Source organism: Dendropsophus ebraccatus, chromosome 1 (genome assembly GCF_027789765.1).
Source record: "Dendropsophus ebraccatus isolate aDenEbr1 chromosome 1, aDenEbr1.pat, whole genome shotgun sequence".
Lineage (NCBI taxonomy): Eukaryota > Metazoa > Chordata > Amphibia > Anura > Hylidae > Dendropsophus > Dendropsophus ebraccatus.
This window is the reverse complement of record NC_091454.1, coordinates 198,658,989-198,724,886: the sequence shown is the minus strand read 5'-3', so window position 1 is coordinate 198,724,886 and position 65,898 is coordinate 198,658,989. Positions and strand designations below refer to the sequence as shown.

Here is a 65,898-nt window from a genome sequence, read left to right as displayed (position 1 = left end):
CGTATTGTTTGTGAGATACTTTGTGGCATTTGCGCAGTAATGGTTTTCTTTTGTTTCTTTATGTATTGATTTTGGGTTGTGGGATATGTTTCTGCATTGCTAGACATATGTTCCATTCAAAAGTATAGGAAAACTAGATAGCAACCTATGTTGGACTGGCCATGGTGGACAAATTGTTTAAATCCAGATCCAATTATATTATGACAAACAATGCTGCCTCAAGGACATGAATTTCTTCTCCTGCTCTGGACAGTTCCTGACATGGACAGAGGTGGCAGCAGAGAGCACTGTGCCAGACTGGAAAGAATATGCCACTTCCTGCAGGACATACAGCAGCTGATAAGTACTGGAAGACTTGAGATTTTTAAATAAAAGTACCATATTTTTCGATGTACTGTTAAGAAAGAAAATATATTGCTAAAAAGTGACTGTATGTTATGTTCCTTAGAGAGGACAGCCCAACAGTGTCTACCCTGACTGCTTCCCTAATGTTTCGGCAAAGCACTGATGACTAGCTGAATGAGCTATGCAGTAAGGCTCCGTTCACACAGAGCAAGAACGACGGAATTCCGCGGCGGAATTGTCTGCCGTGGAATGCCGCTAGCCTCTCATACTACATTCAGATGTGCGGACCAAGGTGTTGCTTTTTTCAGATTCCATAAGTAATATAGTATAATACAATAATTCCGAAATAAAACGTTCACAGGTCGCCCGCCCTCTCTGTGATTTCTTGAAAGTCCTCTTAGACTGTTGTAGTGTAGTTTTTTTTCCCCCCTTTGCAGTAAATTACAACAAAAGGCCTTGTCATGTAATGGACTCTGATGGCGGAGACTGATAAGAACATGGAAAATTAATTTCATGGAGCTAAGGGACATGCCAGAGAAAGAAAAATGAGCTGAAGTTTTAATTGAGTGATTCTGAGCACAATCTGGAACTTGTTGCTTGTCCTTATAACACAATGTCTATGGATTTAAGTTTATTAAATGACCCTCGGGTGTTTCTTGGGGTTAAACAATGGGATGAATTTATTAAGCTGCTTTTGTTAGGAGGGACTTTTAAGTTTAAAGCAGAAGAGAACCTAGATCATAAACTGCACTATATGAATGATCTGCTCCTGGCAGAGCCAGATTAAAGCTGAGGCACGGGGGCAAACAATTTGGTTGGTGCCCACCATTAGTTTCAATACAATTCGATCGAGATGATATTCGATCGAATATTGCGGTATTTGAAAGATTCAAATTCAATCGAGTAGTGTGACTAATACGCGGAAACATTCGAAAGCCCTCCCATCACAGTTGGCGCTTTTCTTAATCCAATCACCATGTAGGGAGGCCGTGAGGGACCCTGGGAGTACGCACACAGCGCGAGAACGGCGTCTACCCTCATTGGATGGCTGAACCACATGACCTCGAATCTTAAATACTTGGCTCCCGCTTCTAGACCGCAGATGCGCTTTCAACCTAGCCAGGGAAAGATCTTGCAGCAGGGAGAGATAGGTTTTAGTAGCGTTTTGGTTAAGCAGGATTACTACAGAACCCAAAAGTCCTTTTCAGGGCTAAGATCCAGCGAAAAAGTCATCTCTGAATCAAAAGCATTTCTCAGTGCTAAGAAATAGATAGCAGCAGCAGGTGTATTCATTCCAGTACCCTGTGTGTACAAGTGACTCATAGTGTCCCTGGTGTAGCCCACTAAGGGCACATTATACATACTGTTCCAGCAGCCCACTAAGGGCACGTGATACATACTGTTCCAGTAGCCCAGTAAAGGCTCGTGATCAGGGGCGGATTAACTTTACCATAGGCCCCGGGCTGTTCACCAAGCCTGGGCCCCCCCACCCCACTGTAACTATGGAAGCACTAGCCTGGCGTTCATAGTACAGGATAGATAATGTCACGATGTCCTGATTTGTGCAAAATTGCCATAAAAAAACAGTGATTTTTTGCAAATTATGGCAGAAGTGTAGCCAGGAGACAGTACACCATTGAAAGTATAAGTCTTTTTGGGTGGTCATGGGCCCTCCAGGAGCTCAGGGCCCCGGGCTGCCGCCCAAAACGCCCCTATTATAATCCACTACTGCACGTGATACATACTGTTCCAGTAGCCCACTAAGGGCACGTCATACATACTGTTCCAGTAGCCCACTAAGGGCACCTGATATATACTGTTTCAGTAGCCCAGTAAAGGCACGTGATACATACTGTTCCAGTAGCCCACTAAGGGCACGTGATACATACTGTTCTAGTAGCCCACTAAGGGCACGTGATACATACTGTTCCAGTAGCCCACTAAGGGCATGTGATACATACTGTTCCAGTAGCCCACTAAGGGCACCTGATATATACTGTTCCAGTAGCCCACTAAGGGCACCTGATATATACTGTTCCAGTAGCCCACTAAAGGCACGTGATACATACTGTTCTAGTAGCCCACTAAGGGCATGTGATACATACTGTTCCAGTAGCCCACTAGGGGCACGTGATACATACTGTTCCAGTAGCCCACTGAGGGTAAGTGATACCACACAGTGAAAAAAAATCATCTTTGAATCCAAAGCACTTGTCAGTGCTACAACATAGATCTTAGCAGCAGCAGCATATTGGAATCATGTATGTAACTCTGTACAAGAAATACGAACAAAATGTGTGAACATTGCCATAAGCGTTCGTAAAGCGTTCGCAAATATTTTTCCTTCGCAACTGCGGAGAGTGGCATTATACTGCAATTTTGGGGTGTTGGGTGCACCCAGGCAAGCTCCCCCTAATGTCCTAGTGTCATTTCAGGGGGGTGGGCATCGTCTAGGAAGGTTTCATGGGGGACTTGGTAACCTCCAAGTGATCGAATTTGGATTTCCAAGTGCCGAGAATTTTTTTCCCATAGACTATAATGGGATTGAATATTCGAATCTCGGTGACTAATCGATTCGAATGCTCAAAAGTTAAATATTTCACTACTCGCTCATCTCTAATCTCTTTGCCTTGTCTTACAGAGCTTCTTCCATTTGGACAGAACTTATTCGGACAGAATCTGGCGGCCTATTCTAATTAATCAGACTAATTTATGGAATTTCGCTGATCTCTAGTCCTGCCCCAAGAATCTGCAGTCAGTAGGTACTGGCTATAATATGGCACTATAAGGGGACCCCTGGATACTATACACCGTATAACCTTGTGTCCTGTCAGTAGGTACTGGCTATAATACGGCAGTATAAGGGGACCACTAGATACTATACACCGTATAACCTTGTGTCCTGTCAGTAGGTACTAGCTATAATACGACAGTATAAGGGGACCACTGGATACTATACACCGTATAACCTTGTGTCCTGTCAGTAGGTACTAGCTATAATACGGCAGTATAAGGGGACCACTGGATACTATACACCGTATAACCTTGTGTCCTGTCAGTAGGTACTAGCTATAATACGGCAGTATAAGGGGACCACTGGATACTATACACCGTATAACCTTGTGTCCTGTCAGTAGGTACTAGCTATAATACGGCAGTATAAGGGACCACTGGATACTATACACCGTATAACCTTGTGTCCTGTCACTAGGTACTAGCTATAATACGGCAGTATAAGGGGACCACTGGATACTATACACCGTATAACCTTGTGTCCTGTCAGTAGGTACTAGCTATAATTCGGCATTATAAGGGGACCACTGGATACTATACACCGTATAACCTTGTGTCCTGTCACTAGGTACTGGCTATAATACGGCAGTATAAGGGGACCACTGGATACTATACACCGTATAACCTTGTGTCCTGTCAGTAGGTACTAGCTATAATACGGCAGTATAAGGGGACCATTGGATACTATACACCGTATAACCTTGTGTCCTGTCAGTAGGTACTAGCTATAATTCGGCATTATAAGGGGACCATTGGATACTATACACCGTATAATCTCAGCATTGTGATTCTGGATATTAGATCATTGACTATCTGACCTTAGGATTTTATGGACATGAAGTAGAATCCTATTGCTTTCTGTTACTTTATTTTTTTTTTATAGCCGTTGCTTGACTCTGTTCCAGAGTTCCTGAAGTAAATGTTTTCAGGAATATTTTATGAAAAGATTTAAGGACTTAAAGGCACTGGCAGCGAGAGCGCGGTCTGTCTGCTGAGCTTGGTGCAGATTTATGGCCTGTAATAATCCTGCATTAGGAGGGAAGTAGCTCTGCCACAATGGATATACTTGTGTATGGAAGATTTCTTGGCACGCCGAGTGTATTCCCTGATTACTAGTCGTGCTGAATGAAGTGCCAGTGGCCTACATGTGCGCCATTAGAAAGGAGAAATGTAACATACTCACCCATTAAATCAACAGCCTCTACCCTGATGTACACACCTGACCCCTAAAATATTATGATCCAAGCAATAATTATATGTACTTTGTAATGCAAGCACAGGTGCATATATCCGCTTTCCTCCGCACAGGCCGTATACTTAGAAACACTTAGGAAATCGGTTATAAAGGCAACATACACACAGCACAGGCTAGTCTACATTCACCTCCTATCGGGATATGGATTGTGTCTAGACAGGCTTGTGTTGTGTGTTTTATATTTTTAGCTTTATGACTCTTTGCTTGCATCACATCAAAAATACAAAGCAAGCACAGATTGTTTCCTATGCCAAACCGGGGATTAGACCCTCCATCTGGTGCAGGATTTAGGACAGTGTATAAAGGTCAAATGAAAATCCTAACCAACCTCCCCCCTCATATTCCTCAATGGCATAGCGGCAATACAAGCAGGTCACACTCTGGGTGGGGGTGCAAGAAGAAGCATAGACCCGCCGTCAAATACACATACTCTTTCCCTAAGGCCCAATGCACACGTTCGTGGCCGGTCAGAAAATACTGATCAGGAAGTCATTCAGGAAACCATCAGTACTTCCTGGCCTTTAAGGCTATGTTCACACTACGTATCTTTCCGGCCGTAGTGCGTACCGCGAATATACGCACGTAGTTTTGAGGTTGATGCGTTCGCTTGAAAGTATACGATATACGGCCGGACAATGCACACTACCTATGAACTTACAACCAGATCGTATACGGCGCCGTGAAAAATGAACAAGACCATTGTTTGAGGACGGAAATGTTCGAACTCACGGCCGTGGACTTCCATGCGTTCCCGTACGGAGTACTTATTTCAGCCAAATTGAACTAGATTTTTTGATCCAAAAGGTTCTGTGAGTTTTATTGGGCTGGGCGAAGATTTCCAAGTAAATGACCTGCTTCAGATCGCTTCGAAACAAGCTAGAGAAGCATAACTGTACTACGGGCGTATGTTCGCAGTGCATACGCATCCGGCCGCATGCCGATTTTTCGCACGCCCGTAGTTTCAGCCGCACATGTACGGCGGCGTAAGAACTGCGGACGGATTCGTACGCAGTGTGAACATAGCCTCAAACTGTATGTGCTCCTGATTAGGAGCTAATACAGTTAAAGGGCCAGGTGCACTTCAAAAAAGAGGTTACACTCTAATCACTGAACTGTTGTTCATGATGATAATGATGATGTTCAGTTTGCAAACTAAAAACAGAGGAAAGGGGGAAATTACATTCAGGAGGTAGCACTGTGTACGTACAGTAGTATAAACACTGCTTCTTTACAAGCTAGTTTCGGGGGAGTCAGTACAGCTCCATTCCCCCAATCAGTGGTTCAAAAAGACATGTTTCTGGCAACAATCTGCATTTCCTCTTAATGGGCTAAATCCCTGTCGCCCAGGTGGGATGGGAGTGTTTTTAATATAAAAAAGAACAAGGGGGCACAAGCTGATATTAGCTGGGGGAAGGGTCAGAAACAACACATGTATTACTTTATTGAAAAAGTAGTAGATGCTTGGAACAAACTTCATGCAGATGTGGTAGGTAAATCTACAATAACTGAATGTAAACATCTATCAAACCTAAGATAATAAGAAAGGAAATATTAAAAGGGCTGCATGTTCTGCCGACAATCTTCTATGTTTCTAATAGAAAGAAAATTGACCAGCACATTCGTGTAACAACTATTGCAACTATACAGGTGAAAGCTGCCATGGCAGAAATACAGATGCAAGATAAAAAAGGACAGCAAATGGTAAGATATGTGCATAATATAGATATTTTATACTGCAATACTGCTATAGAAATATAAGGCTCTTAGCAGAGCATTTGATCAAATAGTGTGTACCATCCCACCACTATAAGTGTAACTATAATATGTGTACCATCCCACCACTATAAGTGTAACTATAATATGTGTACCATCCCACCACTATCCCACCACTGTACCATTCACCTTAATGGGACCGACCCTACACTATATACCTGCCTCCCCAGGGTTGACATTAAGCCTACAAGTTCTTCTGGGCCTGTACAATCCAGCTTTTCTCTACTTAAAGGAGAAGTCCGGCAAAATTTTTTATTAAAGTTTTATTAAGTTATACAAATCACCGATATACACTTATTACGGAAAAATGCTTATAAAGTGCTTTTTTCCTGCATTTACTACTGCATCAAGGCTTTGCTTCCTGGATAACATGGTGATGTCACTTCCTGGATAAAATGGTGATGTCACTTCTTGGATAAAATGGTGATGTCACGACCCGACTCCCAGAGCTGTGCGGGCTGTGGCTGCTGGAGAGGATGATGGCAGGGGGACACTGAGGGACACAGGGCACTGGAGGGACACTGAGCATCCCTCTGCCATCACCCGCTTCAGCAGCCACAGCCTGCACAGCTCTGGGAGTCGGGTCGTGACATCTCCATGTTATCCAGGAAGTGACATCACCATGTTATCCAGGAAGTGACATCACCATGTTATCCAGGAAGTGACATCACCATGTTATCCAGGAAGTGACATCACTGTGTTATCCAGGAAGTGACATCACTGTGTTATCCAGGAAGTAATATCACCATGTTATCCAGGAAGTGACATCACCATGTTATCCAGGAAGTGAAGCCTTGATGCAGTAGTAAGTGCAGGGAAAAAAGCACTTTATAAGCATTTCCCGTAATAAGTGTATATTGGTGATTTGTGTAACTTTTAGGCGGCAATACAATACTTTAATACAAATTTTCGCCGGACTTCTCCTTTAAACCACTCATGAGTGATGGGTGTAATGCAAGATCTAAGTTGGAGCAGGGCCGCTCTAACCAGAGGGCACATGGTGCACGTGCACCGGGCCCACTGGTTAAAGGGGCCCCCCCGAGCAGGCCGGCCGTTGCTATGTGCCACCACTGCGGTCGCACAGGGCTCCGGCCACCAGCCTGTCAGGGGGGAGCGCCATGGATGGGTAATCTACTTACCCCTCCATGGCGCCCCCTGCAGGGCCCCCCCGTCCGCCACTGCCCCCGCCCGCTGCTGCTGCGGCGCTTCAGCAGCAGCGATACTGACAGAGAGAGAGCCATTGGCTCCCTCCCTGTCAGTCCCTCTTGTGGCCGCACTTCCTGCGGTCACAAGAGGCCGCACTCTCCCTCTAGCGCCCGACGTCACTGGAGCGTCGGCGCGAGGGTAAGGGGAGTGCAGCCTCTTGTGACCGCAGGAAGTGCGGCCACAAGAGGGAAGAGAAGAGGAACGTGTGGACATAGGTGAGTAACAGTGTTTGTTTTTTTCAACTTTATATGGGAGGGGGAGCTATATACTATGGGGGAGGGGGAGCTATATACTATGGGGGGGGCACAGGGGGCTATATACTATGGGGGGGCACAGGGGGCTATATACTATGGGGGAGGACAGGGGGCTATATACTATGGGGGGGCACAGGGGGCTATATACTATGGGGGAGGACAGGGGGCTATATACTATAGGGGAGGACAGGGGAGCTATATACTATGGGGGAGCACAAGGGGCTATATACTATGGGGGAGCACAGGGGGCTATATACTACTGGGGAGCACAGGGGGCTATATACTACTGGGGAGCACTGGGGAGCTATATACTATGGGGGAGCACAGGGGGCTATATACTATGGGGGAGCACAGGGGGCTATATACTACTGGGGAGCACAGGGGGCTATATACTACTGGGGAGCACAGGGAGCTATATACAATGGGGGAGCTTAGGGGGCTATATACTATGGGGGAGCACAGGGAAGCTATATACTATGGGGGAGCACAGGGGGCTATATACTATGGGGGGGCACAGGGGAGCTATATACTATGGGGGAGCACAGGGGAGCTATATACTATGGGGAGCACAGGGGAGCTATATACTATGGGGGAGCAAAGGGGAGCTATATACTATGGGGGAGCACAGGGAAGCTATATACTATGGGGGAGCACAGGGGAGCTATATACTATGGGGAGCTATATACTATGGGGGAGCACAGGGGAGCTATATACTATGGGGGAGCACAGGGGGCTATATACTATTGGGGAGCACAGGGGGCTATATACTATGGGGGAGCACAGAGGAGCTATATACTATGGGGGAGCACAGGGAGCTATATACTATGGGGGAGCACAGGGGAGTTATATACTATGGGGGAGCACAGGGGGCTATATACTATGGGGAGCACAGGGGAGTTATATACTATGGGGGAGCACAGGGGGCTATATACTATGGGGAGCACAGGGGAGATATATACTATGGGGGAGCACAGGGGAGATATATACTATGGGGGAGCACAGGGAGCTATATACTATGGGGGAGCACAGGGGAGTTATATACTATGGGGGAGCACAGGGGGCTATATACTATGGGGGAGAACAGGGGAGCTATATACTATGGGGGAGCACAGGGGACTATATACTACTGGGGAGCACAGGGGTCTATATACTATGGGGAGCACAGGGGTCTATATACTATGGGGAGCACAGGGGAGCTATATACTATGGGGGAGCACAGGGGAGCTATATACTACTGGGGAGCACAGGGGGCTATATACTACTGGGGAGCACAGGGGGCTATATACTACTGGGGAGCACAGGGGAGTTATATACTATGGGGGAGCACAGGGGGCTATATACTATGGGGGAGAACAGGGGAGCTATATACTATGGGGGAGCACAGGGGACTATATACTACTGGGGAGCACAGGGGTCTATATACTATGGGGAGCACAGGGGTCTATATACTATGGGGAGCACAGGGGAGCTATATACTATGGGGGAGCACAGGGGAGCTATATACTACTGGGGAGCACAGGGGGCTATATACTACTGGGGAGCACAGGGGGCTATATACTACTGGGGAGCACAGGGGGCTATATACTATGGGGGAGCACAGGGGGCTATATACTATGGGGGAGCACTGGGGAGCTATATACTATTGGGGAGCACAGGGGGCTATATACTATTGGGGAGCACAGGGGAGCTATATACTATTGGGGAGCACAGGGAGCTATATACTATTGAGGAGCACAGGGGTCTATATACTATGGGGGAGAGCACAGGGGGGCTATATATTATGGAGAGCACAGGGGGGCTATATACTATTGGGGAGATCACAGGGGGCTATATACTATTGGGGGGGGGAGCACAGGGGGGCTATATACTATTGGGGGAGAGCACAGGGGGGCTATATACTACTGGGGAGCACAGGGGGCTATATACTACTGGGGAGCACAGGGGGCTATATACTATGGGGGAGCACAGGGGGCTATATACTATGGGGGAGCACAGGGGGCTATATACTATGGGGGAGCACTGGGGAGCTATATACTATTGGGGAGCACAGGGGGCTATATACTATTGGGGAGCACAGGGGAGCTATATACTATTGGGGAGCACAGGGAGCTATATACTATTGAGGAGCACAGGGGTCTATATACTATGGGGGAGAGCACAGGGGGGCTATATATTATGGAGAGCACAGGGGGGCTATATACTATTGGGGAGAGCACAGGGGGCTATATACTATGGGGGAGCACAGGGGGCTATATACTATTGGGGGAGAGCACAGGGGGGCTATATACTATTGTGGGAGAGCATAGGGGTCTATATACTATTAGAGAGCACAGGGGGGCTATATACTATTGTGGGAGAGCACAGGGGGGCTATATACTGTTGTGGGAGAGCACAGGGGTCTATGTACTATGGGGGAGAGCTCAGGGGGGCTATATATTATGGAGAGCACAGGGGGGCTATATACTATTGGGGAGAGCACAGGGGGCTGTATACTGTTGTGGGAGAGCATAGGGGTCTATATACTGTTGGAGAGCACAGGGGGGCTATATACTATTGGGGGGGAGCACAGGGGGGCTATATACTATTGGGGGAGAGCACAGGGGGCTATATACTGTTGTGGGAGAGCATAGGGGTCTATATACTGTTGGAGAGCATAGGGGGGCTATATACTATTGGGGGAGAGCACAGGGGGGCTATATACTATTGTGAGAGAGCACAGGGGGGCTATATACTATTGTGGGAGAGCACAGGGGGGGCTATATACTACTGGGGAGAGTGCACAGGGGGGCTATATACTAATGGGGGAGCGCTCAGGAGGGCTGTATATAACTGGAGGAGCACATGAGGGGCTATATACTACAGGGACACCTTAAAACTATGGAGGCACAGAGGGGTGTAACTATGTAGGGGTACAGAGGGGTGTAACTACTGTATAGGGGTACAAGGGACCTAACTACTGTATGTGTTGGAGCCTAAAATATTTGTCTGGCAGATTCTGGAGAGAAGATTCATAGCCAGGAGATTTCAAGGTGGCCCAGGCTGGATGGAGAGAAAAAGAAAAGGTGACAGACTCTGATCGGAGAAGACGTCCCTGGTGAGTCACTGGATGTAACTGCACTCTGTTATAGGGTTGTAGTGTTAGGGGTCATGATGTGGCGGTATTATGTAATGGTATCATTGGTGATAGCTTTCTGTTTTGTTTAGTGCAGATTTTATGTAATATGTAATCACTGTATGGTGGAAATAGTGTTATAAGGTAACTACTGTATGTATTGGGGCTCCTGATACAGTGTGGGGGCAAATTCAGTACATTATACCATGTGCCGAAAGGGAAGGGGGGGCCCACTCTTGAGGGCTGTGCACTGGGCCCACCAATGTATTAAAACGGCTCTGAGTTGGAGGAAGATCTTTTCTCCTGTTTCTGGTTCACAGTGAGGCCACCTTGACTTACTTATCTTTTTATATATTATAAAGCGTTGACCATATCGGCTGTGACTCCCCGGCCTGTTTAACCAGTTCTGTCAACTTATCAGAGATCCTTGATCTTAGGGTGCTGAATATTCCTCCTGACTCTTTGATGTCATTGGTTATGCATAGATGACATTATCATCTGACTTGACGGGTAATAAGACCTACTGGTGCTAGAACACCGGTCTGCCCACATTGTGTTTGGCACACTAAGGAATACATTGTTGTGTGTTTTTCCAAAACCTGTTCTTCTTGTTTTCTGGATGACAAGGACAAGACACCACTATATTCAATACTTGTTGGGACGGTTTACAGTATGGGGGCCTTACTGTGTGTGTGTGTGCGGGGGGGGGGTATGGGGCGTGGTATACAGTATGGGGGAAGAACTAAAGAGAGGGAAGGGAGGTATACAGTTTGGGGGCCTTACTGCTGGGGGGGATGGTATACAGTATGGGAGAATTAAACAGAGGGAAGGGAGGTATACAGTATGGGGGCCTTACTGCGGGGGAGGGGGGCGGTATACAAAATGGGGGAAGAACTAAAGAGAGGGAAGGGAGGTATACAGTATGGGGTCCGTTACTGCGGAGGGACTGTATACAGTATGGGGGAAGAACTAAAGAGAGGGAAGGGAGGTATACAGTTTGGAAGCCTTACTGTGGGCGGGGGCGGTATACAGCATAAGGGAAGAATATAGAGAGAGCGAAGGGAGGTATGCAGTATGGGGGCGGCGGTATACAGTATGGGCGAAGAACTAAAGAGAGGGAAGGGAAGTATACAGTGGGGGGCATTCCGCAGAAGGGGAGGTATACAGTATGGGGGAAGAACTAGAGAGGGGGAAGGGTGGTATACATTAGGGCGGACTATCTGCAGAGGGGATCTATACAGATGGTTGACCACTAATCCCCAAAGATGGTTTTACTCTACAGGTAAATAAGTTCCAATAAATGCCAAATTTCGAACAAGCAGTGTCAAGCTTGATAAAGACCCTGCTGGGTGGAAACATGTATGTACTTGGGTTTATAATATAGATGTGAAGAGTTTCCCGACTTGGATGCTGTTGGAACCTCTTTACATGTCTGAGGACAGTTACTTCAAAATGGCAGTAATGGAGCTACATAAAAAAACACATAGTAATCAAGCAATACAATATAAATATATATAAATATATATATATATATATATATATATACTGTATAATGCAACATTTTATGAATAAAGAAATTACAGCTCTCCCAATGCAGTGAGGCAAAAATAAATGAATACATAATAAAAATTAATAAATAAAACTAAATAAATAAAAATATGAGTTCTCAAGGTGAATTGCATGTTGGCAACCTGCGAGTGCCACTATAGGAAGCTAACTGCATACTGTTTTATTATTAAATTCAATATATAACCAGTATGCAGTAAGCTCCTGAACTCCCCTAGTGGTTGCAGCAGGTAGCCAGAATATGTTGTGTTACATCTATGTATGCGCAGAGGATTTAGAACTCTGTATCAAATAACAAATTTATCACAGCTATACAAATGTAGTTAGACATCTAACTGCAGAATTTTGAGAATATATAGATACTTAAGATGTTCTAGGGTGGACATTCACTACCATGCATGTGAGAGTATTGAAGCTCTATACGAGTTTCAAGACAGAAAGTTGGACTTTCACTTGAGACTTTGATCTCTGCACTGCTTTTTTGTCTGGGATGGAAGGATTTTGTCACAATTGCAGTCTATGGCTGGGTTCACACTATGTATATTTGAGGCTGTATTTGGTCCTCATGTCAGGTCCTCATAGCAACCAAAACCAGGAGTGGATTGAAAACACAGAAAGGATCTGTTCACACAATGTTGAAATTGAGTGGATGGCCGCCATATAACAGTAAATAACGGCCATTATTTCAATACCACAGCCGTTGTTTTAAAATAACAGCAAATATTTGCCATTAAATGATGGCCATCCACTCAATTACAACATTATGTGAACAGATCCTTTCTGTGTTTTCAATCCACTCCTGGTTTTGGTTGCTATACAGCCTCACAAATACAGCCTCAAATATACATAGTGTGAACCCAGCCATAGTATATCTGCACTTTCCAGCCTGGAATTTGTGGAAGTGAGGATGTCCATTCACTTTTTTGCCTTGGTTAGCAGAAAAATTAGAAGCACATCTGGTTGGGGGTATAAGCTGGCTGTACACTTGAGATAACACTATTACCCCAGTGTGCCTGCTCTGCCAAGCTCTTAAGGTTTTTTTAGACCTAAAGATTTGTAAGCCGTGGGGGCTGCAAATTAGCGCCGGTCAGCGAGATATGTGCTCATTTGCAGTGACTTTACACAGCAAGAGAAATCAAGCTGCCGGGCTGCACGAATGATCCTTGTATCGTTTGTGCAGCCCTAGTAACGGATGTATAGATCTGTGCTGTCAGTTTCCAGATGACAATCAGTGAATACTTACCATCTGCGCTGAGTGTGATCTGGCTCTCCAGTCCCCCGGACACCGGCTCTATCTTCAGGCGTCACCTCCTCCAGTTGTCAATCATTCTGGAGGAGGCAGGGCCTAAAGATACAGCTGGAGGACTGGAGATCGGATCACAAGCAGTGCGGATGGTAAGTATGCACTGCTTGTGATCTGAAAACTGACAGCACAGATATATACATTTCTGTGCTGTCAGTTTCCCTTTATCATTATTGGCCATACATAACCCTCTTTACACAGGAAGATGTGCTGTTGAATTCTAGAAAGCTGCTTGTCACCTAATAGTTATCACTGTTCTTGGGCAGTAGTGGGGCTGTCAGTGTTGTCTGGGAGCTATGGCCGGTAACATGATGTAGCAGCACTATGTGGGAACTATATTAGACCTCACCTGATGAAGAGAGTAGCTTGGCTCCTGAAACGCGTCGTCCATGCGGAGCATTAATAAATTTATTAGTGTTATATCCTGAAGTGTAAACTTGCTTTTCCTTCATAGTAAAGTTTCCCTGCTCAAGTTGGGTACTATGTGGTACTAAAATGGTGCTCAGAAATATTAAAAAATTATTGCATTGTAAATCTTGTTTAGTAGGTATATCTTTATATCACCGCATCATTTAAATGATGTACTGCTCATGAATATGACTGCTCCGTCAATCCATATATCAGCTTAGAGTAATATGACTGTAAAACCGTGCAACATCTCCCGATTCCTGCTCCTGGACATGTAACCCATGTATTGACCCCAGATTGTTGCACCCAGCAGAGATCAGGTTAATGTGCAGTCTGGTTGGTTAGATAAGTAATGAATGAACATGTGTTTCTAATAAGTCCGCTGTTTATGTGAAACTGATCTGTTTATTGCTCCTAGCTTAACTTTTGTTCCCAGTAAAAATAACATTTTCCATGGTGGGGAGTAAGATATAGAGGAATATAGTCAAACATAGTGTATAGATGTTGTATTTTGTATCCTACCCCGGCTCCCTAGATGAGCGAAGCATTGTGTTGGACCATCTGTCACTTTCTGCCTAAACCCATTTTTCTTTTCTACATCTTTGTAGCATACCCAATGATGCTCCAGTTGGATTGTTCGGTATTTTAAAGGAATTATCCAGCGCTACAAAAACATGGCCACTTTTCCCCGCTCTCTTGTCTCCAGTTCAGGTGTGGTTTGCAATTAAGCTCCATTTACTTCAATGAAACCGAATCCCAAACCCCACCCAATCTGGAGACAAAAGAGGGGGAAAAGTGGCCATGTTTTTGTAGCGCTGGATAACCCCTTTAATACCGGTGGCTAAACAAGTTGGATGCAGCCCTAGGGAGTCCAGGAAAACATGAATGCAGCCATAGGCATCCAATTTTTCTTAGCCGCCAGTATTCAAATGCCAAACAATCAGACTTGAGCATGCTTATCTCTAGTAGACTGGCTCCAATCTGTCTGAAAATTTTGGATACTATGTATAAATGGTCCTAATGATTGGATGCAAAGGGCTGGACAGAGACCAGAGAAGGCCCCTGGTAAAGAACAGGTTATAGGCCTCTTTATCTCCAGTAGCTCAGCACAGAACTTTCCATTCCCGAAACAGCAGTATATATATATAAGTAACTTGTCCTCTTGTATGAGCCTTTTTGCTATTTTACCCCATGACATGTCTCCATATACCTGTTAGTATATATATATATATATATATAATTCAGGTATTATTACATATTTTACAGGTTCATTTCAATCTATAAATTCCTAGAATTATTTCCTTCAGTTGGGTCATGTGATCTCATCTCATGGTGACCCCCTGGAAACTGACTTGTGTTTCTGTGCTCTCGTTGGAGTCACCAGCTTAGCTAGCAGAACTTCCTATATGATGAAGCTGTAGATTGTTACCCCACAAGCTCTTCACAAGGGAAAGACAAACTCACATTAGAATATTGATGATGATTATACAGCTCCTGTCACACAGTTCTAATGGTATGCTTACCTTAGCCTATTTGGAGATATCTAATAGGAGATATATAGAGATGATGATTATTACACTGTCCATGTGATGGTGTGCTGATTAGTGATGAGCGAGTACTAAAATGCTTGGGTGCTCGTTACTCTAGATGAATATCTCCCGATACTCGGGTGCTCGTTTCGAATAACGAACCCCATTGAAGTCAATGGGAAACTCAGGCATTTTTGCAGGGGACCCAAGCTCGGCACAGGGAAGGTTGCGTGAAAAACTGTCAACCTCAGAAAATGATGAAAACACCACGGAAATGGACAGGAAACAGCAGGGACAGCATGCATGGATGCCTCTGAGGCTTCCTAATCGCACCATTACGCCAAATTCTGGGCAACAGCATGGCAGTGAGAACACAGGGAACCATTAAAACAGAGGTAGCATATGAACCACCCAAAAATTTAGCCTGACACAGCATGGCAGTGAGAACACAGGAAACCATCAAAACAGAGGTAGCATATGAACCACCCCAAAATTTAGCCTGACACAGCATGGCAGTGAAAACACAGGGAACCATGAAAACAGAGGTAGCATTTGAACCACCCAAAAACTTAGCCTGACACCACGGAAATGGACAGGAAACAGCAGGGGCAGCATGCATGGATGCCTCTGAGGCTGCCTAATTGCACCATTATGCCAAATTCTGGCAACAGCCTGGTGGTCAACCTCAAGACAATAGTGCTGACCCAGACCAAGTTGGGCAAGGCAATTGCGACCAAGGTCAAAGGCCTGAAGGTCACTTTGAAGGTCAAAGGCCTTGGAGAGTGTTCCCCTGCCAGTGCGTGTCAAGCTGACTGCTCCCCTCCTCCCCCCTTAATAACTTGTCTTTTTTAAGTTACTAGACTGACCAGGGCTGGGGCATGACACCCCCTGACTACTTTAGCAGTTGGGGTAATTTTTCCCAGTATCATGTCACTCCTCCCTACCGCTTCTGTTCTGGCGACGGAATTTAAAAGGTTTTTGGAGGTTGTCATATAGAATCTGTGGGTAAGTGCTGCTATATGGTGTATGCCACCTCTTACACAGGACAATCAGCAGTGAGCTTCGATATGGATGCACTAAAAAATAATAAAGCAACCCTGATGACTGGCTGCAGATGAGAAAAGATACTGGTCACACTAGTTTTTGGAGGTTGTATAGTCTGTGTGTAAGTAGTGGTATATGGTGTATGCCACCTGTTACACAGGACAATGAGCAGTGAAGTTCTATGCAGCTGTACTACAAATCACAGCAATACAATGTACAACACCAGCAGCACCAGCCACAAAATAATATAATAGTACTGAGGACTTCTTTGGGGCTTTATGCAACACCTGCTGTCCCCTTTCTGTCAGCAGCCGATCACCACAGTGTGCAGCTAAGATCGTGGTAGCTGCACTGCAAGTCCCAGCCAGCAGTCTGGAGTAATCCAAAAAAATAAAGATTTTAAGCCCTTACAAGGGCTGTTGGGTTCTTTCTATTATTATTATTATTATTATTATTTATTTATAGAGCGCACTTAATTCTAGAGCGCTATACAGGCTACAGGGGTAACAAATAAGAACATTACAAGATCAAAACACATTACATGAAGGCAAATGGCAGACTGATACATGGGGAAGAGGACCCTGCCCGCGAGGGCTTACAATCTGTAAGATTTCTCTAGTATCCCTGCTTACTGGAACGCTAATTCCCTCCCTAACGCTCTCCCTGACCAGCAGCAGCTCTGTCCCTATTCTCTTCCAGCATGCATGTAAGGCGAGCATCGCCGGCCCAGATTTTTATATGCCAGGGTCCAGAGGTGTTGCTAGGCTCTCCTGCACCCGGGGCAAAGATTCAATATGGCACCCCCCCCCCCTTGCATGCGCAGTAAGCACAGGGAGCCCATGTGTGTATATATATATACATATACATATATATATATATATATATATATATATATTTTTTTTTTTTTATGAAGTTTAGATCAGCGATAGTTTAGACTGGCAGCACTAGTGTGGTGTTCACAATATGGGATACATAGTGTCATATTTACTGTGTACCTGGAATGTTCCCATTTAAAATTTGGTCCCTAAGTACCTTAATGGAGGCGCCGTTGTCTCTGCTCCCTGCTGTCTGTACCTGTGGAGGGGACGTTGTCTCCGCTCCCTGCTGTCTGTACCTGAGGAGGCGCCATTGTCTCCGTTCCCTGCTGTCTGTACCTGGGAATTAGGAGGCGGCGTTGTCTCCCCTCCCTGCTGTCTGTACCTGAGGAGGCGCCGTTGTCTCCGCTCCTTGCTGTCTGTACCTGAGGAGGCGCCGTTGTCTCTGCTCCCTGCTGTCTGTATCTGTGGAGGCGCCATTGTCTCCGCTCCCTGCTGTCTGTACCTGTGGAGGCGCAGTTGTCTCTGCTCCCTGCTGTCTGTACCTGTGGAGGCGCCGTTGTCACCGTTCTCTGCTGTCTGTACCTACGGAGGCGCCATGGTCTCCGCTCCCTGCTGTCTGTATCTGTGGAGGCGCCATTGTCTCCGCTCCCTGCTGTCTGTACCTGTGGAGGCGCAGTTGTCTCTGCTCCCTGCTGTCTGTACCTGTGGAGGCGCCGTTGTCACCGTTCTCTGCTGTCTGTACCTACGGAGGCGCCATGGTCTCCGCTCCCTGCTGTCTGTATCTGAGGAGGCGCCGTTGTCTCCGCTCCCTGCTGTCTGTACCTGTGGAGGCGCCGTTACCTCCACTCCGTGCTGTCTGTATCTGAGGAGGCGCCATTGTCTCCGCTCCCTGCTGTCTGTACCTGCGAATTAGGAGGCGAAGATTCCTGATCTATTCCAGTGTGACACCCAGTGTAATGTGATTCTATGGTGCCGTCTCCTAATGCACAGGTTCGCTCAGCAGTAGAGTTGATCACGGACCGGGAAGGCATCAGTAATCTAATGTGGCAAACTCGTAAATGCTCGAGTTCTATAGAACCTAGGATTTTCTGAGGTTCAATCACCTCCACTCAGCAGCGGCGACAACAGCAGCAATACCTCCAGTAAAGTATAACCTCACCAAATTAAAAATAGAAATAATTTAGAAAAATGACTCTTGTATCATGGTCACTGTATATACAGATACAGGTGCTTTATAGATCGGTGTAGGGAACCTTCGCTCTCCAGCTGTTGCAAAACTACAACTCCCATCATACATGGACAGTCAAAGCTAAAACTTTGGCTGTCCAGACATGATGGGAATTTTAGTTCTGCAACAGCTAGAGAGCCAAGGTTCCCTACCCCTGCAGATAGTAGGTAAGGATTATATAAATGTGATATATATTTGAATAGGGCAGTTATTAAGGGGTTAAGTATAGAATAATGTACAACCAGACCAGACCCCTAAATAGACACTGGACACTCTCTTGTGTGCCCCCCCCCCATCCCAGACAAGTGTCACCCTGTACCCCCCGATCCCCCTCCCCAGACTGTGCACCCCTGATTGTCCTACCCTTCCCACACACCTGTATTTTCTTATGTCCTCCTCCTCCATAGTGCAGTTTACATACAGGACCTGCGGTGAGATCATAGTCACATGTCAAGGTCCTTCACCTTCTCTTTACTGTACTGTCTCCTGCCTACTGTTTAGCCCTAATTTTCGCAAAATCGTGGTAAAAACGCCGCGATTTTGCCAAATTATAGCTGAACAGCAGCCAGGAGACAGTACAGTATGGAAAATACCTCTTTTGATCGAGCAAAAATCGCCCCCTGCCTCCTCACACTGACAGAGGGCAGGAGGCTTCCAGGCTGCCTCATCCACTGTGATCCTTCTCTCTCCACTCCCTGTGATGGCGCCCCCCCCTGGTCTCGGCGCCTGGGGCAGTTGCCCCCCTTGCCCCCCCCTAGCTACGGCCCTGCCAGGGTCATCTGATCTGGCCAACCAATCGCTGCTATCGACATGTATGGGTCCCATGTCATTGCACGATGTACCAAAGAGTCTCCTGCATGGTGATTGGCTGAGAAATTGCGCCTAAACGTACAGTAAAAGGATGATGCCATTTTCTCGAGTATCGCAAGTTGCTCGTCTGAGTAAGGAGTACCATCGAGTACCCTAATACTCGAACGAGTACTAAGCTCGCTCGCTCATCACTAGTACTGATGCATCATGGGATTTATAGCACTTTTAAAAGGATAGGATGCAATTAAAAATCTAAAAGTCACAATAGTGGCTGATCAGAGGACACATGACAAAAGTACTGAAGTAATGAAATGTATGGAAGCAGCAGAGCTTGGAAGAAACAAATGACACTGCAGAAGTAGTGATGGTGAGTGTGCATTTCATTGACAAAAAATTTCTTCTTTAAGGTTGCATTATGGCCCCATTGAGCTCCTATACAGGTTAAGGCTATGTTCACACTACGTATATGTCCTGCCGCGTAAATTTTACGCGGCCGGACATATACGTGTGAAACTCCGCTAACTTACAGTCCGCTAACTTACGCCCGTAGTCTACTTACGCTTCCCGAGCGCCGTACGTAGCGATCTGACAGCGGTCTTTTACTTGGATATCTTCGGCTAGCCCCGGACACCCCACAGAATCTTTTGGATCGGCAAATCAAAGTGCAAAAATGAAGAAATCCCCACTCCGTACGGGACCGCATGTTACGCTACGGGCGTAAGTTACAGCATTTCCGTCCTGAAACAATGGTCTGGTTCATTTTTTACGGCGCCGTATACGATCCAGGCGTAAGTTCTTACGTAGTGTGAACTGTGCAGCTGTACATCGTATACTTTCCATTGTACGCAAACTACGTAAATCTCCGGCCGCTTATTCACGGAACACGCTACGACCGGAAACTTACGTAGTGTGAACATAGCCTAAGGATCACTCCTTAGCAGTAGGCTACACAATGTAAATTTGCTCACTATTCATTTGTAGTCTTATGGTCTGTAACATGTTGTCAAGAGGAAATTGAACACCGACCAATTGATGTGAATTTTAGAACATCATGGTTGGCTTATAGTTTTTTTTTTTTTTTAAGAAATGGCCTATAGATTTTTAAGCAAAAATATTCAGTGTAGTCTTAGAGAGCAATAATATTGTCCCCACTTGTTTGACTACAAACACAATATTAAATTTAGGAAGTAACAAAGTTGTGGACGGACACACAAACTAGTGTCACAACAGATGTTTATTAGGTAAAAAACACACAAACATAAAATAAGACATATGGGTCAAATTAACCAAAAGGACAGGTTGAAGAATAAGGGCCCTATTCCACCAGACGATTATCGTTCAGATTATCGTTAAATCGTTCGAATCTAAACGATAATCGTTCGGTTGAAATGCAATTAACGATTAACGACCGAACGAGAAATCATTGATCGCTTTATAAGACCTGGACTTATTTTTATCGTTGCTCGTTCGCAAAACGTTCGCAAATCGTTCGCATTGAATAAGACATCATTTGGTCGTTAGCAGTAGATACGAACGCAATAGCGAATAAATAGCGAAGAAAAAACAATCGCAATTACGATCATAAGTAACGATTATCGTTCCATGGAAATGAGTGAACGTTTTCAGGTCTTTCGCAATAGCGGTCGTTTGAGATCGTTAATCGTTAACGATTGTGCAAACGATAATCGTCCGGTGGAATAGGGCCCTAAGGATGTTATTCCCTGCCTAGTCTCTAGAAAGGGGCCGCTGGGATAGGGCGTCCCCCTCACCATACGGGAAAATTCCCTACTCTAGTGGTGGAACAGTGTCTACTTGTCTGACCCTAAGTGTAGGTTAAGAAGTACAGTAGGTGTCCTGTTAGGTGAATGGTGGTACGGTCAGTGTATGCACTAATGTATAGTCATATGTTTGGGCTGTTATAAGATTTAGTAGAGATTTAATGTCCACTCGTCATCTATCTGACGCGTTTACCCCAAATTATATAAATCAGGGTTCATCAGGGATGGTGGTGGATTCCAAGCCCTCAATAGGGGTATACGAAATCTGCTAAAAACACATATTACAATTCCATACTACCTCTGAGCTATACCAAGCTGCAATATGCCCCAAAGACTTACTGGCTTGTGTTACTTCACACAGGAGCACACCTGCTTGTCAGTTCTGATCTTATATCTGGTGACTATTTCCTTATATCAAACCATAGTTTCCTGACAAATTATTACCTCTCTCTACTGGTGCCACCAGGCCCCTTTAAGATCACCTCCAGTTTTCAGTCTAGCATAGATGGACCCCACTTTACCACCCTTTCCACTGTCTGGTTTGCCCAGCCCTCTGCTTCCAGGACTGACCCCACCAGGTCTACTACCCATGCCCCCATAATCTAGGCCACACTACAGGCCCAAGGTACTAGGTCATTGCCCTGAGTTTAAGCACCTCACCATACATGCCCTACAGGATACCCATACTGCACTTACTTTACTCCTCAGCCCTAGAGAACTCCTTAAAAACTCACTACTCACAGGCTGACAATGCTCTCAGCCCTCACTGCCTCACCCACTTCCTAGGCCATTCCTTAGCTAAGCCAAAAATAGTAAAAGCCATCACTTCACTAGCTCACCTTTGGCCCCACTTGTCAAATAGGCCCTGCTTCTCCCATGAAGAATCACCCTCACCACACTGACAACCCTCTGATTCCCACAGGCCTACAGGTCATGTCTCTCCGTCTATAGTCTACCAGTGCATTCTCAGCCGTCAGTCCTGTAAAGAGGCAAGATGGAGCTATCATATAACCAGTGGTGAAGCAGCGGATGTTTCATGTATGTTCCTCTGCCAGTACTAGGCCTCTGTGTGGCCTGTGCTAATAGCCGTGCATCAGAGAAATCCAGAATGCAGTCTGGTGGTTTCTTGGTTCCTTGCGTTTCAGTGCTATAAGGGCCAAATCAGTACCCACCACACTGATTTTAACATGGATTAAAGAGGTACTTCAATTCAACTGGTGCCAGAAAGTGACAAAGATTTATAATTTACTTCTATTAAAAAAAAATGTCTTGCAGTACTTATTAGCTGCTGGATGTCCTGCAGGAAGTGGTGTATTTTTTCTGGAGAGCAGGTGAGGGTTTTTCTATGGGGATTTTTTACTGCTGTGGACAGTTCCCGACATGGGCAGAGGTGTCAGCAGAGAGCACTGTGTCAGAGTGAAAAAAAATGCTTTACTTCCTGCTGGACATACAGCTTCTAACAAGTACTGGAAAACTAAGTAAGTAAGTTACAAATCTCTGGCACTTTCTGACACTAGTGGATTTGAAAAAAAAAAATATTCTTGCTGGAGTACCCCTTCAAATAAAGATTATTATTGTATTCAGTGATGCCAAAATGGCATTACAATATGGCAGCACCGCTTAGGTAGGGGCCCACTTCTTCTAGTACCTATAATAGAAAAAGAACAAACACATGAATTATGCAATAATAAAAAGTAATAGCCATAACATGTATAAAATAGTCACCGACTATCTATAGAAGGATACCATCCTGTAAGGGTCAGCCAATACCCTATACAACCGTATGCCTGGCATAATGTTATGCATGGCATGTTCCATCAGCTTCCTTACTTCTGTGCTGTTTTCCCTCTAGAAGCATTACTTCTATGGTGCCACATTCAGTTAGGTGCCTACAGCTACATCAACCAAATACATACAAATGTGTAAATGCATCTAGTTGTATTAAAGTGTTCTTACTTGATTGAAGAAAAAAATCTATTTTTTTTTAAATGTATTGCTTCTGGCAATTTTGTATGAGAGGATCAACCACCTCTAACATGCTTCCTCTTTCTGCGATACCTTCACAGTGGTTACCTACAACCACCCCTAGGGGGAGCTCATGGGACAACATACTTTATAAGACAACCGCTCAGTTTATTGCTGTACAGCAGGGATGGGTACCCTTCGGCCCTCAAGCTGTTGCAAAACTACAATTTCCATCATGCTTCGCTTTGGCTGTCCAAGCATGATGGGAATTGTAGTTTTGCAACAGCTGGAGGGCCGAAGGTTCCCCTTCCCTGCTGTACAGTATAAACCCTTATTCTGTTAAAACTGTTTTTCAATGGTTTTTAAATGCCCGTGGGTGTAGTAAAAAAAAAAAACACAAAAATAAGCCTTACTACCCCCTGCCCACACCCCTACTTTTCATGGCATGTGGTCCTTGAGTCTCTTTCACTGCTCCATTTGGCCAATTGCTGACCACAGCCAGTGATTTTGTGCAGATCCGGCAAATCATTGATAGCAGGAAGACGTGGATGGGGCGGCATAAAAACAGCAGTGTGGGGGGGGGGGGGGGGGCTCTATTTATGTTTTACAGCATCTGGGGGCTATTAGAAAAAAAAAAAGTTGTTCCACCCAGAAACTCCTCAGCCCCTTAGGCACCTGCCATAATTGCCCCCTCAGGTCATGATGAAGGTGGTAGAGAAGAAGCGTAGGTCTTATGTCCATCAGGAGTCAGGCAGATCTTCTTATCTACTTGTTCATATCTCTGCTCCATGTGGCTCTTTATTCGTTACCAGTTGATGTGTTTGTTTTTTTTGTATTAGTCTACAGAGGCTAAAGGTCTATTTAGTGGCCTGATTTGTGGCCGTCTATGGAAACTGATTGGTGAGATTGGCGCTTGTTTGCAGTGCCTGTGTACGGCATACTAATCAAGGGGCTGGGCCGCACAAACAATCCCTGCATCTTTCAGGCGCCATTTAAATACATTGCTATCTGCTGATAATCAATGATTAATACTCACAAAAACACAGAAAAATGCAACAGCTCACCGCAACAGCAAGATACAGACCCACCATAGACATGAAAATAATTAAAAGCAGCCCCCCCAACTGCCCAAAAAATTCCCACAAAAATAATGAGTCTCTTGGTTACTATTTGCAAACAGCGTAAACTGCCTCACCACGATAAGGTGGACTCATATCGAGGCAGACCCTACACTGTATGTACACTATGGCCTCTCCATGGCGTATAATACGCCTATGCTCTAGGCATGCAAGATCCGTCTAATACCTGCAAAAATAATTGCATCACCTGGGTGAGACAGGCGTAGTGCACGACCAAATGGAGGCAGCCACTCCCCCAACTGGAAAACAGAAAAAAAAAAGGAAAAAATTGGTCAGCTCTCCTAGAACACTGTTCACACTAGGCAGGAGCACGTTGCCATGGCTGAAATTGCAAACACACAAAAACACAGAAAAATGCAACAGCTCACCGCAACAGCAAGATACAGACCCACCATAGACATGAAAATAATTAAAAGCAGCCCCCCCAACTGCCCAAAAAATTCCCACTGTTGCGGTGAGCTGTTGCATTTTTCTGTGTTTTTGTGTGTTTGCAATTTTAGCCATGGCAACGTGCTCCTGCCTAGTGTGAACAGTGTTCTAGGAGAGCTGACCAATTTTTTCCTTTTTTTTTCTGTGTTCCAGTTGGGGGAGTGGCTGCCTCTATTTGGTCGTGCACTCCACCTGTCTCACCCAGGTGATGCAATTATTTTTGCAGATATTAGACGGATCTTGCATGCCCAGAGCATAGGCGTATTATACGCCATGGAGAGGCCATAGTGTACATACAGTGTAGTGACCTGCAACTCCCATCCTCCAATACTGTATTATATAATTATTCTTCTCCTGTGCTGCACCTGTTCTGTAGAACGCACTGCCTGCCAGCGATCAGACTCGCTACTAATATTCACAGTATTAAATATATTTCTTTAAGGATTCTATACCCATAGTCCTTGGCCAACATATATCCTGACCTAGTCACAGATATGTCCACTTTTTCTTCAAACTGGACCTGGTTACAGATATCTCCACTCTAAATAGGTCCCCTTGTCAAATTACTCTGTGCGTTATATCCATGTTGGTTCAGGTAGTGGCTTGTGATTAAGGTTATACAGCGTTGTTTATATGCTATGCTATGCAGTGGGTTGGCTACCTGCACAGAATTATATAGAATTATATACCTATATTGTTGGCCATACCATATAGATTGTAAGCTCTTGTGAGCAGGGGGGCGCTTTACTATTATCTACTATTGTCTAATTTTTACTTCTTTTAATTTAAAGGGGTTATCCAGCGCTACAAAAACATGGCCACTCTTCCCCCCCTCTTGTCTCCAGTTCAGGTGTAGTTTGCAATTAAGCACCATTTACTTTAATGGAACTGAGTTTGAAACCCCACCCAATCTGGAGAAGAGAAGGGGGAAAAGTGGCCATGTTTTTGTAGCGCTGTATAACCCCCTTAAATTACTTGTTTGCTACGTGTCCATGTGACCACATTAGATGGGGGTTTGGAATCTATGGCAGAAATCTGACAATGTAAACTCCGATTTGACATTACTTCAATGAAAAAATGTCAAGTCTTCCAGTACTTATCAGCTGCTGTATGATCTGCAAGAAGTGGTATATTCTTGCCAGGCTGACACAGTTCTCTCTGCTGCCACCTCTGTTCATGTCAGGAACTGTCCAGAGCAGTAACAAATCCCCATAGAAAACCTCTCCTGCCCTCCAGAATGGAGAGAATACACCACTTCCTGCAGAACATATAACAGCTGATAAGTACTGGAAGACTTGAGATTTTTTTTTTTTATAGAAGTAAATTACAAATCTCTGGCACTTTCTGGCACCAGTTGATCTGAAAGAAAAAAAAAGGTGAACAATCCTTTTAACAGGAAATGGAATTTGCTTTTTTTTCTTAGTGTGAACGCTTATGATTTGTACAGTGGAGTCATAAGCAAATAACTATTTATCATGTATCAGCTATGACTATGGAGGAGGCTGGAAAAGCTGAGTGATAAGTGATTTGAACAGGTATATTTAACCCTCTAAGTATAAACTTAAAGGGGGAGATTTATCAAACATGATGTAAAGTGACACTGGCTCAGTTGCCCCTAGCAACCAATCAGATTCCACCTTTCATTCCTCACAGACTCTTTGGAAAATGAATGGTGGATTCTGATTGGTTGCTAAGGGCGACTGAGCCAGTTTCACTTTACACCATGTTTGATAAATCTCCCTCTTAGTTTTATAGAGTTGTAATTAGATCTACTTTAGAGAGGGAATAACATCAATGATGTCAATATCCGTACAGCGCTACAGAATATGTTGGTGCTATATATATCAATAATAGAAAATTAAACTAATCAGATGTGTTGATCCTGATCAGGTCCTATAATGTCAGTCAGCTATTGATCACACAGGGGGGTGGTCATGCAGGTAGCTGCACTTGGGTCACTCCTGTGACTTGTGAGTGACACTTGTAAATGAATTACGCCTTGAGGAGAAGTGATATATGGAGGCGGAGAAGAGTCAGTGAAGAGGAAAAGACTGGGAGGATGGGAGCCGGGAGAGAGACTGCTAGTGGGCAGCGTGCATGGAGAGTGTGCAAGGAGACATGAAGGGCTGGACAGCACAAATGTGAGAGGAAAGTAACAGAGAGAGTGTGACACAAGGAGGAGAAAGGGAGGAGAAGAGGAGGGACTGCACTTCTCTCATTGGATCTGCCTGATTCTTCCTTGGCTAACACTTACTGCTCTCTGTTCTCCAATATCAAACTGTTCAGATCCAGCAAGAAGCTCAAGCAACCCTCCAGCCCATTGTACTGCACCACTGCAGAGTCAGCACCACAAGGAGCTGCCACTGAATACTTCTATTATTCGGATCCGACAAAAACTTTCTGAAACTTTTCCCATTTTTTTCCAAGCAGAAAGGACTTTAGGGAATAATGTCACCAAAGGGTGGCATGTGGCCCTTGCTACTGCTGTGGGTCACACCTGGCCTTCTTTCCCGAGAACCTCAACCAAGCGAATATGACTATGTAGGATTCCAGCCCGAAATGGTTAGAAACTACCAAAGTGGAAGGTTTTATTCCCGAACGCCCCAGTGCGTGGACATTCCCCAGGATTTAGCCCTGTGCCATGGAGTGGGGTATCATAAGATGGTGCTGCCCAACCTTCTGGACCATGAGACCATGGTCGAGGTGAAGTACCAAGCCAGCAGTTGGGTGCCCCTGCTGAGCAAGAACTGCCACCCGGGCACACAGGTGTTCCTGTGCTCCCTCTTTGCCCCTGTGTGCCTGGAGCAGCCCCTCTACCCATGCCGCTGGTTATGTGAAGAGGTCAGAGATGCTTGTGAGCCAGTCATGCAGTACTTTGGCTTCCCCTGGCCAGATATGCTTCGGTGTGATCAATACCCCCGGGAGGACGTTTGCATCGCCTCACCAAATGCCACCCAAGCCCCACGTCCACGGAGTAAGTATCACAAACCATGCCAATGTCATTGCCTTAACCTCTATGTCTATCACTTCCGATCCCCTTATTGTGTCACTATACACCCCTTGCAAAGTATTATTCATCGACTTTCTGTAACTTTATCACAGTACATTGTGTAAGGTTGCAGACTCAAGAGCCAAGATAACATATCACAATCTCACAATGAATCAAGCCACAAAGCGGCCAAAGCATGATATCACAGAGCACCAAATGGCAAACTCTGCTCTGCTTCATCTCTACGCGCCTTGTTCTCTAACACAAGAGCTTTTATTCTATTCTTATACCGGCTCGCTCTACTCAACTAAAATAGATAGAGGTAAAACTCTATACACTGGTGTATATAGTTGTCAATTGTCTCTAATTTCCAAGGACAATCCCAAGTGTTTAGTGAATTGTTTTTGGAAATTGACCAGTGGCGCTCCTTACCATATGTTAGATTTGAATATAAATCACTTGGATGACACTTGATGAGGTCCAATCACTTGGATGACACTTTTCTTTTCTGACACTAATTTAATGTGTATGGGCAGCTTTATACTCTGTGTATATCCAGTCTTAGGCTAGGTTCACACAATGTCTTTTTTTGGCCAGCTTTGTGGATGTCCGTCATTTTTAGGTAAAAAAAAAAGGTCCATTATTTTGAAATTACGGACACTATTTCAAAATAGGGGATGTTATTTGACCTCAAAATGACGGACGTCCACAAAGGCGTCTGTCGAACGGCCAAAAAAAAAAAAACGTTGTGTGACCCTAGCCTTACCTTGTCTTATGGTGTGGAATTTAGGATTACTTATTCACAGGTGATCAACGGGTTTAGCAGTTTTATTAGATATAAGGTTCTATATCACATTTCCCCTAATAGCATATAGCAGCCAGTTCTGGTGTATAAGGGTATATTCACTTCTTGGATGAGTATTTTCATGGTCCTTGGATTTCAGCTGTGGAGGTGCTGTATTCTCTGCCTTATTGTCATCAATAGAACAAATCCTTGTGTTTTCCATGCCGAATAGTGAAGTGCCATAGATTAAAATCTGCATTGAAAATTTCCAATGCATATACACCAGGTTGCAACAACTCCATTCAACTGCATTGAAATGCCTTAGGTCTTGGCAAAGATTTCGGCTTCTAAAATCATAGTCAAATCTAATCCATGTGAACATAGATTATGAGCCCTATTCCACCGGACGATTATCGTTCAGATTATCGTTAAATCGTTCGAATATAAACGATAATCGTTCGATTGAAATGCAGTTAACGATTAACGACCGAACGAGAAATCGTTGATCGCTTTATAAGACCTGGACCTATTTTTATCGTTGCTCGTTCGCAAAACGTTCGCAAATCATTCGCTTTGAATAAGACGTCGTTCGGTCGTTCGCAGTAGATACGAACGCAATAGCGAAGAAAAAAACGATCGCAAATACGATCATAAGTAACGATTATCGTTCCATGGAAATGAGTGAATGTTTTCAGGTCTTTCGCAATAGCGGTCGTTTGAGATTGTTAATCGTTAACGATTATGCAAACGATAATCGTCCGGTGAAATAGGGCGCTAAGCAAATAATCTCTTTTCAGTGTGTCCTTACATATAAATCAAGACTTGTCACTAAAAGAAGTATTAGAACACACCAATACTATATATATATATATATATATATATATATATATATATATATAGTATATACCATGAGTTGCCATGAAGAACATGAGTCTGTATAACCTACCCAGTGAGCTGCGGCAAAATTATCATGCCACGTGTGCAAATTCAAGTCGAAGGTTTTTAGAATTATGATATGTAGGTGAATGGGCTTATACCCATATGCCACAGATTTATTGCTGACATTACAGCGAGGGGACAAGTCCACTATCATGATGCAGAAACCTCCTTTCAGGTGAATGTAATGAGTTTATAGTTTGTTATTAAGTTAAAAGTTTTAATTTCATGATGTCCTTGGATTTTGCCTTTATTGCCCCCTCTGGTTTCTATTGGAAAAAAATGCGATTTATAGGCGGAAACATTTTAAGATGTCTTTATTGGGAACCGCATGTTCGACCCATTGAGATGGTTTACCGACCGTCAAGATGGCGGTGTTTCTGTGAGTAAATCTATAGGGCGAAAAGAATCCCATTATTATTTTTGTAGACAACTTCCTAACATGACCATATGTTAAATGAATCATTTTTGCTCTAATATGATAAAAACTTAAGTCGGACAGACCTTACAATTTCATTGGGATTGGCCCTCTGTGTATGGCCTGTTCCTGACAAAAGAGGTGGGGCAAAGAAGGGTCGGCCATGTTGAATGTTAATGCTGGTTATTTTGTTTTTAAAGGAGATGCATGAGTATGGGAGGGAGAGAGAAGGGATAGCATGAGTATGGGGAGGGGAGGAGGGATAGCATGAGTATGGGGAGGAGAGGAGGGATAGCATGAGTATGGGGAGGAGAGAAGGGATAGCATGAGTATGGGGAGGAGAGAAGGGATAGCATGAGTATGGGAAGGAGAGGAGGGATAGCATGAGTATGGGGAGGAGAGAAGGGATAGCATGAGTATGGGAAGGAGAGGAGGGATAGCATGAGTATGGGGAGGAGAGGAGGGATAGCATGAGTATGGGAAGGAGAGGAGGGATAGCATGAGTATGGGAAGGACAGAAGGGATAGCATGAGTATGGGAAGGAGAGGAGGGATAGCATGAGTATGGGGAGGAGAGAAGGGATAGCATGAGTATGGGAAGGAGAGGAGGCATAGCATGAGTATGGGGAGGAGAGAAGGGATAGCATGAGTATGGGAAGGAGAGGAGGGATAGCATGAGTACAGGAAGGAGAGGAGGGATAGCATGAGTATGGGGAGGACAGAAGGGATAGCATGAGTATGGGGAGGAGAGGAGGGATAGAATGAGTATGGGGAGGAGAGGAGGGATAGCATGAGTATAGAAAGGAGAGGAGGGATGGCAAGAATATGTGGAGGAGAGAAGGCATAGCATGAGTATGGGAAGGAGAGGAGGGATAGCATGAGTATGGAAAGGAGAGGAGGGATAGCATGAGTATGGGAAGGAGAGGAGGGATAGCATGAGTATGGGAAGGAGAGAAGGGATAGCATGAGTATGGGGAGGAAAGGAGGGATATCATGAGTATGGAAAGGAGAGGAGGGATAGCATGAGTATGGGAAGGAGAGGAGGGATAGCATGAGTATGGGGAGGGGAGGAGGGATAGCATGAGAACTGGAAGGAGAGAAGGGATAGCATGAGAACTGGAAGGAGAGAAGGGATAGCATGAGTATGGGAAGGAGAGGAGGGATAGCATGAGTATGGGAAGGAGAGGAGGGATAGAATGAGTATGGGAAGGAGAGGAGGGATAGCATGAGTATGGAAAGGAGAGGAGGGATAGCATGAGTATGGGAAGGAGAGGAGGGATAGCATGAGTATGGGAAGGAGAGAAGGGATAGCATGAGTATGGGGAGGAGAGGAGGGATATCATGAGTATGGAAAGGAGAGGAGGGATAGCATGAGTATGGGAAGGAGAGGAGGGATAGCATGAGTATGGGGAGGGGAGGAGGGATAGCATGAGAACTGGAAGGAGAGAAGGGATAGCATGAGAACTGGAAGGAGAGAAGGGATAGCATGAGTATGGGAAGGAGAGGAGGGATAGCATGAGTATGGGAAGGAGAGGAGGGATAGAATGAGTATGGGAAGGAGAGGAGGGATAGAATGAGTATGGGAAGGAGAGGAGGGATAGAATGAGTATGGGAAGGAGAGGAGGGATAGCATGAGTATAGAAAGGAGAGGAGGGATAGCATGAGTATGGGAAGGAGAGGAGGGATAGCATGAGTATGGGAAGGAGAGGAGGCATAGCATGAGTATGGGAAGGAGAGGAGGGATAGCATGAGTATGGGGAGGAGAGAAGGGATAGCATGAGTATGGGAAGGACAGAAGGGATAGCATGAGTATGGGAAGGAGAGGAGGGATATCATGTCTATGGGAAGGAGAGGGGGGATAGAATGAGTATGGTAAGGAGAGGAGGGAAAGCATGAGTATAGAAAGGAGAGGAGGGATAGCATGAGTATGGGAAGGAGAGGAGGGATATCATGAGTATGGGGAGGAGAGGAGGGATAGCATGAGTATGGGAAGGAGAGGAGGGATATCATGAGTATGGGGAGGAGAGGAGGGATAGCATGAGTATGGGAAGGAGAGGAGGGATATCATGAGTATGGGGAGGAGAGGAGGGATAGAATGAGTATGGAAAGGAGAGGGGGATAGCAAGAATATGGGGAGGAGAGAAGGGATAGCATGAGTATTAAGGAGGAGAGGAGGGATAGCATGAGTATGGGAAGGAGAGGAGGGATGTCATGACTATGGGAAGGAGAGGGGGGATAGAATGAGTATGGGGAGGAGAGGAGAGGAGGGATATCATGAGTATAGAAAGGAGACGAGGGATAGCATGAGTATGGGGAGGAGAGGAGGGATAGAATGAGTATGGGGAGGAGAGGAGAAATAGCATGAGTATGGGGAGGAGAGGAGGGATAAAGTGTTCATGGGAAGGAGAGGAGGGATAGCATCAGTACGGGGAGTAGAGATGACAAGAGTATAGAAACAGAGGCATAACTAGAAATGGCTGGGCCCCATAGCAAACTGTCATCGCTCATCAGGAGTGCTTGAAGTTAAAGGCTATGTTCACACCATGTAAGTTACGTATTAATCATGGCCGTTGTTGACGATTTGCAACAACAGCCGTGATTACTACATAACTTACATAGTGCTGCCCTCGATTGTGTGCAGCGGGGAATTCGAATGAGGACGTACACTGTTGTGCCCGCATCTGAATTCAGCGGCAGTAAAGATCATCCAACTGTTACTGCAGTAACAGCCGGGATGATCTTCTCTAACACTGGCCGTTCCGTGACCTGGCCAGGGAAACGGCCGGTGTTTTACAACGTGGGAACATAGCCTAAGGGACGTTAGCAGAACCTGGACCAGAACCTGAGTATGAGGAGGAGAGGAGGAACAGCATGAGTAGGGGGAGGATAGGAGGGGTACCATGAGTATCAGGAGGAGAGGAAGAATTTAAGGTGTATAGGTGAAGCAGGTTTACAGGCTTTACTGACAATTAGAATTTATACTTCAAGCATTCTGTGAAATGAAATATGTGAAATGAAAGCTGCACATGTGAACAATGCCCAACATGTCACTATGTCTAGTATTTGTCTCTGTCCCATTAAACTTGCTAGTGATCCCCTTTACTGTTCATGACATGGTCATTGTGGGTCCTCCGGCTGTTCATAGACACATTATGATCTATCAAATAGAGGACTTTCCCAATAGATTAGCATTTCCTAATATAATATTTGAAAACGAGGACCAGAGGACCCCTTTAGGAGTACGTTTCCACAGAATATCATCTCCAGTTTGACAATAAAAGGGGAATCTCATATATCCAGTAGGTGCGTGTGGAGTAGAGATGAGACCTATTAAAGCCCAAATGCACATAGAGGAAGGCCAAGGGTCTCCCTGCAGAACTGCCCCCTCTCCCTGTGCAAACACATCTTATCTCTATAAGCCGAGCAGGATAAACATTTACATTTAAATGGGCAGGGGAGGGAAGTGTTAGTGCAGAGGTGAGAAGAGGTCTTTACCACATCACAGGTTATCCTAACTACTGAGTGGGATCATTAAGGAGGGGGTTACTTTATCACTACCCTACCCCCTATGGATGACCTTTTATACTGTACTTTGAAACTCCAAATTTTATACAGATAAGAGCCACCCGGTCTGTTTTCTCTCCCCATCACTCACTGAGTGACCCTCAGCTAAGAATCTGGGACATGTCTGGAGTCGGATCTTCAGTAGGGGGGGATGCTTCCATATATTCGCTTATCAAGTTGCAATAGCTCATCCTAGTTTTCTATCTTTCCCTGTGTATCACAATGTTCTCAGGGAGATAAGTCACCTCCTGAGGAGTCTTACAACAGCTCCCCCCTCCCCATTTAGAACACATACATGCTGGGTTCAGCCGAGTATAGGTGTGTATAGGCCCCATTCACATTACGGCTTCCCCTGGCAGCGGCTTATGGAAACAATAGGTGTAGCATTTTAAAATCTAACATCCCCAGTTCCTCTTTTCTCCTGACATAATGGGAGATATAGGGCACAAGGTATTACATTCCTGCTACAATATGGGTTTGACGATAAGATATGAATGGGGCCTTACAAAGTGAAGGTTGGTCTTGGTGAATTGCATAATAGACTTTGGATATACAATAATAGCAAAAAAGATCAAAAAAGGGGTGTCTTCTGTTGAACCTTTGGGACCCATTAGCTTTGGCAGACTGGAGGATCCTATGGTTTTCTTGTGGGCCAATGTGACCCTTAAGTTTAAACTGCAGAATAACTTCAGAAATGTTGGTCAGGCATGATGGAAAATCATTGTCTGACCCCTTTGTTCTGGGAGAGATAAGCCATAACAAAAGCTGTCTGGCTGCAGCTTATCCCTCCCTATAGAGAACACAGGATCGCTTGGCTGTGCCAAATGTGTCAGACGCCGGAAAGGAGAGAAAACTGAGGGCCAGATTGTTTGGGCGTTAGGAATTGAATTATGCTGAAATTAGCTTAACCATTAGCTTAATGGGGGTATGCCAAAGAATTATTATTATTATTTTATTTTATTTCCACTGCTCTGGACAGTTCCTCTGACAGACAGAGGTGGCAGCAGAGAGCACTGTGTCAGACTGGAAAGAATACACCACTTACTGCAGGGCATACTGCAGCTAACAAGTACTGTAGATCTTAAGAGATTTTTTTTAACAGATTACGATTGGGAGAATGAGCCCTGTAACAGATTTAGCATTAATTCTCTAGAGTTAAATAGTTATACTGGACATATTGGTCAAATGGACATATTTCAATTGTCTGGCTACACTAATGCTACGGAGCAATAATTCGGCCAATCGATCGTTTAACGATTTTGAAGCAACGATTTGGTTTTTATAACAATCAGCATTTAGACAGAGAAAAATCGCTAGAAAAATTGTTATTCCGATCGTTTTTAAGATCGCTTAAGCCCATCTCACACATAGGGTAAATCAGTAAAAGACTGTTTAGACGAAGCGATCTGCGAATTTTTAGCGAACGACAATTTGAGAACATTGAAAGATCACAATGAACGATTTCTCGCTGAACGCTTGATCGTTCGCTGTGTTTACACGAGCCGATTATCGCTCAAATGAGATCGTTATCGCAAAAATTCAAACGATAATCGTTGCGTGTAAACGCAGCATTAGACACAGACCGTTGTTCTAGAATTTGCTTTTGGGAGCTTTCAAAATATTTTCAGACATGCAATACATACTAAGGCTGGGTTCACACTACGTATATTTCAGGCAGTATTTGGTCCTCATTGCAACCAAAACCAGGAGTGGATTAAAAACACAGAAAGGCTCTGTCCACACAATGTTGAAATTGAGTGGATGGCCACCATATAACAGTAAAGAACGGCCATTATTTCAATATAACAGCCGTTGTTTTAAAATAACAGCAAATATTTGCCATTAAATGGCGGCCATCCACTCAATTTCATCATTGTGTGAACAGAGCCTTTCTGTGTTTTTAATCCACTCCTGGTTTTGGTTGCAATACTGACTGAAATATACATATACTGACTGAAATATACATAGTGTGAACGCAGCCTAATACAATACATGGTTGTCTGATCAGTCACAGCCATTACCCCAATACATTTTTATAACAATGCGGATGAAAGGCAATATCCCGCGTTTCGCTATTTGGCACAGCCACAGCACCTGGAGCCAGAAGCGTGAGCGCTGTAGATTGTGTAGTGGCCGTGCCGTGTTACTGCAGCTCCTATTCTCTTCAAGGGGGATAGGCCATCAGTGACTTTTAGCCCTTTAAGAAGTTGCAAATAAAAAGCACCAATGGACACAAGATACAATTTTCCTTTAAAAGTGGTCACGCCACGCCCTTAATCTGAAATCCGTTCTTGGAGTTCTTCAGCGATGCCACTGTGGGCTACTATATATTTACTTAAGCAAACTTTTTTTTGTACCTTTTTCTTCTGTATTTTTTTTTATTTGCATTCCATTGTTTAACAGGAAACCAAATTGAACCCTGCACAGAAGAGGAATAGGAGGTCACTAGTACAAAGGTCAATGTGGTCACTTATTAGAACTGAACAAAAGTCCGCACCACACCCCACACCTGGTGGTGTGGCCGCATTGCTCTGCTCTGGCAGTAGGTATACAACTAGTCTAAATTTAAACATGGTACTAGCAATGAGGCTGTGGATCAGCAGGGGGTAACTGACCAAGATAGCAGGGGGCCAATTGTACCCCCAACAGCTGAAGGTTTAATGATTAGACCCACCAGGGGAGGGCAGTTGTCAGTCACAAAGACCAATGCAGTAAAGCTGCAGCTGCCATAGGATTACTTTGAGAGCTGGATTGTCCATTAATTGCTATCTTTCCTTTTGACTGGTGATTGACATACAGTCTTTCCATGAGGCTTTGTGAAATATTTTTTGTCTTGAAGTTTTTCCCACCTAGACGTGACCCTTAAAATAAAAGTAAAGAGATGTAATGATGTCATTGAGTTATAGAATAAACCTATAGAGTTATAACGGCCAAGAGATACCCATAATGTCATCAGAACCATTTCTCCAATAAAAAAAAACATGGTGGTCTTTCCAATATATCTAAATAATTTCAAAAGGTCAAAAATAATTCTAAAAAATTGAATTACGTGAACCTGTTGAATCCATGTTACTCTTCATTGGCCCATTTGGCAGCCCTACAGATATTATATTATTAAAAGTCTAATGGAATTTTCCCTATATTGGGTGGCCCAGCGGTTGGTAACATTTTCAGTATTGGGGATGTGGGTCCAATCCTATCCATTGGACCAACAAACATTTAGCATAAGGGGCATAACTATAAGAGGTCCCCAAGGGGGGCCCAAGGCACCTCTGCACCATAAAAAGAGAATCTGTATAGATTTTGCATTGGGGTCCATAAGCTAATGAAAACTAGTTGGCATGTTCATCCAATGTTTGCATGGAGCTCATTGGGGTACTCTTGTCTAGCGAAATATATATATATATATATATATATATATATATATATATCTATCTGCCATTGATAGAAGCTGCTTAAATAGCTCCTAGCACTGGGAGCTAGGCTTTTTAGGCAGCTACCATTAACATCAATAGGAATTACACAAATTTTATAAGTCAGACATCTTTACTGTTTTCGACTCCCTAAGTAACAAAAGTCACTGCAAACAAGACAGAGGTGGCAGGGGAGCCATCTTTTATGTTAGTCGCCAAAGCTAATATATTAATATTAATATAGATAATATAAGTGGATCCAAATGTGATGGAAAATATAAGGGGAGGACTTGTACTTCTCTTTACTGTTGGATCCACGTTTTGGCACAAACATCTTCATGAACATGGTGGGAATATATGTTGGACCTTATAGACTTGCGTCTTTTTTTTTTTTTTTTCCTTGCCAATAATGTAACTTTAGTGGTATAAGAAAATACCATGTTGTAAACTTTATATTGTTAAGGAATGTTTACATGATGGGTTCTTCCATGTTATCTCCTATTGGCATTATTATGAATACTAGATGGGCCGGCTGGGTGGGCTGATGCCTCCTATATGTGATCAGATTTGTTGTTCCCACTGGAAGGACAGCTGTGCCTTATGTGTTAGGGATTGCAACACCGAGCAGGAAGCTTGAATGAAATCCATTTACACATCAGAGTCCAACAGAGAAGTCAAAGGAGGCCAATCAACTAAATGTGTCACTTGGAGTGTGAGTGTGACTCCTTACACCAGAACATCCAGGGAGTGTCAAGATGGCAGAGCTATGGGGCTAATTTACTGAACCTATGGGTAAAATTCCTATAGATCATTGAAAACAGTATTTAGTGAAATCGTATGAGGTGTTTTACAGATGTATAGTCTGGTAAGGATGCCCTCACACAAAACGCCAAAAAAAAAGTCCCTAAAAAAAAAAACATCAGAAAAAATGCCAATGCGATGCATGGCAGTGTGAAGCCAGCTACATAGAAGTTTTAAGTTGAGTGGTTGACCTGTGGTTGACACTAGTTGACTAGTGTTGAGTGGACCTGTCAAACTGTTTGGGTTCGGCAATATTCGCCAAACCTGAACATTTGGCATTTGAGTCTCGGTGGCTGCAAAAGTTGCATGTCGCCCTAGGGCTGCCAGGAAAACATGGATACAGCCTGTGGCCCCATGTTTTCCTGGCAGCTCTAAGGTGGTATCCAACTTCCGCAGCCAAGTGTTTGGCTTCGGAAAATGCTGCAGAACCCGAACAGTTTGAGAGGTCCACTGACCACTAGTTAGGACACCAAAAGGTGTTGCTTAATGGTCCTGGATCCAGATGCAAAACATGTACAGAACCCTCAACCACTAGGTTTGTTGGGTCTACTGGGCCCATCAGGCACCTGGTCTTGGAGGCAATTGAAACCCCCCCAATCCTAATAGGCCTCTCATATGGAAGATGCGGGGCATGGTAGACCTCTGACAAGGGCCAGGAGGTTAGTGGCACATTATTAAAGTCTTTGGTTCCTCAAGTGTTAGATATCACAGCTCATCGTATTATCTTCTAGCCCGGCTCAACAGCACATGACAACAGGGGGGAGGCTGCCCCTGCAATTTCTGATGATCTGCAAGGCAGCATTGCACCCATAAAATGAGCGGTGATGCAGACAATGCTCAGCGTTGTACAGGGGCAGGGTGTCCTGCAATAGACTGGAGTCCCTGCTCCCATCAGTAAACCCTGTGGTAGAGTCATGGTGATGGCTGCCCAATCTATAGTGAGCAGTGATGCATACACCATACGCATTGCAGCTTTACATTTATCGGGCTAGGGACACAATACTTGCCCTCCCCCGGGCAAAATCCATTTAGGTCCCAAAAGTGGAAAACTTTTGCAGGGTAATTGAAGACAGTGAGCAAATTATTCCATTATATTGTTGGTGACTTTCACTCTGCCAACAGCAATTTAAACTTTATGGAGCAGCTTTTTTCCCCTCATCCACACACTACTTAGTGGCACCATTTAGACATCGTCATATAAAAAGGGAAATGCATAATTTCCACTTGGAAGGCATGACCACCGACAACACCCCAGGCATTCCTTCATAATAAACTCAAAATCCAAATCACGCACCACTTCAATAAGATACCGTACCACAGGCCGAACCTATTATCTTACCCATACTGGTATATTAACAAGATGCAGGAACCCCATGGTGCTCTCCTATCTGCAGATAGATACAGATAGGCCCATATCAAGAGAGAAACACCATTTGCTTTCATTTGTTCTATTATCTTAGAATACCTGGAACTAGTGCAGTGTCCCAGAACATGCAGACTACTACTCCTATTATGGTCATTTCTATTTCTGTGTCAATGCCTGTTCTGGTAAGTGTTTGCACTGCAACTGCTGCTGGTTTTCCCTAGTATTCTCTGGTATTGTGCATTTTCATGTGTATTCTCATGTGTTCCTGTGTATTACAGTGTACAGTGGTATGCAAGGCTGTTGATCACGTGACCTGTAACCATGGTTCCTCCAATGGCCGACTAGCTCTGGCCAGGAGCAACCATGTGACCTCCCACTTCCTGCTGACAAGAGAGTTGAGCCCCGGCTTCCAAGCAAGGAGGTTGTGTGGTTCTATCCTCTCCCACAGAAGAGTGACTAAGTCTGCTGCTATACTCCAGTCTTCGGCTGTTTCTGCCTGCTCAAGTGACCGGATTCTTTTCTCTCATCTGGGTGTCATTCCGTTATTTCTCCTCATCGCTGCAAGGATTCACAGCAAGTATTATTCTCAAGCTAATCCACCCAGCAACGCTATTTCTCTCATACTCCTACTCCCATCATCCGGCACGTATTCTCACAGCCTATGCAGCACCACTCCTGCCTTATTTGTCAAAGCCTGCTATATACCCGGTTGCATCCGGACAGAACTGTTGCTACTAGTTACCTCATCTATAATAAAACCGCTGTTACTGAACCCTGGCATTGGTGTCCACTAACTGGTGCCCTGACTAAGTGCAGCGAAGAATCGCATGCCCATCATCACCCGCAGATTCCACAGACCGGCCCTACAGCTGTGCCGCCCTCAGGCCTATACCGTGACAAGTATAACCCCTGCGGCTGCCCCGGTCATTGCCCGCTCATAACACCAGCACTGCGGAAGTGGCCCCCAGGGGCCAGGGCATCGCATTTTTGGCGTCACGAACAGGATACAGACTGTGTTGTGCCAACTGTCAGTGTCCCCAGAACTGTACTGCTAATCCCCCCAGAGACTTTGCTATTGCCGCGCTGCGGCCTGCTAAGGGGTCAAGTCAGCCGGTGACGCACTGTCTTCGCGCGCGCGCGCGCTCCGCCCCGGCCCTGCAGTATCCAAGCCTCTGTTGCAGGAGGGAAGGAGATTGTGCTCGGACCGCCGGAAGTGTTGATGCTGACTTCCGCCCTATTCCTCTCCGGTCCCGGACACCCTGCCTATCGGTGCCTGCTGTTCCCGCAAGCTCTCCTCGCCCCTACTTTCTTCCAGGCGCCTTACACCAGAACCCCTCGTCATGTCCACCGGCCATCACAGTGACTCTGACGGGTCCGGCAGTTCGCCGACGGCCCGAAGAAGGCTTCCCGCGGCTCCCGTTGCTATGGGTACCGCAGCGGTCCCATTCTTCATTGGGCCCAACAATCTTCCCAGTTATAAAGGAGAACCCCACACGTTGGCTGATTTCAAGGAAAAAATTTCCCGCACCCTTGAACTTGTCTCACTCTCTCCCACTCAGCAGGTGCAGTTGCTGCTAGGACAACTTGAGGGTCCCGCTGCCGAGGAGGTGCGGTCATGGCCAGCTACGGAGAAAGCTAATGTACAACAGATCCTGACCCGGCTGAGTAAAGAATTTGAGGTACAGTCACCCACGGAGGTCCGCCTTAAGTTTTATGACCGACGACAAAGGCCAGGTGAGACCCTCAGAGACTATGCACTAGCACTCCAATCTGCCTACCGGGCCCTGAGACAGGTTGATACCATAGACCCCTCGGCTGTGGAGAGTATGATCACTGACCGCTTCATAGAGGGGGTGGACTCTAGACTCATCCAGAGCCAACTGCGTATGCTAGCTGCCCAAAACCCTACAATGCCTTTCCTGGACTTCAAGACTCTGGCTCTGAGGGTGGTTGGCATTGACAATCCCTGTGCCGGCTGTACTCCAGGTTCAGATTGCCCGGATCCGGTGGGACCTATACCCCCACCTCCAGTGCCCACTATGGTTCCACCAGTTTCCGCTATACAAGCTGCCCAACAGTCTATCCCGGCTAATTCACCAGCGATCCCTGCTCTCCTTACGCAAGTGGTTGACTCTCTCTGCCAAGCCCTAAGGGGGCTACAAGGGGCCTATCCAACACCTCCACCACCACAGGACCCCTGCCCTGAGTATTCAGTTCCCGATCGGCCTCCTCCACCGAGACTTAGATCCCCTGAGCGCCCCTATTGCCGCCACTGTAGGCGACATGGACACTACCGCTCTCAGTGCTATCAGTTAAACGGGCTACCCCTGGGTCCGAGGGCCAACACCCAGGAGGTCGAGATCCAGGCCCGCAGGAAGCACAGTGGTTCTCAAGGTTCCTCTCACAATGCCCGCATGTGACTCTCTGGGTGGACGGAGTCCCCCTGGAGGCTCTGGTAGATACAGGTTCCCAGGTTACCACTATCCCGAGGCATGTGTTTGAAGAACATTGGGATCTGAGAACCCTAGGTCCAGTTGAGAAATACCGTCTGAAACTTATTGCTAGTAATGGTCGTCCTATTGTGCAACTAGGTTACTGGGAACCCACTGTCTGCATAGGGAAGCGGGAGCTAGCGCGTCAGGGTATCATTGTTACTGAGGCTCAGGGAGATAGTGGGACCGTGGTATTAGGCATGAATATTATCCGTCATGTATTCACTGAAGTGTTGGATGCCTTGAATGCCTCTATGTCTTGTGCTATGTCTCCTCAGTACAGGCAAGCCGTTCAGAAGACCATAAAGGTGCTCGCCGCTCAGCGGAAATTTGCCAATCCTCGAGGAGAAATCTGCCGTGTCCGCACTAGAGATGCTCGTCCGATCACCATCCCAGCTAACAGTGAGTTCCTCATCTGGTGCAGGGTCCGTCCAGGCCTCAACAATGCTGATTATGTGGCCCTTCTGGATGCTATTGAAATTGAGGGGCAACCTCTTGTCAGGGCCGCTAGAAGCCTGGTGACCGTCTCCAATGGTCAGGTCCCTGTCCGTCTGGTGAACCTTGGAGACTCCTCAGCTGACCTACCCAAGTTCACCACCGTGGCCATGTTATACCAACTCGATCCTGAGGACATCGTCTGTAAGGAGACCATCGCCTATCAGAGTTCCATCCGTGGCACTCAAAGGGACTCAAACAGGGCTCTCGCCCCTTGGTGGGATGAACTCCATATTGGCGATGCCAATACCCCACTTGAATACCTCCACGGCATCCTCAAGGTGGCCAAAAGGTATCACGAGGCCTTCAGCAAACACTCCCTCGATTTCGGGAAGACCAACCTGGTCCAGCATCGGATCAACACTGGGGACCATTTGCCTATCAAAGAGAAACATCGGCCAATCCCTCCTGCCAGCTATCAGCAGGTCAAGAAACTGCTCAAGGAGATGAAAGACTCTAACGTTATCCAAGAAAGTCAGAGTCCGTGGGCTGCCCCTATTGTCCTCGTGAGGAAGAAAGACGGTAACATCCGGTTCTGCGTGGATTATAGGAAGATAAACACAATCACCCACAAGGATGCCTATCCTTTGCCCCGGATCGAAGAGTCTATTGCTGCTTTGGGGTCAGCCGCCTACTTCTCCACCTTGGACCTCACCAGTGGGTACTGGCAGGTGCCCATGGCACCCGAAGACCGTGAGAAGACGGCCTTCACCACCCCCATGGGACTATTCGAATTCACCAGCATGCCCTTCGGTCTGTGCAACGCCCCCGCTACCTTCCAGCGGTTGATGGAAAGGTGTCTCGGCCATCTCAACTTTCAGAGTGTCCTGCTCTACCTAGATGATGTGATTGTCTATTCACGTACCTATGAAGATCACGTCCATCATCTGGCTGAAGTGTTCCAGGTCCTAATCGATCACGGCCTGAAAATCAAGCCTTCCAAGTGCCACCTTCTCAAACCCCAAGTGAACTATCTGGGGCACGTTGTGAGTGCTGAGGGGATACGACCCGATCCAGAGAAGATCTCGGCTGTGGAACACTGGGATACCCCTAAGACCGTCAAGGAGGTGAGAAGCTTTCTGGGATTTGCCGGCTATTACCGCCGCTTCATTCCCCACTTTGCCCAAGTGGCCGAGCCCCTCAATGAGTTACTCCGGGGTTGCCCTCGAGAAAGCTACAACCGACGACTCCCCGTCGAGTGGTCCGAATGGCAGGAGGTTGCTTTTCAAACCCTGAAACGCCTGTTGACCACGCCTCCTATCCTGGCCTACCCGGACTATAACCTTCCTTTCCGGCTTTACACAGACGCCAGCTTCCAAGGCCTGGGAGCTGTGCTGTCCCAGGTTCAAGATGGCCAAGAGAGAGTCGTAGCTTATGCCAGCCGGAGTCTTCGGGGTGCTGAAAAGAACGATAACAATTATAGCTCCTTCAAGTTGGAGTTACTAGCCCTAGTGTGGGCCGTCACTGAAAAGTTCAAGGACTACCTGGCTGCCACCCCTGTTACCATCTATACGGATAACAACCCGTTGGCGCATCTCAACACTGCTCGGCTGGGCGCCCTGGAGCAGCGGTGGGCTTCTCGACTGGCCAATTTCCAGTTTGAAATTAAGTACCGCAGTGGCAAGGCTAACGTCAATGCAGACCTTCTGTCCCGACTATCCAAGGGCGAAGAGGCCCCAGAGGACAGCGATTGGGAAGACGTAGAAATGCCTCCCTTCTATCAAAGGTTCGCTACCCAGAGTGCTATTGATGTAGCCGGGCCTGAAACGCCTTCGCCTCCACCTGGGGCCCCGCAAGACTTGGCCAGGTGGCAGACCATCCAGGAAGAGTCCCGTGTCCTGGGGGAGATCTATGACTACCTCTCTACTGGTCGGGTCCCCATGCGGATAAAGAGGCCCTATCCTGATGTCGAGCTAAGGCGACTCTGGAGGCAAAGAAAGAGGCTCTTCTTACAGAAGGGACTGATCCTGCGGAACTCTCTTGATCCGGTCTCTGGGGAGAGGTGCCACCAGATCCTCATTCCCCGACGAGACGCTAAGATGGTGCTAGATGCCTACCATGACCGGTCCGGTCATTTCGGGGTACACAAGACGGAGGCCACTATCCGACAGCGGTTCTACTGGATCGGGATGAGGGCTGACATCGAGAACTGGTGTGCTGAGTGCCCTGCCTGTAATATCTCCAAAGCTGGGGGAAGAGAAGTCAGGGCCCCTTTGCATCCAATCACCTCCCACCGGCCGAATCAGCTAGTCGCCCTGGACCATGTGAAGCTAGCCCCTACAAGATGCGGGTATACCTACGCCCTCACCATGGTTGACCACTACTCCAAGTGGGTAGTCGTGGTACCTGTCAGGGACTTGACCGCCAAGACCACTGCTCTTACTTTTTACAAGGAGTATGTAAAGCACTATGGGTGCCCAGAGTCTCTGCTGACGGACCGGGGTCCGGCCTTCGAGTCGCAACTTTTCCAGGAGCTGTGTGCCTACCATGAATGTAAGAAGCTCCGCACCACGGCCTATCACCCTCAAGGGAATGGTCTGTGTGAAAAAGTTAACCAGGTCTTTATCAACATGCTCCGAACGGCTTCAGTGACAAAGAGAGTAGAGTGGCCCCACTTGTTGGATGAACTAGTGGAGATCTATAACAATACCACTCATTGTTCCACTGGCTACTCCCCGTTCTACCTGATGTTCGGCCGCCAAGGCCAACTTCCTCAGGACCGTGCTCTTGGAGTCCAAGCTCCTGACACCTTCAACCCCCTACCTGAAACTGACTGGGTTCGGGAACATCAGAGGAGAATCCAGGATGCCCGGGAAATTGTTGACCGGAGGATGGGGGAGGCTCAGCAGCGCCAAGAGGATGCCTACAACCTAAGGGCGAATGCCACACCACTACAAGTGGGGGATAAAGTTTGGCTAAAGAAATATCATCGCTCTCACAAACTTGAAAGCCTTTGGGAGCCTGAGCCCTATGTCATCTCCTCTATCCCTTACCCAGAGACTGATGTGTATGAAGTCAAAAAGCCTGGGCTAGCCCCACAGACGGTGCATCGGAATAGGATAAAACGTTGCACTAAGGAGGACCTACAGGGCCTTACAGCACCGTGTCCGGTACCTGCATCCACGCCTCCGGCTCCCCCAGCAGCTCCAGCTAAACCTCTCTCTCTGGAAGAAATGTTCCAAGTTGAACCGTTCCTCATGGCCGTAGGCTATCCAGCGTTCCCTGTACCCGTTCCAGCGGTTTCTCCACTTCCAATTGTGCCTCCAACGACTCCATCTCTACAACCAGACACTGGGGGTGATCTTCCACCGGTACCTGCACCAATCACTGTTGAAGAGGATCCTCCGCTGAGACGGTCTGAGCGCTCTACCAGAGGAATTCCTCCACTTCGCTACAGAGACCAGAGCCCTTAAACTGTTTTTGTTGTCTAACTGTTTAATTGTTTCAGGTTCCTGCTATGCAACGTTCAAGGTCCGTGCCTGGTCCTCCTGACCAAGTTCCCTGTACTAACCAGCCATGAGCTGATGGACACTTACAATAACAAAAGGTTCTCTAGTGCCTGTCCCAGAGCCTTTTACATGGACGATGTCTAATTGCCTAAAAGAGACTCTACCTAACAGAGACACTTAATCAATTCCTTCCTAATGCACTTTCCTGTGATTGTGTGTTCCACACAGGGTATCATTGCACTTATTTCATTATTGCATTTTTTTCTACTATTGCATTCCAGTGTTATCGGAGTCTTTGTATTTCCTCCTCTGAGTAAGCACAAGGTTACATAGATTGCCTCAGAGTAGAGTGCCTCTTTTGTAAAACAGTATATTTTCCAGTCAGATAGCTCCTCCTCTGAGTAAGAGAAGTCAGTTTACATATACCTCAGAGAAAGTCCAGTTTATGTAGGAGTGTATTTTCTCATCCAGTCTCAGTATTGTGTATTATTATCGTATCTATAGCTGGAAAGATGTAGTTGAGCCAGTTCGTATGTAGATTTTTCTCAGATTTTCATTCAGATTTCTCTCAGATTTTCATTCAGATTCATGTGAGCCAGTTCTCCTCAAGACCTCGCAGTATTTGTTGTCCCTTGTGTTTCCTTTCCTTTTGTTTCCAGTATTTGTTCGCCTCTGTCTTGTCCCAACACAGTAGTTATCACACATAGTCATACCTAACCTTCACACTGGTCCATACATATAACACCTTGGATGCCTTTTCGTGTGTTTGGCCTGTGGAGTGCTTGTGTGTGTGATCGAGTGGTATGAAAGGGAGCTCCCCATGTATGTTTGCTTTTATTATTTTGTTCTTTTCTCTTCCAGGTATCCAAGACACTACTCAGACACGCCAAGGTAGTACACAGGTCTTCACAGTTCTCTTTTCCAGTAGGGTAACACATTTAACAGAAAACCTACTGTCTAACTGGCTGGAATATTGAGGGTCACCCGCCAGCAGTTAAGTTGTCCTGGCTTACATGTCAGATGGTTCACGCACTAGCTACCTGGTCGCCAGAGTACGTTAGGCACCCCTAGGTGAAGTCCTGCCACTAGGGTTTCTCATTCTCTCTCTTCTCACCTGTGCCTTGGGCGTGGGAAACACACACCTCATCACTCTCACTCTCATAATTCATTCCTGTTGTTTGATTGTCCAGTCTATTCATGTTTGCTGCCTTCTAGATTCGCCGAGGTCGGCTCAAATTTGCTAGGGAGGTATGCAGTGTCCCAGAACATGCAGACTACTACTCCTATTATGGTCATTTCTATTTCTGTGTCAATGCCTGTTCTGGTAAGTGTTTGCACTGCAACTGCTGCTGGTTTTCCCTAGTATTCTCTGGTATTGTGCATTTTCATGTGTATTCTCATGTGTTCCTGTGTATTACAGTGTACAGTGGTATGCAAGGCTGTTGATCACGTGACCTGTAACCATGGTTCCTCCAATGGCCGACTAGCTCTGGCCAGGAGCAACCATGTGACCTCCCACTTCCTGCTGACAAGAGAGTTGAGCCCCGGCTTCCAAGCAAGGAGGTTGTGTGGTTCTATCCTCTCCCACAGAAGAGTGACTAAGTCTGCTGCTATACTCCAGTCTTCGGCTGTTTCTGCCTGCTCAAGTGACCGGATTCTTTTCTCTCATCTGGGTGTCATTCCGTTATTTCTCCTCATCGCTGCAAGGATTCACAGCAAGTATTATTCTCAAGCTAATCCACCCAGCAACGCTATTTCTCTCATACTCCTACTCCCATCATCCGGCACGTATTCTCACAGCCTATGCAGCACCACTCCTGCCTTATTTGTCAAAGCCTGCTATATACCCGGTTGCATCCGGACAGAACTGTTGCTACTAGTTACCTCATCTATAATAAAACCGCTGTTACTGAACCCTGGCATTGGTGTCCACTAACTGGTGCCCTGACTAAGTGCAGCGAAGAATCGCATGCCCATCATCACCCGCAGATTCCACAGACCGGCCCTACAGCTGTGCCGCCCTCAGGCCTATACCGTGACAAGTATAACCCCTGCGGCTGCCCCGGTCATTGCCCGCTCATAACACCAGCACTGCGGAAGTGGCCCCCAGGGGCCAGGGCATCGCACTAGCAATGCGGTATCTGAGGTTAACACATTACTGGAGCTACGGCTACAGAGAGGCTTTCTCGTTCTGGATTTCCCATCAGACCCAAATATATAATGGGAAACCCAATCATTTTGATGGGCACAATGTAATGCATTATGACACTGTTGTAGGAAATTAGGACAAGTGTTGCTTTATTCCAGCCCAGATGGATGGAGGTTACAGGAATGAAACAGCTGGGCAGCTAGGCAGATCAGTGCACTGAGAATGGTGCCCCCCCAGTGCACCAAACCATCTAATTCACATATTAACTATAAAGTTCTTAAAAAAAGCCCCAAGGATCAAGATAAGAAGGTGTCTGGGCATGCTTTGTGCCCTTTACAGCGGTCATTTTATACATGGACTAGGCTGAGCTCTAAAGCCTCATCCACACACCTTCGTGCAGCCTGTGATATACGATCTCATTAACTCATTATACTCATTAAGATCCTGAATAGCCAGAGCACTACATTGCTGAATAGAGATAAGCGAACCTTGAGCTTGCAGCATTTGAATACCGGTGGCTGTAGAAGTTGGATGCAGACCTAAGGCGGCATGGAAAACATGGATACAGCCATAGGCCATAGGCTGTATCCATGTTTTCCAGAACTCCCCAGGGCTGCATATAACTTCTTCAGGTTCATCTCTACTACTGAACTGACACAGCTGGTTTCACAAAATGATTCCAAGCATATTCGTCTGCAGATTTCTGTTTTTTTTTTTTTTTTTGTTTGTTTTTTAAACATGGGATGACTACTAGGCTGATTATCAGGAGTGTTCCTAGCAACATCTATTGCAAATACATGCCTTGTCTTTCTACTGGAATCCTGTCTGTGATGATAAGGAGGGCACTGCTAAAAATAACCACAAGATTGCAGGATATTATATTGTGTCTCTCCTACCCCTTTTTTTTAGAGAAATAAACAATATAAGACCCTGTCTTATTTGTGGGAAAAACTGTGGATAATAACATGAAAAAATTTTTAGATAGTAAAGTGGGAAAAAAATTCTTAAAAATTATATTTAGCATAATTTAACAATAGGTCATTTTCTAATGAAACATTCCCTTTAATCATCCTAAGGGTACAAACACACACAGTGTATACGCAGCAGATACACAGCGGATCTGCAGCAGATTTGATGGTGCAGATTTGATGCTGTTTTCAGTTATTTAGATCTAATCTGCTGCGTATTTGCTGCGTATCGCAGCAGTAAATACGCAGCGTATACGCCGTGTGTGTTTGTACCCTGAATAAAATAAAAAATAAGCATAATAGGTAATAGCAAACCAAAATTCTCCAAATGAAAAGTTGCTGTGGTACAGCTATAAGTAATACATGTGCCAGCATGCTATTACCTGAGTAGGCGCCAACAAGCCACTCTTCCTTGGCCAGGGTATATAGATGAGCCCAGTCTTTGCCCCAGATGAGATGATTGGGTTCCATGTGAAAGAAGATATTTCTATGCCAGATATCTTTATGTATATTTTAATGTATATTTTTGTGTCTTACACAGAGACGGAGGTGTGTCCGCAGTGTGACAGCGAGATAAAAGCCGATTCTCTCTATGAACACTTGTGCGCCAGTGAATTCGGTAAGAGGGGAGCCTCCTAAAGTGACAGTGATGTATAGTAAGACACGATTGTTTCGCTGTGTGCTATTCTTTCACTACCCCTATTAAATAATACACACAGAGCATGTAGCAAAATCGCATCACATCCAGGTCCATGGCCTTAAAGGGGTTATCCAGTGCTACAAAAACATGGCCACTTTTTCCCCTCTCTTGTCTCCAATTCAGGCGTGGTTTGTAATTAAGCTCCATTTACTTCAATGGAACTGAGTTCTAAACTCCACCCAAACTGGAGACAAGAGAGGGGGGGAAAAGTGGCCATGTTTTTGTAGCGCTGGATAACCCCTTTAATAGATCCCAGTCTATAAACCATTAGTTGAAAGCAACTTGGCTACCACTTTACAATACATTGGAGTCATTTAGAGGGGCTGTCTAGGGATCTGAAGACGGCCTTCTACTCCCTGGTGCTCACTTCCTGCAATCCTACGTCTCGGAAACCAAGGGATATATACCTGCCTCCTTTACGGCTTACTTCTCAGACATGCAATCATAGGAAGTGAATGGCGGGAAGCAGAAGGCATCAGACATCTTCTGCTCCCTGGACAACCCCGGCTAATAATAGGGATTGTACTCCCATTGGCTCTTGTTACAAGGATACAAGTGCAGAAGTAATAAGTCCCCTTCATGAAGATATATCTTCAGGTGTCATGTACCCAGCTAAAATGTGTTCTATATTACAGACCTTTGTATGTACCGCCATATGGTGCCTCTGTAAAACATAATATTCCCGTTAGAATGCCATGTATGACCGTATATAATTGGAGGCACATAGGTAGAGTATGTACCCATAACAAGCTATGGGCCTGTACTATGGATCCATAGATCTACAATATAGAAATGAATATAAGGCCTTAATATGAATTTTTGATTCAAAATCCCCAATGTTGGTTATGGTTCCTTGTGTTGTACGGATAGGCTGTAATCTCCCTTTAAATCTGATCGGAGGAGCCCGGGAACATCTCACACCTGGCTCTTTGCTGTTCCAGCTGTTTGCAGGCCGGATTGATACTGCTGAGAGATACTGTGTGATCTGCCTACAGGATAATTAATAGACCCCTATTGTAAGTGTATACACAGAGCTCAGCTGTAGTATCATGGGCCCTTCCGCGGAGCTCTCAGCAGTCATGGCCCAGCTAGACGACAGGCGGGGACAGCTGTAGCAAGTCATTCCTTCTAGATCTATGGATTTCCTATACAGTCAGTCTGCACCATTTAATAAATATCTCTTATATTACTTTTCTTCTACCATGCCCCCCCCCAATACTATACAGGATGCAGGATGCCGTCTGTGACCAATTCTCTTCCCATTATAGTCGATGGAAGTTGACTAAAAACCACTTTTTTCTTTTCTTTTTTTTTTAACAAGTTATTATTAGTAAAAATCCCTTTAGATTTGTATTGTGCTTCATCACCAAACTAGAGCAAGAAGTAGTAGGAGACCTGAAAGGGATGTTAGGAGAGACATGCTGTCAGCATTCTGCCCGATCATTGGAGCTAAGAGAGATGGGATGGGAGCATTTCCAGCATTTGTGATTGTTATTGGATAGGAGGCAGGAGGAGGGAGGCTGCAGCCATGAAAAGGACCATGAAAGAGGAGGGGAGCCATGTTGAGGACTAGGAATGAGAGGGAGAGCCATGTTGGGGGCCAGGACTGATTCGAGGAACCTAGTTAGGGACTAGAAATGAAGTAAGTAGCCATGCTATTGCGATGCCCTGGCCCCTGGGGGCCACTTCCGCAGTGCTGGTGTTATGAGCGGGCAATGACCGGGGCAGCTACAGGGGTTATACTTGTCACGGTATAGGCCTGAGGGCGGCACAGCTGTAGGGCCGGTCTGTGGAATCTGCGGGTGATGATGGGCATGCGATTCTTCGCTGCACTTAGTCAGGGCACCAGTTAGTGGACACCAATGCCAGGGTTCAGTAACAGCGGTTTTATTATAGATGAAGTAACTAGTAGCAACAGTTCTGTCCGGATGCAACCGGGTATATAGCAGGCTTTGACAAATAAAGCAGGAGTGGTGCTGCATAGGCTGTGAGAATACGTGCCGGATGATGGGAGTAGGAGTATGAGAGGAATAGCGTTGCTGGGTGGATTAGCTTGAGAGTAATACTTGCTGTGAATCCTTGCAGCGATGAGGAGAGATATCGGAATGACACCCAGATGAGAGAGAAGAATCCGGACACTTGAGCAGGCAGATACAGCCGAAGACTTGAATATAGCAGAGCACCTAATCCACACTTCTAGTGGTGAAGTGGGAGCCGCAGAGAAGAAGCCCAACTCCTCTGAGGCAGGAGAGGGACAACACACATCCTCCTTGCTTGGAAGCAGGGGGAAGACTAACTTGTCAGCAGGAAGTGGGAGGTCACATGGTTGCTCCTGGCCAGAGCTAGTCAGCCATTGGAGGAACCATGGTTACAGGTCACGTGATCAACAGCCTTGCATACCACTGTACACTGTAATAATACACAGGAATACATGAGAATACACATGAGAATGCACAATACCAGAGAATACTAGGGGAAAACCAGCAGCAGTTGCAGTGCAAACACTTACCAGAACAGGCATCGACACAGCAATAGAAATGGCCATAATAGGAGTAGTAGTCTGCATGTTCTGGGACACTGCATACCTCCCTAGCAAATTTGAGCCGACCTCGGCGAATCTAGAAGGCAGCAAACATGAATAGACTGGACAATCAAACAACAGGAATGAATGATGAGAGTGAGTGTGATGAGGTGTGTGTTTCCCACGCCCAAGGCACAGGTGAGAAGAGAGAGAGGATGAGAAACCCTAGTGGCAGGACTTCACCTAGGGGTGCCTAACGTACTCTGGCGACCAGGTAGCTAGTGCGTGAACCATCTGACGTGTAAGCCAGGACAACTTAACTGCTGGCGGGGGACCCTCAATATTCCAGCCAGTTAGACAGTAGGTTTTCTGTTAAATGTGTTACCCTACTGGAGGAGAACGTGAAGACCTGTGTACTATCTTGGCGTGTCAGAGTAGTGTCTTGGATACCTGGAAGAGAAAAGAACAAAATAATAAAAGCAAACATACATGGGGAGCTCCCTTTCATACCACTCAATCACACACACAAGCACTCCACAGGCCAAACACACGAAAAGGTATCCAAGGTGCGATATGTATGGACAAGTGTGAAGGTTAGGCATGACTATGTGTGATAACTACTATGTTGGGACAAGACAGAGGCGAACAAATACTGGAAACAAAAAGAAGGGAAACACAAGGGACAACAAATACTGCGAGGTCTTGAGGAGAACTGGCTCATATGAATCTGAATGAAAATCTGAGAAAAATCTGCATACGAACTGGCTCAACTAAATCTTTCCAGCTATAGATATGATAATAATACACAATAATGAGACTGGATGAGAAAATACACTCCTACATAAACTGGACTTTCTCTGAGGTATATGTGGACTGACTTCTCTTACTCAGAGGAGGAGCTATCTGACTGGAAAATATACTGTTTTACAATAGAGGCGCTCTACTCTGAGGCAATCTATGTAACCTTGTGCTTACTCAGAGGAGGAAATACAAAGACTTCGATAACACTGGAATACAATGGTAGAAAAAAAAGTGCAATAATGAAATAAGTGCAATAATACCCTGTGTGGAACACACAATCACAGGAAAGTGCATTAGGAAGGAATGGATTAAGTGTCTCTGTTAGGGAGAGTCTCTTTTAGGCAATTAGACATCGTCCATGTAAAAGGCTCTGGGACAGGCACTAGAGAACCTTTTGTTATGGTAAGTGTCCATCAGCTCATGGCTGGTTAGTACAGGGAACTTGGTCAGGAGGACCAGGCACGAACCTTGAACGTTGCAGGAACTGGAACGGTGAAACCACACAAAAATAAACAGTCATAGCACTCAGCCTTTGGGAGGACATTTAACAGAAATGTCCTGGAGGACCCCAAGTGGCACCCCTCTTTTTCTCCCAGGGGTAATACCGGGAGGAAGCGGGAGCAGGAGCATCGTCCGCTGCGGTGGTGACCACAAGACTAGGGGTCACGGTGGTCACAGGAGAGACAGTAGGGGCCACGGTGGTCATAGGAGAGACAGTAGGGGCCACGTGGTAGGTGACAGTATTGGAGGAAGCGGCTGTAGCCACTGCAGTGGAAGCAGCAGACGGAACTGATGCAGGGGTGGAGACTGTAGCTCTGGAAGCAGCCTTGAGAGTTCCCAAGGGGGTAAAGTCTTGCCAGTCCTCATCCCAATCCTCTGAAGGGGTTGGCAAGAAGGGCCGTTGTACAGCCTTTTTAGGCCTGGTCACAGCTGCAGCCCAGGGACCTTTCGGGGACCCCACTAGGGTATACTCCACAATCTCCCCGGGGGTGAGGTTATTCAAATAACCCGGCTGATAATCTCTGATAACAGCCCGGCGGTTGACCAGCACAAGGAGACCGGTGTAGGAATCCATCACCAAGCCGTAACCCCTTTTTTTATCGAACTTGGTGACAGTACCCCTCCTCCTCTCCAGAGGGGCTGCGCCTGACCTGGGTCGTTCAAGCTTCTGGATGAAGAGCCGCTCAGATGCAGCGTTGGACTCCAGGTAGGGGGTATAAGGATGTCCCCAGAGCGGGGCATAATCTGGGTAGGGCACCGCGGGAGGCTGTTCCGGTGCTAGGCCGGTCTCGACAGGGGGTTCCCCGCCGGCGCTAGGGGCTGTGGTGGTAGGTCGGATAGTAGCAGAGGCCGCTGGTGCGGTCGTACCCATGGGAAGAGCAGTCTTAGTGACGGGTGGCAGCAAGGACAGGGCCTGTTGGATCTCCTCTGCCAGTCGGACAATAGCGGGTTCATCCCGGAACACCCACCGGGGCAAAGGAGGTGACTCGGAGCCCGGGAGTCGCCAGGGGCTCGTATAACAGGAAGGCCAGGTCTTTCTTTCCCCGCTAGGGACAGGGAGAGAGGCCTCTGTAACCCCGGTACTTACGGCCACATCCCAGTCAGGCGAGTTCGACCCTCCGGTAGAGAACGCCAGGTCCGAGTCACTTGAGCGGACCGGTACCGGAGAGAAGCTGCGGTCGGAGGGTGAGTTCGAGTCCCGGTGACCGACTGCTGGGCTAGCGGGCCGACTAGATTCAGCGGCGTCGGACTTGACGGACCCCCAGCTGTCGTCATCAGATGGAAGCGGGGCCAGCAGGCAAGCGGGATCCAACTCGAGCAGAGGCTGTGGATAGCTTGGTAACACGGCGGCAGCAGCGGCACACGTGTCCCCGATCCAGGTCGCCATCTTGTCTAGTTCTGGCCGGAACTTGTAGCAGGAAGGGGAGGAGCGCCAGGCTGGAGGATCAGGTTCAGGAATCTGCCCAGCAACAGTGACGTCATCCGGCCCAGCCAGCCAATCAGGAGCAGCCCATGGAAAGTCTATGGCGCCGGACGCTTCCCGCGCTTTGGCCGCACGGCTGTTAACTCCCTCCTCTCCGGGGTATGGCGCAGCCAGAAATTGGAGAAGACGGCGGCCATCTTGGGTGCTGTTTAAGGCCCGAAACACTTTAATCACCCCCATAGTAATCGGCAAAGTCTCTGGGGGGTAACAGTACAGTTCTGGGGGCACTGACAGTTGGCACAACACAGTCTGTATCCTGTTCGTGACGCCAAAAATGCGATGCCCTGGCCCCTGGGGGCCACTTCCGCAGTGCTGGTGTTATGAGCGGGCAATGACCGGGGCAGCTACAGGGGTTATACTTGTCACGGTATAGGCCTGAGGGCGGCACAGCTGTAGGGCCGGTCTGTGGAATCTGCGGGTGATGATGGGCATGCGATTCTTCGCTGCACTTAGTCAGGGCACCAGTTAGTGGACACCAATGCCAGGGTTCAGTAACAGCGGTTTTATTATAGATGAAGTAACTAGTAGCAACAGTTCTGTCCGGATGCAACCGGGTATATAGCAGGCTTTGACAAATAAAGCAGGAGTGGTGCTGCATAGGCTGTGAGAATACGTGCCGGATGATGGGAGTAGGAGTATGAGAGGAATAGCGTTGCTGGGTGGATTAGCTTGAGAGTAATACTTGCTGTGAATCCTTGCAGCGATGAGGAGAGATATCGGAATGACACCCAGATGAGAGAGAAGAATCCGGACACTTGAGCAGGCAGATACAGCCGAAGACTTGAATATAGCAGAGCACCTAATCCACACTTCTAGTGGTGAAGTGGGAGCCGCAGAGAAGAAGCCCAACTCCTCTGAGGCAGGAGAGGGACAACACACATCCTCCTTGCTTGGAAGCAGGGGGAAGACTAACTTGTCAGCAGGAAGTGGGAGGTCACATGGTTGCTCCTGGCCAGAGCTAGTCAGCCATTGGAGGAACCATGGTTACAGGTCACGTGATCAACAGCCTTGCATACCACTGTACACTGTAATAATACACAGGAATACATGAGAATACACATGAGAATGCACAATACCAGAGAATACTAGGGGAAAACCAGCAGCAGTTGCAGTGCAAACACTTACCAGAACAGGCATCGACACAGCAATAGAAATGGCCATAATAGGAGTAGTAGTCTGCATGTTCTGGGACACTGCACTATAAACTGGGGAGTGGGGGAATCATACTGGGGACAATGAAAGAGATGAGCCATGCTGGACACCAGTAAGAAATTGAGGAGCTAGTGTGAGCCAAACTGGGAACCAGGAATGACCATAGGGTGATCTGATTCCACACTTTTTACAGTTTTCTTGATGTGCTCTTCCCTTTTTGACATATATAGATTCATAGCTTGTCTGACAATCCAGGGAGTGGTCGGATGGGCCTGACCATATTTCAGTAAGTTGATGGGCATCACTATGCAGTCACATATCTCAGGAACGGGAGAGCATATCAAGAAAGTGTAAAAGGTTGTGCAGTCAAGGCAACCTAAATTGCCATCTTATTTTTTGGATTGGGTACAGGTTCTTAGGTGATCCATTCCTGGGTGACAACTACTACAAGAACTTCCTGGTTACCATGTTTGCAAACCAGTGAGGTGGGAGATTTGATAGTGAAACTGACAGGGCATGCTGGTAATTGTAGTTTTAGAACAGTTGGAGAGCTATGTTGATCAAACTTGCTGAACGATCAGGTTCGGCCAAAACCTAGTGCTCGCCTTTTGACTAGAAAAATTGGATGCAGCCCTAAGGGGCTGTGAAAACATGGATACAGCCTATGGCCTATGTCTGTATCCATGTTTTCCTGGCAGCCCTCAGGCAGAGTGTTCATGTTCAGCTGAGGCCGAATGTTCAGCAAGTTTGCTCAACACTACTGGTTAGGAAATATTTATGCCAGAGTACATTGTTCCCAATAATCTAGTTTATGAAAAGAACAAATTGATGAACAGAAGGTGCAAAGGTCCTGGCCTAAACCAGGTAAGACCCCTATACCCATTAGACCACCACCATTTCGGAAAATATCAATGCTCAGTTGAGATGTGGGGTGAGATACAGTAGCGGTCACTGTCCGACACTGTCTCATGTGTATGGTGTACAGTAAATAGCCAACATATTTTTGATGTCTTTTTCTTGCTCTAGCCCTGAAAGTTTCCATCCGGGAGGTGAAGAAGGAAAATGGAGACCGCAAGCTTATCCTACGTAAGAAGAAAGCACTGAAGAAAGGTCCTATCCAGAGGAAGGACTGGGGAGATCTAGTCCTCTTCTTGAAGAATGGAGCCAATTGTCCGTGTCCTCAGCTGGAGCAGTTGAGCGGTCAGTTCTTGGTCCTTGGACGGAAGGTGAAGAACCAGCACATCCTCACTGCTATCCACAAGTGGGACAAAGGCAACCGAGAGTTCAACCGATTCATGCGCAAAGTGAAAAAGAGCAAGTGTCCAAAGCCTCACTCTGTGTTCATGTGAAGAGACTTCCCCTTCAAAGACACAACAAGGTCTGCCCCATCACGTTACCGCCTCTACTGAGCCGGCTGGGACTCAGAGTAAAGAGATGGCGTCCAGGGGGTAGAATAATAATATTAACCCCTTTCTCTAAACCCTACAGACACTGGGGAGGGGGCATCCAATGATAGACTTTGGGACTGTACAAAAGTTAAATCTTTGGTAATAGTTATCATTCGTCTGAAGAAAAATGAATCACAAATGTCCAAGTTATCCAGCTACAAATCACTGCATTCATTCATGTTTTTTTAGTCGACAACTACACAGAGCATTGTCGTTCATTTTGTTCACGTATAACTGCACTGCTTTTATTCATCATGAAAAGGTTTATCTCTTTTTTTTTTCATTAAATGGGCACTATCACTTTAAAAACCTTTGACGTGTTGTAGAGACACATCTAAAGTTTTGATTGGTCGGACCCTGGGTGTTCAGACCCAAACCGATCACTAGATAGAGGAAGAAGTAAGTGCTAAGAATGTAATTGAGATGCTCATTCCTGTTTGGTGAATGTTCAGACTCTCACTGATCAACCATTTCTACAATGTCTACATTTTATTTTAAGTGACAGGTACATGTTAACGATCTTTCCTTTACTTACTAACCCCAAGGGCCAGATTCATTTACTTACATATCAGCAATGTTGGACTGAAGTACCATGGGACCACCAGTGTAAATAATTCTTAGGACTTCTCCTCCATCCACTTGTGCAATCTTTACACAGGACTTATCAAATCACTAATAATATTATCTAAAAGGTTAAGGAATCACACCATAAGAAATAGACCCTGGTAGAAAATGAGTGGTCCCAAAGTCACCTTCTTCTTCTGGACCACTGAGGCCCATTATTGTGTGCACCAAATTATCAGGATCCCCTGCAAGTGTTCAGACCCCGACCAATGTGGTGTGCATGTTCTCTTTGCCTCGTGCCTAAGATGGTCTCCCAATGAAAGTCTATGGGACTATCTCAGTCACATGCGTAGAGAGCGAGGAGAGAAGCACTCTAGGAATCTGATTCCAACCGATCAAAAGTTTTCATGACAAGCCAAAAGTTTTTTTAAACCCTAGATTCACTTTAAATAAGAGGGTTCTATGAGATTAGCAAAGCATGGCTGCTTTCTTCCAGTAATAGCACCACACCTGCTTTTCTAATGTTATTTTCAGGCACGTATTCTTTACCAACCAACATAGATTTGTAATCAGAAATGATTCGGAACAGATATATTATCTTACATCCACTCCTTGTGGTCGGCATTACGGGTGAATTTATGGCTACTTTAAGGAATGATGGTTTCTTGATGTAAAATGAACCATATTGAAGTCATACAACGCTAATTCAATCACATTGACATATTTGGCCGTAAAGTCATTAAAATATATATTTTACCAATAGGCTGATTATAACTTTTCCATAAAGAGCAACACTCTTGTCATTGGGTTGTGTCTGGTATTGCAGCTCAGGTTGGAGACCAGAAGAGCACTAGATTTTAAAAGGGTATTCCCATCTCCCCCTAATTCAGATCAGCACTGTTGAGTACCCTCTTACTTCCGTGAGGGGATCGAGGACTGGACGCATCGGTCATGAGCTGAATCAGCTCGGCATCGCTTTGTCTCCCACTGAGGTTGCACACATCTCCAGGGCTAGTGGATTGTGTCAGCTCCATGGGTAACATTGAGGTGACAAGAATACCCCTTTAAGGAGTAATCCCAAGTTTACAACCTAAGTGTCTGATCAGTAGGAGTCCGACCGGTGAGATCATAAGAACATGAATCCTTTGCCCTTTGTTTTACTGAAGTGGCAGTGAAGGATCCATATTGTTGTTCTATGCTAAGGGTCCTATTCCACGGGCCGAGGAGGGCCCGATCAACGATGTAAACGAGCGGCGATCTGCTAGATCGCCACTCGTTTACTGGGCCTATTCCACGGCCCGATGATCGTTGAGCGAGAGCTGCAGGGACATTGTTACCGATGTCCTTGCAGCCCTTGCAGCATCATACATTACCTGTCCAGGTTTCTTCTCCACGCTGTCTTCATCCCCGGGTCCCGCACGCTCTATCTTCAGAATGGCCGGTCAGCTGAGAGGCCACACTCAGGCAATCACAGGCCGCGGCGGTCCCGGCCTGTGATTGGCTGAGCGCTCCGTCAGCTGACCTGCCATTCTGAAGATAGAGCGCGCGGGACCCGGGGATGAAGACAGCGCGGAGAAGAAGCCTGGACAGGTAATGTATGATTATCCCCCCCCCCTCCCGATCAGACATTTAAGTGGTAAATTCAAAGAGTCACACAATCAGTGGGGTCTGATTAGTGGTCTGACCGATTAAAACTTTTAACATGTCTCTATGACATGTCAAAAGTTTATTAAACTTTTTTGCCCTATTAAAATTGGGATCATTTCTTTACAGTAAAGATCTTATAACTACTGTTGAGCGGAGATGGCGAACTGTTTGGGTTTGGTAACATTCTCTGAACTCGAACGCTCAGAAGTTAGATGTCGCCCTAGGAAGTACTGGAAGACATGGATATGGCCTACGACTAACTGCATCCAACTTCTGCAGCCGCAAGAGTCTACTGCCGAGTGTTCGGGTCCAGAGAACGTTGCCAAACCCGACCAGTTTTATATTTCCACTTAATCTGGTAATGTCAGTCAAACAGAAGGTGCACCAACCGTAGAGATTAACATTGTGGCTGATATAGCACCCTGATATAGCTCTGGTCAGGACTGAAGGGCAGTATATGTGCAAGACTCTCTGGCATTGTCAGGAAACAGGAAGGGGGAAATGGCCTTAGAGGGTTGAAGGGAGAACCAACTCCAGGTCTTATTTTTGTAGTCAGTAGAAGCTAGCACCATAATGGAGGCCTCATTGTTATCTTTCCTATGATGCCCTCTGACCACTCCACACATATGAATGTAAATGTTTTTGGATGTTATCTTACCTAGAGATATGTGAGATCAGTGGGGGGATGGGGAGCAGAAATTTTCCGCAGGTCAGTATCTCTATTAAGGAACCCTCAGCCTAGAGTGTATTTTTTGCAGATGTTGTCCCTTTAAGAACACTTTAAATGGGGGAACATTTGAAAGCTTCTGGAATGTAGTTTCTGGCCCATTAAGCTGCGAGTGTATTTGTAATTCATGAGGACAGATTACGGAGCGGCATTGCAAAACTTTTTCTTTTTCATTAGGTTAGTAATATCCTGGCTGCGAGCGCTCGATAATAAATGGACTACTGTATTCAGTAATCTCAGACTTTGCAACATGACCCATTTTCCCCAGGACATAATGTTCTGCTTCCTGTTTTCCTACTGATTTTCCAAATGATTTACCCCCGTCCTGGTTTAAATAATTGATGTTAAAGACGGAACGCCGTAAGACTTGATGTTACTTTCATAGAAAAAGTAGCCGTGTCATTAGGCTGTTCCTATTGAAATGAATGCACCAGGTGATGTTTCACTGTTATTGGATAGTTCTTAAAGGGGCTGCGTAGTATAGACAAAGGCATTATACATGGGAGCTGGGGGGCTTTGCTAGGACCTCAATTCTTACTATCAGCTGTTTTAGTCAGAGGAAAATGAATCATTACCCAGTGCTTATTGTAATTCAATAGACATTCATTGTTCCTAATGGACACTGGCAATCATCCAATAGAGAGATGCACTTGATATGGTTCTTATTTGTATTTAATAGGAGAATCCATTTGTTAACTTTCAGCACTTATTCCCAACCTGTGACTCTGCAGCTGTTGCAAAACTACAACTCCCAGCATGCCCCTGTCGGGGCATGCTGGGAGTTGTAGTTTTGCAACAGCTGGAGAGACACTGGTTGGGGGATCAGTGGCTTAAAGGGAATCAAAAGATTTCATGACAGAGACATAACCATGTTAGTGTTAGGGCTGCTATGGGGTATAATACACAGAATTTCTTCCATAGCATTATCATATTATCAGATTTATGCAGCTCCCATTGAGTTCATTACTCGTTGTATAGATCCATATGTAGTTAAAGGGGTTATCTAGCGCTACAAAAACATGGCCACTTTCCCCCTACTGTTGTCTCCAGTTTGGGTGGGGTTTTGAAACTCAGTTCCATTGAAGTAAATGGAGCTTAATTGCAAACCGCACCTGAACTGGAGACAACAGTAGGGGGAAAAGTGGCCATGTTTTTGTAGCGCTGGATAACCCCTTTAAAGGGTTTTCCGGGATAGAATGATATTTTACTATGCTGCCAGTATATGGGATGGATTCCACAACATTCATTCAACAGCAACCCCTTTTCAAAAGTATAAACCGTACACATTCACTTTTTATTTCAGCCGTATTTATGGCCGTCATTTTGAAGCAGAAATGCTGGTATTTACATACAGGTATTTTTTTAAAATCGCGACCGTATTTTTGCCTGAAAATTATGGCCATCCAATAATACAGCTGAAGAAAGATGTTGTGTGAACATAGCCTAAACGTGAAGTTGATGTTTGTAATGCAGCAGATTGGAATTTTTAAATTTTTTTTAAATAGTTTTTTTGTTCCCAGATTAACAGAGAATCATACTGAGTCAGAGTACAGTTGTAAACCTAGGGGTTGTCCGGGATAAAATTATATTTTATTATGCTGCCGGGCTATGGGGGACATGTCAATAACATAAACTTACCTGTCCCATTCCAACGCCGTTGCCGGGTCCCAGGCCGCCAGCTCTCTACTGCTGTTTCATTTCAAGTGCGAATTTGTCTTCTCATACAAAATGGACAAGGGATCCGCAGCGGGTTTTGCTGTGAATTTACAACATAAAATCAGCTGCAGATCCGTTGTGTGTGATGCTACCCTAAGAATACATTTGCCCATACTACCAAAGCAGTAAATGATAGTAACGGTATATGTGCTCAGCGGCTCACAATGTGCAATCATGATAAGCACATAGGATCAGGGCAGCGTCTATAGGACCTGACTACAACAGTGACATCTACAGGCTGAAAGTAGGTACTGCACTGAAACAGGGAGAATCCAATCTTTTTTGCTTTTGGTTGGTGAGGACCTGTTTAGGACTCTCCTCTAGATAGGGACTTATTATTGCAAAACTACAATTCCCATCATGCCTGGACAGCCAGACCTGAAAACTATCCAGATATTAGACGGCTGTACATCCACAGGTTCTCTATGTAGTTGAATAAGTCGTCCAATTTGCTGGTGTTGTTTACGACCATAAAAGTGTCCTTCTGTTTCCACATTGTTCCATGTTAGCACTTTCTCCACATCTGCAGAATATTAGCACATTACAGGGTTCCATTGTTGTCTGCCGTTTCCTCCAAATTCTCATGATCCAGAATTATATAGATGACAGGGTTACACAATTTATTTTTTTGCCTTATTTCTCACTCCATAGCCGTTGTATCCGCAAACATGTCTGATCTTCTGCTCCGGGTTTTATCCATACACCATGACGTTTATACAGTGTAGTTTAGCACTAGCTCTTTATCATGCATATTGTCATTTCTTATAGCTTTGATTTTGGAATATGACGTCTTTGACTCGAAATGTTTTATTAATTCTTTGTGGTTTCTAAATTAAAGAGATGAAACAATCGGATGTGATCCCGAGATTTTATCAAATGAGGGTTTCTATTCAGAATATGTATATGTATACACATGAGTGTAGGGGTGTGAGATGGCTGATACGGAAGGGGATGTATGATGGTAGCTGTGGTGTTGGTGAGGTGTCTGTATGAGGGTAGCTGTGGTGTTGGTGGGGTGTCTGTATGATGGTAGCTGTGGTGTTGGTGAGGTGTCTGTATGATGGTAGCTGTGGTGTTGGTGAGGTGTCTGTATGATGGTAGCTGTGGTGTTGGTGAGGTGTCTGTATGATGGTAGCTGTGTTGTTGGTGGGGTGTCTGTATGATGCTAGCTGTGGTGTTGGTGGGGTGTCTGTATGATGGTAGCTGTGGTGTTGGTGAGGTGTCTGTATGATGGTAGCTGTGGTGTTGGTGAGGTGTCTGTATGAGGGTAGCTGTGGTGTTGGTGGGGGTGTCTGTATGATGGTAGCTGTGGTGTTGGTGGGTGGGATGTCTGTATGATGGTTGCTGTGGTGTTGGTGGGTTGTCTGTATATTGGTAGCTGTAATGTTGGTGGGATGTCTGTATGATGGTAGCTGTGGTGTTGGTGGGGTGTCTGTATGATGGTAGCTGTGGTGTTAGTGAGGTGTCTGTATGATGCTAGCTGTGGTGTTGGTGAGGTGTCTGTATGAGGGTAGCTGTGGTGTTGGTGGGGTGTCTGTATGATGGTAGCTGTGGTGTTGGTGGGATGTCTGTATGATGGTAGCTGTGGTGTTGGTGGGATGTCTGTATGATGGTAGCTGTGGTGTTGGTGGGATGCCTGTATGATGAAAGCTGTGGTGTTGGTGGGGTGTCTGTATGATGGTAGCTGTGGTGTTGGTGAGGTGTCTGTATGATGGTAGCTGTGGTGTTGGTGAGGTGTCTGTATGAGGGTAGTTGTGGTGTTGGTGGGGTGCCTGTATGAGGGTAGCTGTGGTGTTGGTGGGGTGTCTGTATGATGGTAGCTGTGGTGTTGGTGGGATGTCTGTATGATGGTAGCTGTGGTGTTGGTGGGGTGTCTGTATGATGCTAGCTGTGGTGTTGGTGAGGTGTCTGTATGAGGGTAGCTGTGGTGTTGGTGGGGTGTCTGTATGATGGTAGCTGTGGTGTTGGTGGGGTGTCTGTATGATGGTAGCTGTGGTGTTGGTGGGGTGTCTGTATGATGGTAGCTGTGGTGTTGGTGGGGTGTCTTTATGATGGTAGCTGTGGTGTTGGTGGGGTGTCTGTATGATGGTAGCTGTGGTGTTGGTGAGGTGTCTGTATGATGGTAGCTGTGGTGTTGGTGAGGTGTCTGTATGAGGGTAGCTGTGGTGTTGGTGGGGGTGTCTGTATGATGGTAGCTGTGGTGTTGGTGGGTGGGATGTCTGTATGATGGTTGCTGTGGTGTTGGTGGGTTGTCTGTATATTGGTAGCTGTAATGTTGGTGGGATGTCTGTATGATGGTAGCTGTGGTGTTGGTGGGGTGTCTGTATGATGGTAGCTGTGGTGTTAGTGAGGTGTCTGTATGAGGGTAGTTGTGTTGGTGGGGTGTCTGTATGAGGGTAGCTGTGGTGTTGGTGGGGTGTCTGTATGATGGTAGCTGTGGTGTTGGTGGGATGTCTGTATGATGGTAGCTGTGGTGTTGGTGGGGTTTCTGTATGATGCTAGCTGTGGTGTTGGTGAGGTGTCTGTATGAGGGTAGCTGTGGTGTTGGTGGGGGTGTCTGTATGATGGTAGTTGTGGTGTTTGTATGATGGTAGCTGTGGTGTTGGTGGGGGTGTCTGTATAATGGTAGCTGTGGTGTTGGTGGGGTGTCTGTATGATGGTAGCTGTGGTGTTGGTGGGGTGTCTCTATGATGGTAGCTGTGGTGTTGGTGGGGTGTCTGTATGAGGGTAGCTGTGGTGTTGGTGGGGTGTCTGTATAATGGTAGCTGTGGTGTCGGTGGGGTGTCCGTATGATGGTAGCTGTGGTGTTGGTGGGTGGGGTGTCTGTATATTGGTAGCTGTGGTTTTGGTGGGGGTGTCTGTATATTGGTAGCTGTAATGTTGGTGGGGTGTCTGTATAATGGTAGCTGTGGTGTTGGTGGGGTGTCTGTATAATGGTAGCTGTGGTGTTGGTGGGTGGGATGTCTGTATGATGGTTGCTGTGGTGTTGGTGGATTGTCTGTATATTGGTAGCTGTAATGTTGTTGGGATGTCTGTATGATGGTAGCTGTGGTGTTGGTGGGGTGTCTGTATGATGGTAGCTGTGGTGTTGGTAGGGTGTCTGTATTATGGTAGCTGTGGTGTTGGTGAGGTTTCTGTATGAGGGTAGCTGTGGTGTTGGTGAGGTGTCTGTATGATGGTAGCTGTGGTGTTGGTGGGGGTGTCTGTATGATGGTAGCTGTGATGTTGGTGGGGGTGTCTGTATAATGGTAGCTGTGGTGTTGGTGAGGTGTCTGTATGATGGTAGCTGTGGTGTTGGTGGGTTGTCTGTATATTGGTAGCTGTAATGTTGGTGGGATGTCTGTATATTGGTAGCTGTGGTGTTGGTGGGGTGTCTGTATGAGGGTAGCTGTGGTGTTGGTAAGGTGTCTGTATGAGGGTAGCTGTGGTGTTGGTGGGGGTGTCTGTATGATGGTAGTTGTGGTGTTGGTGGGGTGTCTGTATGATGGTAGTTGTGGTGTTGATGGGATGTCTGTATGATGGTAGCTGTGGTGTTGGTGGGGTGTCTGTATGATGGTAGCTGTGCTGTTGGTGGGATGCTTGTATATTGGTAGCTGTGGTGTTGGTGGGGGTGTCTGTATGATGGTAGCTGTGATGTTGGTGGGGGTGTCTGTATAATGGTAGCTGTGGTGTTGGTCAGGTGTCTGTATGAGGCTAGCTGTGGTGTTGGTGAGGTGTCTGTATGAGGGTAGCTGTGGTGTTGGTGGGGGTGTCTGTATGATGGTAGCTGTGGTGTTGGTAGGGTGTCTGTATGATGGTAGCTGTGGTGTTGGTGAGGTGTCTGTATGAGGGTAGCTGTGGTGTTGGTGAGGTGTCTGTATGAGGGTAGCTGTGGTGTTGGTAGGGTGTCTGTATGAGGGTAGCTGTGGTGTTGGTGGGGGTGTCTGTATGAGGGTAGCTGTTGTGTTGGTGGGGGTGTCTGTATGATGGTAGTTGAGGTGTTGATCGGGTGTCTGTATTATGGTAGTTGTGGTGTTGATGGGATGTCTGTATGATGGTAGCTGTGGTGTTGGTGGGGTGT

The 65,898-nt window shown here is 46.1% G+C and overlaps 1 protein-coding gene across 1 annotated transcript; it reads left to right on the top strand.

Moving 5' to 3' along the window:
• Positions 1 to 26,707: 26,707 nt before the first annotated feature.
• Positions 26,708 to 59,116, top strand: SFRP1 (secreted frizzled related protein 1). The gene is made up of 3 exons (XM_069944316.1): positions 26,708 to 27,729; positions 49,120 to 49,197; positions 56,763 to 59,116. Exons 1-3 carry the CDS (start codon positions 27,204 to 27,206, stop codon positions 57,083 to 57,085), a joined length of 927 nt encoding a protein of 308 aa, XP_069800417.1. The 5' UTR covers positions 26,708 to 27,203; the 3' UTR covers positions 57,086 to 59,116.
• Positions 59,117 to 65,898: the final 6,782 nt, after the last annotated feature.

What these genes read in the sequence shown, in the direction of transcription:
- SFRP1 (XM_069944316.1), top strand. Translation starts at nt 27,204, where the DNA reads ATGTCACCAAAGGGTGGCATGTGGCCCTTGCTACTGCTGTGGGTCACA. An exon ending in CCAAGCCCCACGTCCACGGA is followed by an intron (nt 27,730 to 49,119) that starts GTAAGTATCACA and finishes TGTCTTACACAG; the next exon opens with AGACGGAGGTGTGTCCGCAG. An exon ending in CTTGTGCGCCAGTGAATTCG is followed by an intron (nt 49,198 to 56,762) that starts GTAAGAGGGGAG and finishes TTCTTGCTCTAG; the next exon opens with CCCTGAAAGTTTCCATCCGG.